The following is a 72,089-nucleotide window of genomic DNA, read 5'->3' on the forward strand; positions in this document are numbered from 1 at the left end:
AGCAATAACTAGCCTGCTATTCAGTGGAATGGGTGTGTGGTCCCAAGTCTGGGTTTAAGGGTCTCTTTTCAAAGTTGAAATGATAAACATTCAACATTGGCCATGCTGTCAATCCAGCATGATTTCTGCCGCGCTCAGAACAACTGTTAATGTCGAACTGGGAAATCTGACTTCAATGAGTTCAAGACAACTCTGGAAAAAACTAGCTCCAACCGGGAAAATATGTTTTGAACCGTCATCCAACTTGGGAACTCAAGCCTATTTCTAGAGCTATGACCTGAAGATCACTGACGTCATCATGATTTGACCTTGTTTTATTCCGAGTTCCCAGTTGTCTTGAAAGCACCATAAATCCAGAGAATGCCAGACTTTGATGACAAAGTTTGATGACATAATTTGCCCACGAAGGACCGCCACGCCACCTTCCTGTTCAAGTGAGCACAGCACAACAAGGTGAGTCCAAAAATGTCTTGTGTGCTGCTGCATAAATTATGAAATATACCACTGAGATATGTATACTGTAGCTAAGAAAGTAATACTACGTGTTTGTTGTGTAGTAAGCTGCTAGTAGCCCATGTGCCTCACCCTTATAACCTCATTGCCACAGAGCTGTTTTTAATTGGTTAATGTTGCATACATAGACTAATGTCATGTTTAAATCTGAGCGGTAGATCTCGGCTTGCATTTTGACTCAGAAAGTGATCTTGACTCAGAAAAGGTTGGTGACCACTGATCTACTGGGTGAATTGCCACAGGGCCTAGATGTGAGATGTGAATGGCTCTATCTTCTCTGTAGTATGTTTGATTAGCATGTCAACATGATGCCAGGTGACATTCATCCACAGAGAGACACAGAGCTAGCCTGGCGAGCCTCACACTGTTTCTTCACATGACATTAGAGTCAGGTCATATGATGTGGCTGGTGGATTAATCAGTAGGACAGGGAAGAGCACAGTGGCAGACTGACTGGGAGTGACCATACAAACGTGCTCGAGGGATCTAAAGGATTTGAATGAAGTTCGATGGGATACAAGGAGTTGAGTGATTTGAATGTGACATGATTCGAAATGAGGAACTGACTGTTTTGAATGAGGTTTATATGATATGAGTTGATATGAGGGTTATGTGATATGAGTTGATATGAGGGCTATGTGATATGAGTTGATATAAGGGCTATGTGACATGAGTTGATATGAGGGCTATGTGATATGAGTTGATATGAGGGCTATGTGATATGAGTTGATATGAGGGTTATGTGATATAAGTTGATATGAGGGCTATGTGATATGAGTTGATATGAGGGTTATGTGATATGAGTTGATATGAGGGCTATGTGATATGAGTTGATATGAGGGCTATGTGATATGAGTTGATATGAGGGCTATGTGATATGAGTTGATATGAGGGCTATGTGATATGAGTTGATATGAGGGCTATGTGATATGAGTTGATATGAGGGCTATGTGATATGAGTTGATATGAGGGTTATGTGATATGAGTTGATATGAGGGCTATGTGATATGAGTTGATATGAGGGCTATGTGATATGAGTTGATATGAGGGCTATGTGATATGAGTTGATATGAGGGTTATGTGATATGAGTTGATATGAGGGCTATGTGATATGAGTTGATATGAGGGCTATGTGATATGAGTTGATATGAGGGTTATGTGATATGAGTTGATATGAGGGCTATGTGATATGAGTTGATATGAGGGCTATGTGATATGAGTTGATATGAGGGCTATGTGATATGAGTTGATATGAGGGCTATGTGATATGAGTTGATATGAGGGCTATGTGATATGAGTTGATATGAGGGCTATGTGATATGAGTTGATATGATGGATATGTGATATGAGTTGATATGAGGGCTTTGTGATATGAGTTAATATGAGGGGTTGACTGTGAATGAGATCTGTGATAAGTTGATATGAGGTGTTTGTCATATGAATTATTATGCGTTTAGAGTTGATCGGAGGAAGCACTATCTGTCCAATCACGTGTTGACGGGACAGATCAAACATGCTCGGACTGGAGGGATGGATTGGGTTTGGGATTTCATTATCAAATGATAATTTTTGGGTTGTGTTAGTGGCGGTTGTGGTTTAGCCTAACCCTGCTATGCCCAAGCTGCTGCAGGATCTGTGTTGGCCTGATGAGCCATAGAACGTGTTATGTCTTTTGACATCTGGCTGCCCACACTGCTTCTGTCTGGTGACTGCCTGATTACTGCCTGGTTACTGCCTGGTTACTACATGTCTACTGCCTGGTTAATGCCTGTTTACTGCCTGGTTAATACATGTTTACTGCCTGGTTAATGCCTGGTTACTGCCTGATTAATACTTGCTTACTGCCTGGTTTCTGCCTATTTACTGCCTGGTGACTGACTGGTTACTGCCTGGTTACTACCTGGTTGCTACTTGGTTACTGCCTGGTAACTGCCTTGTTACTGCCTGGTTACTACATGTTTACTGCCTGGTTACTGCCTGGTGACTGCCTGGTGACTGCCTGGTTACTGCCTGGTTACTGCCTGGTTGCTACTTGGTTACTACCTGGTGACTGCCTGGTTACTGCCTGGTTACTGTCTAGTAATTGCCTGGTTACTGCCTGGGCACTACCTGGTGACTGCCTGGTTACTGCCTGTTTTTTTCCTATTTACTGCCTGATTACTGTCTGTTACTACCTGGTTACTGCCTGGGTATTGCATGGTTACTGCCTGGTTACTGTCTAGTAACTGCTTGGTTACTGCCTGGTTACTATCTAGTGACTATCTGGTTACTGCCTGGTTACTGTCTAGTAACTATCTGGTTACTGTCTGGTTACTGTCTAGTAACGGCCTGGTTACTGCCTGGTGACTGCCTGGTGACTGCCTGGTTACTGCCTGGTGGCTGCCTGATTACTGCCTGTTTCAGTATCGGTGCAGTGACAGGGGTAAGGGGTGTGTTATAAGTTTGCAGGTGCTCTTTTGAACCTCTTCTGTTTGCCTGTGTGTCTGATTAACCATGAAGATTATCATTAAATCCATGAAGGCATTTAGCTCTCCAACACATCTGCATGTTTTAGCCATGGACACACACACACACACACACACACACACACACACACACACACACACACACACACACACACAGGACCTTCACATAGGGACTGGGGAAGACAGTGGTTTTAATGGGGGGGTCAGCACGTCTCCACAACAAAAGGGAGGGAATGTGAGAGGAGAATAAGGTACGAGAAAGAGAGAGAGAGAGAGAGAGACAGAGAGGTAGAGACAGAGAGGTAGAGACAGAGAGGTAGAGACAGAGAGGTAGAGACAGAGAGGTAGAGACAGAGAGGTAGACAGAGAGGTAGAGACAGAGAGGTAGAGACAGAGAGGTAGAGACAGAGAGGTAGAGACAGAGAGGTAGAGACAGAGAGGTAGAGACAGAGAGGTGGAGACAGAGAGGTAGAGACAGAGAGGTAGAGACAGAGAGGTAGAGACAGAGAGGTAGAGACAGAGAGGTAGAGACAGAGAGGTAGAGACAGAGAGGTAGAGACAGAGAGAGACAGAGAGGTAGAGACAGAGAGGTAGAGACAGAGAGGTAGAGACAGAGAGAGACAGAGAGGTAGAGACAGAGAGGTAGAGACAGAGAGGTAGAGACAGAGAGGTAGAGACAGAGAGAGACAGAGAGGTAGAGACAGAGAGGTAGAGACAGAGAGGTAGAGACAGAGAGGTAGAGACAGAGAGGTAGAGACAGAGAGGTAGAGAGAGAGGTAGAGACAGAGAGGTAGAGACAGAGAGGTAGAGACAGAGAGGTAGAGAGAGAGGTAGAGACAGAGAGAGAGGTAGAGACAGAGAGAGAGACAGAGAGAGAGGTAGAGACAGAGAGAGACAGAGAGGTAGAGACAGAGAGGTAGAGACAGAGAGGTAGAGAGAGAGGTAGAGACAGAGAGAGACAGAGAGGTAGAGACAGAGAGGTAGAGACAGAGAGAGAGGTAGAGACAGAGAGGTAGAGACAGAGAGGTAGAGACAGAGAGAGACAGAGAGAGAGGTAGAGACAGAGAGGTAGAGACAGAGAGGTAGAGAGAGAGGTAGAGACAGAGAGAGAGGTAGAGACAGAGAGAGACAGAGAGAGACAGAGAGGTAGAGACAGAGAGAGACAGAGAGGTAGAGACAGAGAGGTAGAGACAGAGAGGTAGAGAGAGAGGTAGAGACAGAGAGAGAGACAGAGAGAGAGGTAGAGACAGAGAGAGAGGTAGAGAGAGAGAGGTAGAGAGAGAGAGGTAGAGACAGAGAGAGAGAGGTAGAGACAGAGAGAGAGAGGTAGAGACAGAGAGAGAGAGGTAGAGACAGAGACAGAGAGGCAGAGACAGAGAGGCAGAGACAGAGAGGCAGAGACGAGAGAGAGAGAGAGAGAGAGAGAGAGAGAGAGAGAGAGAGAGAGAGAGAGAGAGAGAGAGAAGTCAGCCATCCTGACGATGCAGCCGTGGTGTATTGCATCCCATCTTGTTAGCCCAGATGATTTCTGCGCGTCTCGATCGCACCATAAAAGAATGCGGGGGTATGCTTTGTGCTTAAAGGAAAAGTCTACCCGGAGTTATAGCCTTTATTAAAGCACTGACACGTCCTCTTATATATGTGGGACTCTTCCCTCTCCCCGGAGACAATTTTCTTTTCTTAAATAAACTGTCATGGCAGTGTTAATATATGTCTGGGGTCCTCATAGCGCTATGGGCCGGCGGTGATATAAAACATGGATATGCTGGATTGGTAATTGTATCTTTAGTATACTTGAGTAGAACAAATGTGTTCCTCCCATGGCTGTGCTAATGTGATAAAGGGAAAATTGGCTGTTCATCAGAGCTTCTACTGAGATGGGGGACAGGGGGAGAGAGAGAGAGAGAGGGAGGGATGGAGGGGGAGAGAGAGGCCTTGCTGCCTCTTTGCCTCTATACCTCCTTGACAGCGTCAATGCCCACCTTGTGACTCTATTCCATCTCTCGCTCTCTCTCTCTCTCTCTCTCTCTCTCGCGCGCCTTTCTTTCTCAAATCAAATCAAAGTGTATTCGTCGTGTACACAGATTTGCAGATGTTATTGCAGGTGTAGCGAAATGCTTGTGTTTCTAGCTCCAACAGTGCAGTAGTATCCATCAATAAAAAAACATTACACACATAATCCAGAAAAATGTAAAAAATAAAGTTATGTAGGATGAGCCATGATCAGAATAGAAATGCCGTAGAAAGTGGGTCTCTCTCTCTCTCTCCCCTTCCCTCTCTCCTCTCTCTACCTCTCTCTCTCCCCTTCCCTCTACCTCTCTCTCTCCCTCTCCCCTCTCTCTACCTCTCTCTCCCTCTCCCCTCTCTCCTCTCTCTACCTCTCTCTTTCCCCTTCCCTCTCCCCTCTCTCTCCCCTTCCCTCTCCCCTCTCTCTACCTCTCTCTCTCTCCCCTTCCCCTTCCCTCTCCCCTCTCTCTGCCTCTCTCTCTCCCCTTCCCTCTCCCCTCTCTCTACCTCTCTCTCCCTCTCCCCTCTCTCCTCTCTCTACCTCTCTCTTTCCCCTTCCCACTCCCCTCTCTCTCCCCTTCCCTCTCCCCTCTCTCTACCTCTCTCTCTCTCCCCTTCCCCTTCCCTCTCCCCTCTCTCTGCCTCTCTCTCTCCCCTTCCCTCTCCCCTCTCTCTACCTCTCTCTCTCTCCCCTTCCCCTTCCCTCTCCCCTCTCTCTGCCTCTCTCTCTCCCCTTCCCTCTCCCCTCTCTCTACCTCTCTCTTCATGTATCCATATCTTTCTCCTCCTCCCCCTCTCTTTTCAGACAGTGATATTTCACTTGTCTCTTGGCCCTGGCCCTGCTGTAAAGTAAAATGTGATAATGTAACAAATTACAAACAGGAAAACATTTCTGCTTCATTTAAATGATAAGAGTCAGTCACATAGAGACGACGAGACAGGACCGTAAATAAAACCTGGAGAGGATGGAGTGAGTGTGTGTGTGTGTGTGTGTGTGTGTGTGTGTGTGTGTGTGTGTGTGTGTGTGTGTGTGTGTGTGTGTGTGTGTGTGTGTGTGTGTGTGTGTGTGTGTCGCTCCGTAGCCTCATCCAGGTATCAGCCGAGGTGCCTCAGCATAGGAGGATCTCTCCTGATATCTCCTTCCCTCCATCCTTCCCTCCCTCCATCCCTTCTTCCTCCGTTGAGTGTGTCTCTCTCCCCTCTGACAGCTCTCCCGTCCCTGGAATGAGAGTGTGTTATCAGTGAGTGGTGTGTCATTCACAGTGGGGGAGAGGAAGGCGTGCGGGAGGGGGCGGGAGGGGGTGGGGGGTGAGGCGGTGCCCTTCTTTATGAGCTGGGTCAGGGGCGGCAGCGGGGGCTTGTTTAGAGTGTCAGAGACACAGGCCTCTCTATCCAGCGTTCGTGTGTGTTGCGCGTGACGTGTGTGTGTGTACGTGCGTGTGGCTGTCAGAGGCCTCTATTGAATTCATGTCATCTGCAGAGCAGCAGGAAAGGGCATCTATTCTAATGTTGCTCAGTCCTAATACCCACTAATATCAAACATCCTAATGGAAATCTTAAGCTCTCCACCTGTTCCCGGCCTGTTTCCACAGTAATGTATTTACACATTGTTGGCTGAACGCATTCATTGTCATAGACTGTGGATAAGACCGTGCGTTAGCTGACGCCAATGTAAATGTACAATAATATCCTTCCTCTATGAGGAGAGAAAACGAATACACTAATGTAGAATAGATATGACTTAAATCTGCATGGATATACTTCCCCGCTGTATATCTTCTGTGGTGCCTCTAACTCATTTAAAGATTTAGGACTTGACCCATGCTTGTAAATACCTTATGAATTATAATGAATGTCTGTAATGTTAACAATCCGTATGGGAAAACCCGTTATCGAATGGAATCTCACCTAAAAGCACAGAGACCTTAGCCAACTAGGAGATGTCAGAGGTCTGAAACAGTCCGTCTACGGGTGTAGCGTTCACACAGCACGAACAGGCCTATCATTCACACTGACGTTAAGCCTCTGCTTGAGTTACGACCTTAATGTCACTTCATCAGGTTTCACAATCTCTCTCTCTCTCTCTCTCTCTCTCTCTGGCTGTCTCCTGTCTCTCTCTCTCTCTCTCTCTCTCTCTCTCTTCAATTCGAAGGGCTTTATTGGCGTGGGAAACATATGTTTACTTTTCCAAAGCAAATAAAATAGATAATAAACAAAAGTTAAATAAACAATTTAAAAAAACAGTAAACAATACACTCACAAAAGTTTAAAAGAAATAGAGACATTTCAAATGTCATATTGTGTCTACAGTGTTATAACAATGTACAAATAGTTATTAGTTATTAAAGTACAAAAGGGAAAATAAATAATCTGTTTCCACCTCATTTTATGGGCTGTGTGCACATAGCCTGTCTTGAGAGCCAGGTCTGTCTATGGCGGTCTCACTCAATAGCAAAGCTACGCTCACTGAGTCTGTACATAGTCAAAGCTTTCCTTAATTTGGGGTCAGTCACAGTGGTCAGTTATTCTGCCACTGTGTACTGTCTGTTTCGGGCCAAATTGTACTCTCATTTTAGGGGCCAAATAGCATTCCAGTTTGCTGTTTTTTTGTCAATTCTTTCCAATATGTTAAGTAGTTATTTTTTTGTTTTCTCATGGTTTGGTTGGGTCTAATAGTCTCTCTCTCGCTCTCTCGCTCTCTCTCACAGTGCATGCTGGGAGTTTGAGTATTTGGTGTGGAAGGCTCTGTCCTAACTTATTTTCTTGATTCTTTCCTTGGTCTTTTCTTTCAATGTTTATTTTCTATTGTGGAGGGATAATGCACTTTGTTTGTTTTAGTGGTACCCACTGTTTTTTTTCAAAGTTAGGGAGGAAGAGGACAGAGTTTTAGTTTCCTGGGGTTTGGAAGGTGTGGTGTGCGCGATGGCTTCTCAGCCTAGCGTGGAGGAGATGCTGTCGATACGGCATGGATTCAGGTGTGTTCCTGAGAATGGAGTTAAGGTGGAGGAGGTTCTGCTCGCGGTCGGTGAACAGGTAGGAGCTGAATTTATACATTCTGCTTCTAGAATGAACAAAGCTCTGGTTGTGTTCATGAAAAGAGTGAATTTGGTGGGTAGGCTGATTGCTAGTGGAATATTTGTAAGGATGGTGGTTGGTGCCAATTTCTCCTCTTTCTACCCCCTCAACCAGGGTGGTAGTTGCAAATTTGCCTCCGTTTGTTACGGATTATCAAATCAGGAAAGAGCTGAGTCGTTTTGGTAAGTCTGCTAGCGGGTTTCGTGTACTGTCGGCAGGTTTTCAGGCAGATGCCGTCAAGCAAGTCGTTTCGTTCCGAAAGCAAGTTAAATGTTAAATGTTTATTTTAAAGTGAGGCATGGGGAGGGGCTCTATGCAGGGCTTGCCAGCACAGAGTATACAGTGCTTTGAGTGTGAGAATTTGGGGCATAAGAGCTTTGTGTGCCCACATAAAGGTTGTAGACATGGTGAGGGTACAAGCGCCAGTGGGGGAAATTGAGGTCAACGTGCAGGGGGCCATGAGATGCAGGCAGCAGAGGCTGGGCCTAGTCATGCTACAGATGGTGGTGTAGATGAGGCTGGGCCTAGTCATGCTGTAGATGGTGGTGTAGATGAGGCTGGGTCTAGTCATGCTACAGATGGTGGTGTAGATGAGGCTGGGCCTAGTCATGCTATAGATGGTGGTGTAGATGAGGCTGGGTCTAGTCATGCTACAGATGGTGGTGTAGATGAGGCTGGGTCTAGTCATGCTACAGATGGTGGTGTAGATGAGGCTGGGCCTAGTCATGCTACAGATGGTGGTGTAGATGAGGCTGGGTCTAGTCATGCTACAGATGGTGGTGTAGATGAGGCTGGGCCTAGTCATGCTATAGATGGTGGTGTAGATGAGGCTGGGCCTAGTCATGCTATAGATGGTGGTGTAGATGAGGCTGGGTCTAGTCATGCTAGAAATGGTGGTGATGATGAGACTGGGTTTAGTCATGCTACAGATGGTGGTGTAGATGAGGCTGGGTCTAGTCATGCTATAGATGGTGGTGTAGATGAGGCTGGGTCTAGTCATGCTACAGATGGTGGTGTAGATGAGGCTGGGTCTAGTCATGCTAGAAATGGTGGTGATGATGAGACTGGGTTTAGTCATGCTACAGATGGTGGTGTAGATGAGGCTGGGTGTAGTCATGTTATAGATGGTGGTGTAGATGAGACTAGGCTTAGTCATGCTACAGATGGTGGTGCAAATGAGGCTGGGTGTAGTCATGCTAGAGATGGTGATGAAGATGAGACTAGGTTTAGTCATGCTAAGGATGGTGGTGCAAATGGGGCTGGTGTAGTCATGTTATAGATGGTGGTGTAGATGAGGCTGGGTCTAGTCATGCTATAGATGGTGGTGTAGATGAGCCTGGGCCTAGTCATGCTATAGATGGTGGTGTAGATGAGGCTGGGTCTAGTCATGCTATAGATGGTGGTGTAGATGAGGCTGGGTCTAGTCATGTTATGGATGGTGGTGTAGATGAGTCTGGGTCTAGTCCTGCTATAGATGGTGGTGTAGATGAGGCTGGGTGTAGTCATGCTAGAGATGGTGGTGTAGATGAGACTAGGTTTAGTCATGCTAAGGATGGTGGTGCAAATGGGGCTGGGTGTAGTCATGTAATAGATGGTGGTGTAGATGAGGCTGGGTCTAGTCATGTTATGGATGGTGGTGTAGATGAGGCTGGGTCTAATCATGCTACAGATGGTGGGGTAGATGAGGATGGGTCTAATCATGCTACAGATGGTGGGGTAGATGAGGCTGGGTCTAGTCATATCATGGATGTTGGTGTAGATGAGGCTGGGTCTAGTCATGCTACAGATGGTGGTGTAGATAAGGCTGGTTCTAGTCATAGCATGGATGTTGGTGTAGATGAGGCTGGGTCTAGTCATGCTACAGATGGTGGTGCAGATGAGGCTGGGTCTAGTTATGCTGCAGATGGTCAGGTAGATGAGGCTGGGTCTAGTCATGCTACAGATGGTGGTGCAGATGAGGTTGGGTCTAATCATGCTACATATGGTGGTGTAGATGAGGCTGGTTCTAGTCATGCTACAGATGGTGGTGTAGATGAGGCTGGGTCTAGTCATGCTACAGATGGTGGTGTAGATGAGGCTGGGCCTAGTCATGCTACAGATGGTGGTGTAGATGAGGATGGGTCTAATCATGCTACAGATGGTGGTGTAGATGAGGCTGGGTCTAATCATGCTACAGATGGTGGTGTAGATGAGGCTGGTTCTAGTCATGCTGCAGATGGTCAGGTAGATGAGGCTGGGTCTAGTCATGCTACGGATGGTGGTGTAGATGAGGCTGGGTCTAGTCATGCTATAGATGGTGGTGCAGATGAGGTTGGGTCTAATCATGCTACAGATGGTGGGGTAGATGAGGCTGGGTCTAGTCATGCTATAGATGATGGTCTAGATGAGGTTGCGTCTTGTCATGCTATAGATGGTGGTGCAGATGAGGTTGGGTCTAGTCATGCTACAGATGGTGGTGTAGATGAGGCTGAGTCTAGTCAGGTTATGCTAGTGGATGAGGAGAGTATGGTGGGGAAGGATAAGCGGCTGGGGGGGGGTGGAGGACGATGTCATGCGGAAGAGGAAAAAGGGGGAGAAGAAATTAGTTGGGAGGGGAGAAGCTTGTGTGGTCACAATGTATTAAGGAACCTTTGCCTGGTGCTGGGGTGGAGGCCCCGACTGGAGAGTAAGGGCAGTTGGTCAGGATGGGAGATGACGATGAGGAGGTGGAAGGAGAGTCTGAGGAAGTGGACGATGAGAAGGATTTTTTTTCAGACTCCTCCTCAATGGGTCCAGTCAGGCAGAGGGGTCAAAGTATACGGTGAGGGAACTGTCAAGGTCCCTGAATGAGACTAAAGGGAAAAAAGTTCATCTTCAGGCCTTTTTTTGTGATCCGGTAAAGTTTGTAAGATCAGTACAACACGCTATGAAAAATGAGGGGCATGGTGTCCTCTCACCCAGGAAATGGTTTAGGTTGAGGAAGTGGTCTGGACCGGATGCTGGAGTGAGTAGTCGTGCTGTACTTCGGTCCGCGGGTAATATTACATTACATTACATTACAACGGAACGATTTGATTAGTGCAATGTTAGCTAGCTAGCTACATAGTTGTCTTTGCATCAAGGATAAAGGTGTAGCTAAAGGTGTAGGTGTAGCTTTGAGAAACTAACTTTGAGAAACTAACAAGGTTAGCTAGCCAGCTGTATTCATTCGTTCGCGCCGTTTTCCAAACGGCGTCAACACCACAACACCACAGCCACTGCTAGCTAGCCAACTTTACCAACTGGCAGTACTGTAGAAACTAAATACATTACAACGGAATGCTTTTATTAGTGTAATGTTAGCTAGCTACATTAGTTGTCTATGTATCAAAGATAAAAGATAAAGGTAAACACAGCCACTGCTAGCTAGCCAACTCTACCAGCTAGCAGTACTGTATCATTTTTAGTCAATAAGATTTTTGCAACGTAAGCTTAACTTTCTGAACTTTCGAGTTGTGTAGTCCACTTGTGTAGCTAGCAGGACTGACTTTGTGTTAGCTAGCCAACGTTTAATTACTTCTGCGTTATGAAAGGAACTAGACACGGACACAAATGATCCATTGGTAGTTTGTTGTAATCAAGTATTGGTGCTAACCGTGTGTTATTGGATGCTAGCATGCTAGTTAGCTACGGCGTCATAGGACACGGTGCACTGGGTGGGTTTCACGGAAGAATACTGTGCCAAGTTATCTAGCTGAATAAACAAAGTTTGAGCCTATTCCTGGAAACATTGAACCACTGTAGTTTACATCAATTATAATTTCTAAAGTGGAAGTTGGAAAAGTTATATTTCAGTGTTTCAGTGAATGGTTAGTGAGGGAGGCCCTGCTCTCTTGCTTCCCCAGTTGTTTAGTTAATTTTCATTCCAATCTCCTTTGCATTAGCGTAGCCTCTCCTGTAGCCTGTCAACTATGTGTCTGTCTATCCCTGTTCTCTCCTCTCTGCACAGACCACACAAACGCTTCACACCGCATGGCCGCTGCCACTCTAACCTGGTGGTCCCAGCGCGCACGACCCACGTGGAATTCCAGGTCTCCGGCAGCCTCTGGAACTGCCGGTCTGCGGCCAACAAGGCAGAATTCATCTCAGCCTATGCTACCCTCCAGTCCCTCGACTTCTTGGCGCTGACGGAAACATGGATTACCACAGAAAATACTGCTACTCCTACTGCTCTCTCCTCGTCTGACCACGTGTTCTTGCATACCCCGAGAGCATCTGGTCAGCGGGGTGGTGGCACTGGAATCCTCATCTCTCCCAAGTGGACATTCTCTCTTTCTCCCCTGACCCATCTGTCTATCTCCTCCTTTGAATTCCATGCTGTCACAGTCACTAGCCCATTCAAGCTTAACATCCTTATCATTTATCGCCCTCCAGGTTCCCTTGGAGAGTTCATCAATGAGCTTGACGCCTTGATAAGTACCTTTCCTGAGGATGGCTCACCCCTCACAATTCTGGGTGACTTTAACTGTTAGGGACAGACGTTCCGCTTTTTTCAAACATATTACTATTTTACACCATTTTAAAGACAAGACTCTCCTTTATCTAACCACGTTGTCCAATTTCAAAAAGGCTTTACAACGAAAGCAAAACATTAGATTATGTCAGGAGAGTACACACCCATTTTTCAAGCTAGCATATATGTCACAAAAACCAAAACCACAGCTAAATGCAGCACTAACCTTTGATGATCTTCATCAGATGACACTCCTAGGACATTATGTTATACAATACATGCATGTTTTGTTCAATCAGGTTCATATTTATATCAAAAAACAGCTTTTTACATTAGCATGTTTTGTTCAGAACTAGCATACCCACCGACAACTTCCGGTGAATTTACTAAAATACTCACGATAAACGTTGACAAAAAACATAACAATTATTTTAAGAATTATAGATACAGAACTCCTTTATGCAATCGCGGTGTCCAATTTTAAAATAGCTTTTCGGTGAAAGCACATTTTGCAATATTCTGAGTAGATAGCCCGGCCATCAGAGCTAGCTATTTTGACACCCACCAAGTTTGGCACTCACCAAACTCAGATTTACTATAAGAAAAATTGGATTACCTTTGCTGTTCTTCATCAGAATGCACTCCCAGGACTTCTACTTCAACAACCAATGTTGTTTTGGTTCCAAATAATCCATAGATATATCCAAATACCTCCGTTTTGTTCGTGCGTTCAAATCACTATCAGAAGGGTGACGCGCCGGCGCGTTTCTTGACAAAAAATGTCTAAATATTCCATTACCGTACTTTGAAGCATGTCAAACGCTGTTTAAAATAAATGTTTATGCTATTTTTCTTGTAAAATAGCGATAATATTCCAACCGGGAGACGTTGTATCCGTTTAAACACTGAAAGAAGAAAATGGAGTCGTCACATGCACGCGCGCACCAGTGTCATTGTTCTCAGAAGTACCACTCTCCAAAACCCCTGCTGTTTTTCGCCCAGAGACTGCAGAGTTATCATTCAATGTTCTGGCGCCTTCTGAGAGCCAATGAAAGCCTTAGAAAATTTCACATTACAGCAGAGATCCTGTTTTTTGTATGAGTTATGTTATACTCACAGAAACCATTCAAACAGTTTTAGAAACTTTTGGATGTTTTCTATCCAAATCTACTAATTATATGCATATTCTAGTTTCTGGGCAGGAGTAATAACCAGATTAAATCGGGTACGTTTTTTTATCCGGCCGTGAAAATACTGCCCCCTATCCCAAACAGGTTAACCTCCCTACGTCTACCTTTGACTCATTTCTCTCTGCCTCCTTCTTTCCACTTCTCTCCTATTTTGACCTCACCCTCTCACCGTAGCCCCCTACTCACAAGCCAGGCAATACGCTTGACCTCATCTTTACTAGATGCTGTTCTTCTACTAATCTCACTGCAACTCCCCTCCAAGTCTCCGACCACTACCTTGTATCCTTTTCCCTCTCGCTCTCCTCCAACACTACTCACTCTGCCCCTACTCGGATGGTATTGCGCCGTCGCAACCTTCACTCTCTCTCTCCTGCTATTCTCTCCTCTTCCATCCTATCATCTCTTCCCTCTGCTCAATCCTCTCCAACCAATCTCCTGATTCTGCCTCCTCAACCCTCCTCTCCTCCCTTTCTGCATCCTTTGACTGTCTATGTCCCCTATCCTCCAGGCCGGCTCGGTCCTCCCCTCCTGCTCCGTGGCTTGACGACTCATTGCAAGCTCACAGAACAGGGCTCCGGGCAGCCGAGCGGAAATGGAGGAAAACTAGCCTCCCTGCGGACCTGGCATCTTTTCACTTCCTCCTCTCCACATTTTCTTCCTCTGTTTCTGCTGCTAAAGCCACTTTCTACCACTCTAAATTCCAAGCATCTGCCTCTAACCCTAGGAAGCTCTTTGCCACCTTCTCCCCCCCCCCCCCCCCCCCCTCTCTACGGATGACTTTGTCAACCATTTTGAAAAGAAGGTTGACGACATTCGATCCTCGTTTGTTAAGTCAAACGACACCGCTGGTCCTGCTCACATTGCCCTACCCTATGCTTTGACCTCTTTCTCCCCTCTCTCTCCAGATGAAATCTTGTGACTTGTGACGGCCGGCCGCCCAACAACCTGCCCGCTTGACCCTATCCCCTCCTCTCTTCTCCAGACCATTTCCAGAGACCTTCTCCCTTACCTCACCTCGCTCATCAACTCATCCTTGACCGCTGGCTCATCCTTCTAGACCTATCTGCTGCCTTTGATACTGTGAACCATCAGATCCTCCTCTCCACCCTCTCCGAGTTGGGCATCTCCGGCGCAGCTCACTCTTGGATTGCGTCCTACCTGACAGGTCGCTCCTACCAGGTGGCATGGCGAGAATCCGTCTCTGCTCCACGTGCTCTCACCACTGGTGTCCCCCAGGGCTCAGTTCTAGGCCATCTCCTATTCTCGCTATACACCAAGTCACTTGGCTCTGTCATATCCTCACATGGTCTCTCCTATCATTGCTACGCAGACGACACACAATTCATCTTCTCCTTTCCCCCTTCTGATAACCAGGTGGCGAATCGCATCTCTGCATGTCTGGCAGACATATCAGTGTGGATGACGGATCACCACCTCAAGCTGAACCTCGGCAAGATGGAGCTGCTCTTCCTCCAGGGGAAGGACTGCCCGTTCCATGATCTCGTCATCACGGTTGACAACTCCATTGTTTCCTCCTCCCAGAGTGCTAAGAGCCTTGGTGTGACCCTGGACAACACCCTGTCGTTCTCCGCTAACATCAAGGCGGTGACCCGATCCTGTAGGTTCATGCTCTACAACATTCGTAGAGTACGACCCTGCCTCACACAGGAAGCGGTGCAGGTCCTAATCCAGGCACTTGTCATCTCCCGTCTGGATTACTGCAACTCGCTGTTGGCGGGGCTACCTGCCTGTGCCATTAAACCCCTACAACTCATCCAGAATGCCGCAGCCCGTCTGGTGTTCAACCTACCCAAGTTCTCTCACGTCACCCCGCTCCTCCGAACGGCACCTCCGTACCTTCAGGTTCTGATCAGTCCCTACACCCAAAGAAGGGCACTGCATTCATCCACCTCTGGCCTGCTCGCCTCCCTACCTCTGCGGAAGCACAGTTCCCGCTCAGCCCAGTCAAAACTGTTCGCTGCTCTGGCACCCCAATGGTGGAACAAGCTCCCTCACGATGCCAGGACAGCGGAGTCAATCACCACCTTCCGGAGACATCTGAAACCCCACCTCTTTAAGGAATACCTGGGATAGGATTAAGTAGTCCTTCTAACCCCCCCCACCCCCCCCCCCCCCCACCCTCCCCCCAAAAAAGATATAGATGTACTATTGTAAAGTGGTTGTTCCACTGGATATCATAAGGTGAATGCACCATTTTGTAAGTCGCTCTGGATAAGAGTGTCTGCTAAATTACGTAAATGTAAATGTAAGTGGGTCAGAACAGTGCGTAAAGGTCTACCTTCAGACGCTGTTTAGATTAAAAGTTTCTTTCTGGCACTGGGGCTTTTTGAGCTTTGCTATTGGTCTCTTTCTTTGCTGGCTTTTCTCCCACTTCTTATGGAGACTCTTCGGGTAGGCTCGCTCAATATAAATGGCGCCAGAGATGCGGGAAAGAGGAGTGTGTTGGGTGAATATGTAAAACAAGAAAAGTACAGGTGTTGTTTCTCCAGGAGACGCATAGTGATGTGGTGAATGAAGTCGATTGGGGGCTCTGGTGGAAAGGGGCAAGTGTGCTGAGCCATGGGACAAATGTTAGTGCAGGGGTGGCAGTCCTTTTTGTACCTGGTCTGCCTGTATACATTTGGTCCTCAAAGTAGGGCTAGACTGCTTGTAGTAAAAGCAGAAATTAACAACAGGAGTTTTGTCTTTATAAATGTGTATGCGCCTAACACAGGGAGAGAGAGGGGACTTCTGTTTGGGTGTCTTAGACAGGAACTCTCACAGGTAACGCCTGACGAGATGCTGGTGGTCGGCGGGGACAGGAACTGTACAATGGATTTTACGGAAGACAGAAATGGGGAGGAGCCTCATTCAGACTCAGTGAGTGTGTTAAGGGACATCATTAAGCAGTTTGACCTTGTGGATGTTTCGAGAACTAGACATCCCAACACAAGACAGTATACATGGGTGAAGGTCTTTGGGGCTAGGGTAAGTGCAGCCTGACTTGATCGGTTTTACATGTCCAGGAATCGGAGCAATAGGCTGTTGGGCGCTACCATTCTCCCGGTGGAATTTTTGGATCATCACATAACCATGGCTCAGCTGTCTATTTCACCAGGTCCTTGGTAGGCATCCTATTGGAAGTTTAATGTAAAGCTCTTACAAAATGCCACTTTTTGCTCAGGTTTCCTTCCATATCCTGTACTGCAGTACTGCATACATGTACCATACCCAGTCTTGGAAATTCGTGTTTGCGCGTGCCATGAAGACAATACGCACCTGCTAAAATTGGTTTCCTATTGAACATACTTCTTTCCGTAAGAAATATTATAGTTTGATTAAATTTTAAGGTATCTGAGAAGTAAATAGAAACGTATTTTGACTTGTTGAAACAAAGTTTAGGGGTTGATTTTTGGATTCCTTTCTCTGCCTGTTGAACGAGTGGATTACTCAAATCGATGACACCAACTAAACTGACTTTTTGGGATAAAAATAACGATTTTATCTAACAAAAGGATACTACATGTTATAGAATGGACCCTTTGGATGACAAATCAGAGGAAGATTTTCAAAAAGTAAGTGAATATTTAATCGCTATTTGTGAATTTATGAAACCTGTGCCGGTGGAAAAATATTTTGATTTGGCGTGCCGTCCTCAAACACTCATGGCATGCTTTCGCTGTAATAGCTACTGTAAATCGGACAGTGCAGTTATATTAACAATAATTTATGCTTTCAACTGATATAAGACCCTTGTATGTACCTAAATGTTTAATATCCATAATTTTTATGATTATTTATTTGAATTGTGCGCCCTCCAGTTTCACCGGAAGTTGTCGCTAGCGGGATGCCTATCCCTAAACTCTTTTTAACACCTTTTTTTAACACCTTTTTGAACACCTCCAAAACAAAGGTCATGTGGTTTGGTAAGAAGAATGCCCCTCTCCCCACAGGTGTGATTACTACCTCTGAGGGTTTAGAGCTTGAGGTAGTCACCTCATACAAGTACTTGGGAGTATGGCTAGACAGTACACTGTCCTTCTCTCAGCACATATCAAAGCTGAAGGCTAAAGTTAAATCTAGACTTGGTTTCCTCTATTGTAATCACTCCCTTTTCATCCCAGCTGCCAAACTAACCCTGATTCAGATGACCATCCTACCCTATGCTAGATTACAGAGACATAATTTATAGATCGGCAGGTAAGTGTGCTCTCGAGCGGCTAGATGTTCTTTACCATTCGGCCATCAGATTTGCCACCAATGCTCCTTATAGGACACATCACTGCACTCTATACTCCTCTGTAAACTGGTCATCTATGTATACCCGTCGCAAGACCCACTGGTTGATGCTTATTTATAAAACCGTCTTAGGCCTCACTCCCCCCTATCTGAGATATCTACTGCACCCCTCATCCTCCACATACAACACCCGTTCTGCCAGTCACATTCTGTTAAAGGTCCCCAAAGCACACACATCCCTGGGTCGCTCCTCTTTTCAGTTCACTGCAGCTAGCAACTGGAACGAGTTGCAACAAACACTCAAACTGGACAGTTTTATCTCAATCTCTTCATTCAAAAACTCAATCATGGACACTCTTACTGACATTTGTGGCTGCTTTGTGTGATGTATTGTTGTCTCTACCATCTTGCCCTTTGTGCTGTTGCCTGTGCCCATTAATGTTTGTACCATGTTTTGTGCCGCTACCATGTTGTGTTGCTACCATGCTGTGTTGTCATGTGTTTCTGCCATGCTATGTTGTTGTCTTAGGTCTCTCTTTATGTAGTGTTGTGTTGTCTCTCTTATTGTGATTTGTGTTATGTCCTATATTTATATGTTTATTATATATTTTTTTATTTAATCCCAGCCCCCGTCCCCGCAGGAGGCCTTTTGCCTTTTGGTATGCCGTCATTGTAAATAGGAATTTGTTCTTAACTGACTTGCCTAGTTAAATAAAGGTTAAAGGCCTACCACTTTGCAACTGAGCCGTTGTTGCTCCTAGACGTTTCCACTTCACAATCACAGCACTTACAGTTGACCGGGGCAGCTCTAGCAGGGCAGAAATTTGACAAAATGACTTGTTGGAAAGGTGGCATCCTATGACTGTGCCATGTTGAAAGTACTGAGCTCTTCAGTAAGGCCATCCTACTGCCAATGTTTGTCTATGGCGATTGCATGGCTGTGTGCTCAATTTTATACACCTGTCAGCAACGGGTGTTGCTGAAATAGCCTAATCCACGCACAACACACACACACACACGCACACACACCCACCCACACACACAAAAAAACTGAACTTTAAAAGCTGTTTGAATGCCAGTGTCCTGTGAATGGTGCTCAGTGATTCATTAAAAGCTTTCCACTGCCACTGGCCAGGCCTTGGGTTAATCTGTGAAACACACTGTTCTACAGCACAGCAACATTCAGTAGGCTAGGTGGGAAAGAGGAGAGCGAGAGAGAGCGAGAGCGAGAGCAGAGAGAGAGAGAGAGAGAGAGAGAGAGAGAGAGAGAGAGAGAGAGAGACAAGTAGGGAACAGGTGAGAAGGAAGACTGGTGAGAGGGGACAGGTGGGAAGGAAGACTGGTGAGAGGGGACAGGTGGGCAGGAAGACTGGTGAGAGGGTACAGGTGGAAAAGGAAGAATGGTGAGAGGGGACAGGTAAAAAAGGAAGAATGGTGAGAGGGGACAGGTGAGAAGGAAGACTGGTGAAAGAGGACCGGTGGCAGGAAGACTGGTGAGAGGGGACAGGTGGGCAGGAAGACTGGTGAGAGGGGACAGGTGAGAAGGAAGACTGGTGAGAGGGGACAGGTGAGAAGGAAGACTGGTGAGAGGGGACAGGTGAGAAGGAAGACTGGTGAGAGGGGACAGGTGGGAAGGAAGACTGGTGAGAGGGGACAGGTGGGCAGGAAGACTGGTGAGAGGGGACAGGCGGGAAGGAAGACTGATGAGAGGGGACAGGCGAGAAGGAAGACTGATGAGAGAGGACAGGTGGGAAGGAAGACTGGTGAGAGGGGACAGGTGGGAAGGAAGACTGGTGAGAGGGGACAGGTGAGAGAACACATTAAAGCTTGAATCCTTAGTCGCTACATCCATTTTTAGACTTATAAATGAATGATATACAGTATACCCATTAATTATTGAAGAATATAACTTATACATGCCTCATGAGCTTACTGCAGTTCAACCATCCTACCTTATCAGAACCCCAAAATATAAGCTTGTTTTACTCCAATGTTTGTAAACAATGTAAATGTAAACAAGCACTGTATAGCCTCAAAACATGGGTTAAACTAAGATGTTAATATCATGGATGGTCAGTTCTTGCATTCATGGCTCTGTCTATGAATTTGAGAGTGGGAACATTTCTCCAGGCACATCCATCAACTGTTTACCAAAACAGAGGCAGGGTGGCGCTTTGTTATTGATTCAACTAAGGATTCTAGCTTTAAAGAAGAAGAAAATCCTGACTCCTCAAAGGTTTTTTGAAGCAACAATAGTTAAAAAAAAAAGAATGAAGATAGCAAAGAAAATGTCAAAAAGTAAGAAGAGAAAAAAAAACATTTCCTAAAACTAACAAACGAGTGCTGGCCGGGATTCAAAGGGGCTTGTGGCGCTAAGCAGGATGAAGCTCTTTCCAATTCATTTACATCACCTTGACAACGCCTCAGATCTCCACGCCCGCCATTGGCTGGTTAGAGATTCCGAGAGCGGCCCTTCCCTCTACCTCCTTCTCTTTCTCCGTCTCTCCCTCTCTTCGTCTCTGCCGTTTTCAATCAGCCGTCATGAAAGTGCAAGGCTTAAGTATCCTCCAGACAGGCAGGCAGTTGTCGAGCCGAGCGCCGCCTTTCCTTCATCCCCAAAGGTGTTTTGGGCCAGACTTATTTCCCTGCACCTTTTTCAACTTCTCTAAAGAGGCAATGAGAGAGAGAGAGAGAGAGAGAGAGAGAGAGAGAACGTGTTAGAAAGAAAGAGAGAGGGCCTTTATCTGTGCTACCACAGCATACACTAACCAGAAAAAGTGGGAGAGGGGAATAGACGGAGAAGAAGATGGAGAGAGAGGGGACATTGAAGTTTTTAAGGACTATAAACATGTTTTCCCAGAGTTTTGATCTGAAGGGAAGCAGTTGCTTTGACTGTGTCTGTGTTTTAATATTCATGGTCGGGGCGAGGAGTGATTTTGGTCAACAGGAAGCTCATTTGCGGCTGAGGTTTTAGCCTGAGGGGGATTCTGCAAGGGATATGAACTGGAAGATTATGTATGTATGTATAATTCATTCCTAGCATCTAACTGACTGGCAGACTGAACGCTGATTGCTCCTGGGCTACACTGTGATTGAGCAATACCTGCTAACACTTCTCACTCTCGGTCACAAACAAGAGCCCCACATGCTGTTAAATACTCCCTAACAGAGCTTGTATCAGGCCTGATAAAGGACCAGGCAAACTTTGTCAATGATATTTTCCACTTCACTGGATACAATTGAGTCTAAGGTGACGTAAAGTCTCAAGCAAAGAGTTATGGAGAGTTCTGCTTGGCTAACAGAATAAATTGTGCATTCTAATTAGGCTAGTTCAGAGTAACAATGAGTTGTGATTCGCTCACAGAGTAAGATGTGTTATAATTGGTCCACAGGTGCATGCCAGGAGAGTCAGTCTCTTCCTGGATGGACTGGAGGAGGACGGCACGCCTTTTGACACTCGACCTGTGACCTCGCCCATGTCTGAAATCAGAACAGACAGTGCCATGAGGGTCAGACTGAGCTCTAATGGTAATGACAACATCATACAACATACAACATCAAACATGATGCATACATACAGTTGAAGTCGGAAGTTTACATACACTTAGGTTGGAGTCATTAAAACTCGTTTTTCAACCACTCCACAAATTTCTTGTTAGCAAACTATAGTTTTGGCAAGTAGGTTAGGACATCTACTTTGTGCATGACAGAAGTAATTTTTCCAACAATTGTTTACAGACAGATTATTTCACTTAGAATTCACTGTATCACAATTCCAGTGGGTCAGAAGTTTATATACACTAAGTTGACTGTGCCTTTAAACAGCTTAGACAATTCCAGAAAATGATGTCATGGCTTTAGAAGCTTCTGATAGACCAATTGACATAATTTGAGTCAATTGGAGTGGTACCTGTGGATGTATTTCAAGGCCTACCTTCAAACTCAGTGCCTCTTTGCTTGACATCATGGGAAAATCAATTGATCTCAGCCAAGACCTCAGAAAATAAATTGTAGACATCCACAAGTCTGGTTCATCCTTGGGAGCAATTTCCAAATGCCTAAAGGTACCACGTTCATCTGTACAAACAATAGTACGCAAGTATAAACACCATGGGACCACGCAGCCGTCATACTGCTCAGGAAGGAGACGCTTTCTGTCTCTTAGAGATGAACGCACTTTGGTGCGAAAAGTGCAAATCAATCCCAGAACAACAGCAAAGGACCTTGTGAAGATGCTGGAGGAAACAGGTACAAAATTATCTATATCCACAGTAAAACGAGTCCTATATCGACATAACCTGAAAGGCCGCTCAGCAAGGAAGAAGCCACCGCTCCAAACCGCCATAAAAAAGCTAGACTACGGTTTCAACTGCACATGGAGACAAACATCGTACTTTTTGGAGAAATGTCCTCTGGTCTGATGAAACAAAAATAGAGCTGTTTGGCCATAATGACCATCGTTATGTTTGGAGGAAAAGGGGGAGGCTTGCAAGCCAAAGAACACCATCCCAACCGTGAAGCAGGGGGGTGGCAGCACATGGTGTGGGGGTGCTTTGCTGCAGGAGGGACTGGTGCACTTCCCAAAATAGATGGCATGAGGAAGGAAAATTATGTGGATATATTGAAGCAACATCTCAAGACATCAGTCAGTAAGTTAATGCTTGGTCGCACATGGGTCTTCCAAATGGACAATGACCCCAAGCATACTTCCAAAGTTGTGGCAAAATGGCTTAACGACAACAAAGTCAAGGTATTGGAGTGGCCATCACAAAGCCCTGACCTCAATCCTACAGAATATTTGTGGGCAGAACTGAAAAAGCGTGTGTGTGCAAGGAGGTTTGTAAACCTGACTCAGTTACACCAGCTCTGTCAGGAGGAATGGGCCACAATTCACCCAAATTTTTGTGGGAAGCTTGTGGAAGGCTACCCGAAACGTTTGACCGAAGTTAAACAATTTAAAGGCAATGCTACCAAATACTAATTGAGTGTATGTGAAAGAAATCAAAGCTGAAATAAATCATTCTCTCTACTATTATTCTGACCTTTCACATTCTTCAATTAAAGTGGTGATCCTAACTGACCTAAAACAGGAATTTTTACTTGTCACGTCCAGACCCTTGGAAGAGGTAATTTTCCATAGTAGAGTGGTCAGGGCGTGACAGGTGGTTGTTTTGGGTGGTTTTGGGTTTTCTGTTTATATGTGGGGTTTTTCTAGAGTTCTATTTCTGTGTTTTGTTTTCTATGTTTTGGCCGGGTATGGTTTCCAATCAGAGGCAGGTGTTTATCGTTGTCTCTGACTGGAAGCCATACTTAGGCAGCCTGTTTTTCCTTTGGGTTTTGTGGGTAGTTGTTTCCTGTTTTGTTCCTTGTAACCTGACGGAACTGTTGACGGTCGTTTTTGTTGTTATGATTTAGTGTTTTCATTAAAAGTTTAAAAATGAGCACTATACACGCTGCGCCTTGGTCTCCATTCAACGACCCCTATGACAGAACTGCCCACCGTAAAAGGACCAAGCAGCGTGAGAGAAGGTACCTGGAGTCGTGGACGTGGGAAGAAATCCTGGATGGGAAGGGACCCTGGAGCCAGGCTGGGGAGTATCGTCGCCCGAAGGAGGAATTAGAGGTAGCCAAGAGGGAGCGACGATATTATGAGGCGCTGTATCCTCCAATAGGCAAGGCAGAGAGCAAATCTTTTTTTGGGGGGGGCATACGGGAAGTTTGTCGAGGTCAGGGGGAGCCCTGACCTAACTGCCAGGGCGTATCGGAGAGAGCCATGGAGTAAACCGGAGCCAGTCAGGGAGTCAAGCGCGGAGCTCGACGCTAGATTCCGGAGAGAGGTACTGGCGGAAAGGGCAGAGCGGAGCGGGCATGCAGAGGGGCGAGCAATGCAGTATGGTGTGATGCGCACTATGTTGCCCATACGCACTCACAGTCCGGTGCGGTCGGTACAAGCTCCTCAACGTTGCCGTGCGAGAGTTGGCCAGCAGTCAGGAAGAAGCGCGCCGGCTCAACGTATCTGGTCTCCAGTCCGGCTCTTCGGCCCAGGTTATCCTACGCCTGTTCCACGCACGGCAGCCCGGGTCCTCCAGCGGCGGCCCGCAGCCCGGGTCCTCCGGCGGCGGCCTGTAGCTCAGAACCTCCAGCGGCGGCCTGCAGTCCAGATCCTCCAGCGGCGGCCGTAGGTCAGAACCTCCAGCGGTGGTCTACAGCACAGAGCTTCCGGTAATGATCTACAGTCCGATTCCTCTGATAATGAACCACAGGCCTGTGTTACAGAAGCGGAGGGATCTGCGGGCGGTACGGGGGTTACGCCCTGAGCAAGGGGCCACCTCCGTTGCTGGAGGATCGGAGGGAGAGGAAGGGTTTGGGTGTAGCACATGAGCCGCCATAGACGTTTGTCACCCTCCCTTCCCTCCCTTTGGGTTTGGGGTTGTTTTTGTTGGTTTTTGTTTGGGTGCAGTCGGGGTCTGCACCTTTGGGGGGGTACTGTCACGTCCTGACCCTTGGAAGAGGTCATTTTCCATAGTGTTTTCATTAAAAGTTTAAAAATGAGCACTATACACGCTGCGCCTTTGTCTACTCATTTCGACACCTGTGACATTACTAGGATTAAATGTCAGGAATTTTGAAAAATTTAGTTAAAGGTATTTGGCTAAGGTGTATGTAAACTTCCGACTTCAACTGTACCTACAGTATATGGGTAGGCACACCGTGCTTTCCTGGGGAAACACCAAGGAAATACAAACTACCCTAGTTATAGGGAAAAAGTAACATGTCGGTAGATACAAACTGTAACGTCCGTCTGAAGGAGTAGACCAAGGCGCAGCGTGGGTTCATCATATTTTAATTAACGTGAACCAGCAAAACAATAAACAAAACACAACGAACGAACAGCATTGCAGGCTACTCACAGCTATGCAAAATCAACTTCCCACAAAAGACAGGTGGAAAAAGGGCTACCTAAGTATGGCTCCCAATCAGCGACAACGAAGTACAGCTGTCCCTGATTGAGAGCCATACCAGGCCAAAACACAGAAATACAAAACAAGGATAGGGAGCATATAATGAACATAGAAATATAAAATATAGAACATACATCAAAACCCCAAAACACACAAAACAAACACCCCCTGCCACGCCCTGACCAAACTACTATAACAAATAACTCCTTTTACTGGTCAGGACGTGACACAAACATGTACAGTATGGCACAGATAGAGGGCTATGAGTGAGGAATGACACAATTGACTGTTTTGAAGTTAATATGATATGAAATAATTTTGAAAAAGCACTGACAAAGCCAGGTCAAGTGGCTGATACATAAACTTCAATGAATCGAGTGACACTAGCAAGAGCAGTGTGGCTCAGATGTGCGAGTGCCTTTTTTAATAAGTTAACAGAATATGAAACGATGATATGACATTGTCGAATATATCTTCATCCTGGTCAGGCCTATTGCTTAATTTCCTTCACAGCCTCCATCAGTGGGAATAGAAGCACGCTGAAAAGGAGCTGCAGCAAAGAATACATTCTCTTTTTATGTAACCTAATAACAAATTATTTCCACTACACGGTCACGATGCTCATCTGCTATTGAACAGTGATTTACACCTAGATAGCATATGATCAGCCCATGATAGGATCAGCATTATACTGATCCATACTAGTGATCAGCTGTATTGTTCACCCCCACTGATTTGTGTTGTGTCACGAATGCTGATCAGTGGATTTAATCAGTAGAATGTTGATCAGATTGATTCAATTGATTGACTAAAGACCAAAGGGAGATGCTAGGATGGATCCTCGTCATGGATAACCCTTTGAATTATCACAGTGCTCATTCTCTCCTTAGATGGCCACATACAGTATGTATACACAGAATACCATGTACATCAGGGCTTGCATTCATAGAGCGTCTCAGAGTAGGAGTGCTGATCCAGGATCAGGTCCCCTCGTCCGTTCTTCTATTATCTAAAAGTCAGAACTGATTCAGGATCAGGTCCCTCGTCCGTTCTTCTACTATCTAAAAGTCAGAACTGATCCAGGATCAGGTCCCCTGTCCATTCTTCTATTATCTAAAAGGCAGAACTGATCCACGATCAGCAGTCCTATTCTGAGACGCTTTGTGAATAAGGGGCCCTGTATTCTTAGTGTCTTCTTAGTGGTCCCACCACTCCTTTTTCTGAATATAACTAAACACTTAACTTCTTCAGCTGTGGTTCGCTTGCCATGACAGGGACTGTGGCGTTCCAATCACTTAGCAAATAGAAAATAGAAAATAAGGAGGAGAGGGAGACAGAGAGAGAGAGAGAGAGCTTACAGTGCATCATCACAGCAACAATGCTCAGTGTTTCAGTAGGCCTAATCCTGTTTCCACACACTAAAGAAGCCCTCATCCAAAGCCCTGGGCTGTAGAGCTTCTCTCCTCCATCCTCTGCTACTGTCCTGTCTACATCTCATCTCTCCAGATATACACACCCACTGTGAAACACACTCATCCACACACACACAGATAAATATGGCAGGCCTTCTGACGTGAGATGTTAGCTCTAGTTGTGACAAGTGTGGAACAACAGAGAAGTTGTTCCTTTGTTCGGCACACTGTAGGAAAGACGAGACTCTTAGCTGGACAAGGAAAAGGCAGGGAAAGTCTCTATCTCCTGTGGCTTCAGTCTTTTCTTAAATCTCAATGTGTTTGGATCCACGTCCTGATGTTGAACCTTCTCAGATCTCCAGCTACCACTGCCAACAGGCTACAGTACACACAGTCTGCTACTGTTTCACCGCTGATACTGAGAGACACCATTTCTAAAGGAAACCGCTTCATAGCTCATATGCTCCTCATGTGTGTACAGTGCTTCTGTAAGTGCCAAAAGCATTACTTGAAACATAGCGGATGAAACAGAGTTGTCTAGAGCCTGAAAGGATGGACAGAGCTTAAGTACCCATGCCATTCTGTAGTATCAGCAAAACTGGCAAGTGATTATGGCAGAAAGAGAGAGAGGGAGAGAGAGAGAGAGAGAGAGAGAGAGAGAGAGAGAGAGAGAGAGAGAGAGAGAGGCAGAAAGACAAAGACATGCAGAATTAGAGGAAAAAGTGGGAGAAAAAAACAAGTGAGACAGACTGTTATCTGTTTGTCTTTTCTCGTGTTCAGTCTAAGAGGCCTACCACATTAGGCATGGAGCAGCCTACTGTAGCTCACAGCCCAGTCAATTGTAAATAACACTGCTAGATAAACTAAACAGCACTCCGCTCAGTGTCGTTGTGCCTTTAACAGAGAATAAAGAGAAAGATAAGCTAATCCACTGGTCGCTATGGATCCAACTCACGGTCTTCAATACAGACCATTGACATCCCTCTCTTCTCCTCGCGCCTCTCACCCTCCCTCTCTTCTCTTTCTTCTCCCTCTCCAGAGTCAAATCAATTCATGGGCGGAATGCAGGGCTTCAGATTTTACCCTAACACGCTAACTAATGGGTGAGAGAGGGATGGAAGAAGGGATGAAGGCAAGGTGGAAGGATGATTTTCATTTGATTCCAAAATAGTGCAATAATGTCACTGCATTTATTTTTTTGCAATACAGCAGTTTATGAAATGACCTTTACTAAGCTTTTTTTTTCTCACAACCCGATTCATTTTTCTCCCCCATCCAGATAGACAGTGGAGGACTGGATGTGTATTCAGGCCTCCTTTCCTCCTCCATCCCCAGTCAGAGTGCCACTGCCCCCTGTGCCACCCCAAAGTACACCCCCTGGTGGGGAGGTATGTAAACAACATTTTGTTGATTGGTTCATTGGTTGATTGATTGATTGATATACTGATAGATTGATTTATTGATATGTCGATTATTTATTAACTATATAAGTGTCGTTCCATGAAAAGAGTGCCTTTTGTGTCCCTTTATATGTATTTGCACCCCAGTATCTCTACTTGCACATTCATCCCCTGCACATCTATCACTCCAGTGTTTAATTGCTCAATTGTAATTACTTCGCCACTACGGTCTATTTATTGCCTTACCTCTCTAATCTTACCTCATTTGCACACACTGTATATAGACTTCTCTATTGTGTTATTGACTGTACATTTGTTTATCCCATGTGTAACTCTGTGTTGTTGTTTGTGTCGCACTGCTTTGCTTTATCTTGGCCAGGTCACAGTTGTAAATGAGAACTTGTTCTCAACTGCCCTACCTGGTTAAATAAAGGAGATATAAAAAATAAAATATATATATATATATATATATATATATATATATGTATAGATTTGTTTTATTTTTTTAACATAAGGTGAAATTGTGCACAATCCCCCCCCCAAAACAGCCTGTAATATTAAATGAAGTGCCCTTTAATATAGACCACATGGAAAGTTCATGTTCAATTTTTTTTTTATATGAACACAAGACTTGCTAAAGGGCCAACATAAAACATTTTGACTTGTCCCTCTGTGCACCGTCTGTTTTCACCATCATTGTAAAGCCCAGGCTAGTTATTTTGTTACTTCGACAAAGTCATTTCTGGAGATTATTATTTATATCGTGTCATCACTAATTTTAAGCTGAACTGAACTCCCATTATAATATGGTGAAACTAATCCTTTTTAAATGTTTTTATTATGGGAAAACTTGTTATAGTTAGGTGAAATGAAATCTTTTTTTATACCAAGTTACACTTCTCAAAAGGCACATAATTGGTGAAACGACCCATAAGCTTTAATTTAACCAAGTTGACAGAAAACCAATTCTCACTTGCGGCACAACGAAGATAAACACAGCTACGTCAACAGCCAGTCTAAATCCACATCACATCACAGTATCCCACTAACAACAACACATTAACCCATCCCTGTCCAGGTATTTTATCCCAAACGCGGTGGAGGACACCGCTACCAACAGTGTGTTGAGGCTCAACCTGGACACCCACCCTGTCAGCTATACCAATGACCAGGACATGGTTACAGCCTGGTGTCCAACATACTGACCGGACAGGAGGACATTGACCAAGGGCTGACCATCACCATAGACCTGGTCAACGGACAGTACCAGGTAACTATGTGTGTGTGTGTGTGTGTGTGTGTGTGTGTGTGTGTGTGTGTGTGTGTGTGTGTGTGTGTGTGTGTGTGTGTGTGTGTGTGTGTGTGTGTGTGTGTGTGTGTGTGTGTGCGTGCGTGCGTGTGCGTGTCGTGTGCATGTGTGTGTGTCTGTCTCTGTGTCTTCGTCTCTCTGATGAGGTAGAGTTAGAGAGACAGGGTCTTAGATTCCAAGTGCTCTCTGGTACTTTCTAGTTGTGTCTTTGATTTACTTACAATGGATTCTGCCAGTGGTTGAAGTACGCAAGTAGATCTACATACTAATCAAGACTATACTCAGTCAGATTACCAAAGTTGTTCATTGTTGTGACAGTTGGACATCCAGAGCTGTGTATCTGTGGTAGGTAAAGCTGTGTATCTGTGGTAGGTAGAGCTGTGTATCTGTGGTAGGTAGAGCTGTGTATCTGTGGTAGGTAGAGCTGTGTATCTGTGGTAGGTAGAGCTGTGTATCTGTGTTAGGTAGAGCTGTGTATCTGTGTTAGATAGAGCTGTGTATCTGTGTTAGATAGAGCTGTGTATCTGTGGTAGGTAGAGCTGTGTATCTGTGGTAGGTAGAGCTGTGTATCTGTGGTAGGTAGAGCTGTGTATCTGTGGTAGGTAGAGCTGTGTATCTGTGGTAGGTAGAGCTGTGTATCTGTGTTAGATAGAGCTGTGTATCTGTGGTAGATAGAGCTGTGTATCTGTGTTAGGTAGAGCTGTGTATCTGTGGTAGATAGAGCTGTGTATCTGTGTTAGTTAGAGCTGTGTATCTGTGGTAGGTAGAGCTGTGTATCTGTGGTAGGTAGAGCTGTGTATCTGTGGTAGGTAGAGCTGTGCATCTGTGTTAGGTAGAGCTGTGCATCTGTGGTAAGTAGAGCTGTGTATCTGTGGTAGGTAGAGCTGTGTATCTGTGGTAGGTAGAGCTGTGTATCTGTGGTAGGTAGAGCTGTGTATCTGTGGTAGGTAGAGCTGTGTATCTGTGGTAGGTAGAGCTGTGTATCTGTGTTAGGTAGAGCTGTGTATCTGTGGTAGGTAGAGCTGTGTTCTTCAGCCAGGGGAAATCTGAGACAGAGGCTTCATCTCCCTCTGTGTTTAAGCACAACAAAGCTATTTTACAGAGAGGGAGGGAGAAAAGGAGGGGTAGGGGGAAAGGGTGTGTGTGTGTTGGATTTGGGGATGTCCTGACACGGCGTCTCAGCTCAAGTCCCCAGATAAAACACAGCCATCTCCTCTCTGAAGAGTGTGTGTACATGTGTATGTGTGTGTGTGTGTGTGTGTGTGTGTGTGTGTGTGTGTGTGTGTGTGTGTGTGTGTGTGTGTGTGTGTGTGTGTGTGTGTGTGTGTGTGTGTGTGTGTGTGTGTGTGTGTGTGTGTGTGTGTATGAATTAAGCAGAGCAGCAGTGCAGCTCAGTAGGCTCCATGCTGTGTGTCTCAGTGTCCCAGCCTAGACTGTTGTTGTGCTGATAGTAGATAATCCAGGGATGGTTAGTCTCTCCATGCACATCTCCCTGTGTGGACTGACTGACTGGTACACTCACTCATGTACAGTCCCCCCACACACACACACACACACACACACACACACACACACACACACAGTGGTGCTCACGAGCCAAAAGTGCTAGAGCGGTGTTTGTCAGACCATGAGACATCCTGAGTATCGGTCTTCTGGCGACTGGTACAGCCGATCTGTCCAACTTCTGTCTGTAGTGTCCGAACCACTTGGGCCACATACTAATATGACCTCTCTGTGCAAAGGTGAGACTCTCCTGAACATGTATATGTCCTTCACCTCTAGAGTTGGCCAAATTCAAGCCTCACAAGACTCGTCTGAAGGTCCCTTGGTACCGGTTGGAAATATTAATGGAATGTTAATGGAAGTAATATGGAGACTGTTTAATGCCAAAAATATGGGGTTAAGTACATGGAAAGAAAAAACCCAAATGTTTCCTGATCTTTCAGCTATAGGAAAGGCACTTCAGAACAAACTTCCTTTTGATCATTTTTGTGGACTATCTGTTGTTCCACATAGTGAATCTGTTATTCAATGCGTTTGTATGGACTAATAGCAGTCCCCCAGGTAAGGAGCCACTAAGCTCAGACCAGACTCTGTTAACTGTCTACAGTCCCCCAGGTAAGGAGCCACTAAGCTCAGACCAGACTCTGTTAACTGTCTACAGTCCCCCAGGTAAGGAGCCACTAAGCTCAGACCAGACTCTGTTAACTGTCTACAGTCCCCCAGGTAAGGAGCCACTAAGCTCAGACCAGACTCTGTTAACTGTCTACAGTCCCCCAGGTAAGGAGCCACTAAGCCCAGACCAGACTCTGTTAACTGTCTACAGTCCCCCAGGTAAGGAGCCACTAAGCTCAGACCAGACTCTGTTAACTGTCTACAGTCCCCCAGGTAAGGAGCCACTAAGCTCAGACCAGACTCTGTTAACTGTCTACAGTCCCCCAGGTAAGGAGCCACTAAGCTCAGACCAGACTCTGTTAACTGTCTACAGTCCCCCAGGTAAGGAGCCACTAAGCCCAGACCAGACTCTGTTAACTGTCTACAGTCCCCCAGGTAAGGAGCCACTAAGCTCAGACCAGACTCTGTTAACTGTCTACAGTCCCCCAGGTAAGGAGCCACTAAGCTCAGACCAGACTCTGTTAACTGTCTACAGTCCCCCAGGTAAGGAGCCACTAAGCTCAGACCAGACTCTGTTAACTGTCTACAGTCCCCCAGGTAAGGAGCCACTAAGCTCAGACCAGACTCTGTTAACTGTCTACAGTCCCCCAGGTAAGGAGCCACTAAGCTCAGACCAGACTCTGTTAACTGTCTACAGTCCCCCAGGTAAGGAGCCACTAAGCTCAGACCAGACTCTGTTAACTGTCTACAGTCCCCCAGGTAAGGAGCCACTAAGCTCAGACCAGACTCTGTTAACTGTCTACAGTCCCCCAGGTAAGGAGCCACTAAGCTCAGACCAGACTCTGTTAACTGTCTACAGTCCCCCAGGTAAGGAGCCACTAAGCTCAGACCAGACTCTGTTAACTGTCTACAGTCCCCCAGGTAAGGAGCCACTAAGCTCAGACCAGACTCTGTTAACTGTCTACAGTCCCCCAGGTAAGGAGCCACTAAGCTCAGACCAGACTCTGTTAACTGTCTACAGTCCCCCAGGTAAGGAGCCACTAAGCTCAGACCAGACTCTGTTAACTGTCTACAGTCCCCCAGGTAAGGAGCACACTAAACCCACTCTCCTCTCTTTTTCTCTCTCTCTATTTCTATTTCTCTAACAGCAATCAAAGAGAAACTTCTTTACACACACGCACACACACAGTCAATTCCTCCTGTCCTTATCTGTGTCAGCGTGGCCAGAGAGAGGCTTCATCTTTGATTATGAACAAAGGCTTATGGGATAGAGCAGGCTACTTGGGAGCTTTGAGGAGCAGATCATTTTTTTTTGTGTACGATTTTGATGTTCTTCTTTTCTACATTACAAAACATACGCAGACAAACGACAGCATACAGACACACAGACATCAATGACATCACACCTGCCCAGACCCACTGCCCAGACCCCCCCCCCCCCATCTCCAGCGCCCGCATCACTTGCCTACACATGGCCTCAAACTGCACCATTCTGTTTGTCTCTGTTGCCCACGGACTTTTCAGCGTTTAGATAATAAAGCATTTGACCTTTCCGTTGTGTTAACAGTGGAGGATTGGTTGATGTCCAGTTTCCACAAAAGTATCGTCCAAACCATCAGTCATCTCATTACATCCCCATATGCCGTGTCTTGAAATAAGCAGGCAAACCGATTAAATGTACAGTGCATTTATTTTGTGATGCTTCTGACAGCCAACTTTCTAACTCAGCCCATAACCTTTGGACTATAGAATTCCCATAAGGTATGAGTTATTGAGTCGTTGTTAGTTTTACACGTAAGACATGCCATTTGGTCTCTTGTATAATACATTCTATGTATTAGTTTATACTGGATTAAGCGTACATATCTGTTCATTTTCATTTGGTTGACGTCCATCTTCTGCCAACGTCAGTTCTTTTTAAGTCTTGCTTTCAATAGTTTATCCTTTTTTCTAAGAGATTGTCAGTTAGATATGCTTTCCTATCATCTTCCCGATCATGTGAACATCATTTTCTGACTCAAATCAGATTCCCTCAAGGTTGCTCTGATGCCCAAAATAGCTTCTTAATTCTGTCATGGAAATACATGTATTTCCTAATACTAAGTAATTGACGGTTTCTATGCCTTGTGTGCCAATTTAACGGTGAATTCTAAAAAAGAAGAGTGGATCTTAAGGTAGTGTGTGTGCACGTGAGGGCGGGGGGGGGGGGGGGGGGGTGTGTGTGTGTGTGTGTGTGTGTGTGTGTGTGTGTGTGTGTGTGTGTGTGTGTAAGGAGCTTTTCTGGCTTGTCTTGGCAGTGCTCCTGGTAGTGTGTTCCCAGATTCCGGATCTGTCTGGGAGATGCAGGAGTAGTGAGGGACTGAAGGGGCTTGGCTGGGAATAGAAACACCCTGGCCAGGCTCCGATTAAACACAGGAACACACAATGCACACTGGCACGCACACACACACACATGCGATCTCACACACACACAATCAGGAAGTGTTTGATCACCAATCACAGCAATGGAACCTCTAAAGAGCTGAGGTCACGTGCTCTCTCTTTCACCCTATTGGATAAACATGGATCCCTCTTACAAATAAACATTCAAGTGATGATTATAGATTAGAGTGATGATTATAGATTAAAGTGATGATTATAGATTAAAGTGATGATTAAAGATTAGAGTGATGATTATAGATTAAAGTGATTATTATAGATTAGAGTGATGATTATAGATTAAAGTGATGATTATAGATTAAAGTGATGATTATAGATTAAAGTGATGATTATAGATTAGAGTGATGATTATACATTAGAGTGATGATTATACATTAAAGTGCTGATTATAGATTCAAGTGATGATTATAGATTAGAGTGATTATAGATTAGAGTGATGATTATAGATTAAAGTGATGATTATAGATTAGAGTGATGATTATAGATTAAAGTGATGATTATAGATTAGAGTGATGATTATACATTAGAGTGATGATAATAGATTAGAGTGATGATAATAGATTAGAGTGATGATTATAGATTAAAGTGATGATTATAGATTAGAGTGATGATTATAGATTAAAGTGATGATTATAGATTAAAGTGATGATTATAGATTAGAGTGATGATTATAGATGAAAGTGATGATTATAGATTAGAGTGATGATTATAGATTAGAGTGATGATTATAGATTAAAGTGATGATTATAGATTAGAGTGATGATTATACATTAAGTGATGATTATAGATTAGAGTGATGATTATAGATTCGAGTGATGATTATAGATTAAAGTGATGATTATAGATTAGAGTGATGATTATAGATTCAAGTGATGATTATAGATTAAAGTGATGATTATAGATTAGAGTGATGATAATAAATCAGCAACACTGTGAGTTGGCACACTAACACCATCTCCTAGTACATTCATTAGCTACAGTAGTTGTTGATCGGTATCAAAGATAAACTGTTAAATAAAGGAAAATATAAATACAATTAATAAAAAACGGTATTGGGTTTTGAGACCCTTTGCTCCCCTCATCAAACTGTGAAGAATACGTGTCTGTGTGATCGTGTGCCTGTGTGATTGTGTGTGTGTGTGATTGTGTGTGTGTGTCTGTGTGTCTGTGTGATTGTGTGCTTGTGTGATTGTGTGTGTGTGTGTGATTGTGTGTGTCTGTGATTGTGTGTGTCTGTGATTGTGTGTGTCTGTGTGTGTGTCTGTGTGATCGTGTGTCTGTGTGATCGTGTGCCTGTGGGATTGTGTGTGTGTGTGTCTGTGTGTGTGTGTGATTGTGTGTCTGTGTGATTGTGTGTCTGTGTGATTGTGTGTCTGTGTGATTGTGTGTGTGTGTGATTGTGCAGTGTGTGTGTGTGTGTGTGTGTGTGTGTGTGTGTGTGTGTGTGTGTGTGTGTGTGTGTGTGTGTGTCTGTGTGTCTGTGTGATCGTGTGTGTGTGTGATTGTGTGTGTGTGTGTGTGTGTGTGTGTCTGTGTGATTGTGTGTCTGTGTGATTGTGTGTCTGTGTGATTGTGTGATTGTGTGTGTCTGTGTGATTGTGTGTGTGTGTGATTGTGTGTCTGTGTGTGTGTCTGTGTGATCGTGTGTCTGTGTGATCGTGTGCCTGTGTGATTGTGTGTGTCTGTGTGATTGTGTGTCTGTGTGATTGTGTATGTGTGTGTGTGTGCGTGTGTCTGTGTGATCGTGTGTCTGTGTGATTGTGTGCCTGTGTGTGTGATTGTGTGTGTGATTGTGTGTGTGTCTGTGTGATTGTGTGTCTGTGTGATTGTGTGTCTGTGTGATTGTGTATGTGTGTGTGTGTGATTGTGTGATTGTGTGTCTTTGTGATTGTGTGATTGTGTGTGTATGTGTGTGTGTGTGTCTGTGTGATTGTGTGTCTGTGTGATTGTGTGTCTGTGTGATTGTGTGATTGTGTGTCTGTGTGAATGTGTGTGTGTGTGTGTGTGTGTGTGTGTGTGTGTGTGTGTGTGTGTGTGTGTGTGTGTGTGTGTGTGTGTGTGTGTGTGTGAGAGAGAGAGAGATCGTGTGATTGTGTGTCTGTGTGATTGTGTGTCTCTGTGTGTGATTGTGTTTAGAGCAGATGCTTAGCACCAAGTCTCTCAATATTTCAACTCTCCAAAACAGAGGTGCACCTGCCCCCCCCCCCCCCCCCATCGTGTGATTGTGTGTGTGTGTGATTGTGTGTGTGTGTCTGTGTGTCTGTGTGATTGTGTGCTTGTGTGATTGTGTGTGTGTGTGTGATTGTGTGTGTCTGTGATTGTGTGTGTCTGTGATTGTGTGTGTCTGTGTGTGTGTCTGTGTGATCGTGTGTCTGTGTGATCGTGTGCCTGTGGGATTGTGTGTGTGTGTGTCTGTGTGTGTGTCTGTGTGATCGTGTGTCTGTGTGATCGTGTGCCTGTGGGATTGTGTGTGTGTGTGTCTGTGTGTGTGTGATTGTGTGTCTGTGTGATTGTGTGTGTGTGTGATTGTGCGTGTGTGTGTGTGTGTGTGTGTGTGTGTGTGTGTGTGTGTGTGTGTGTGTGTGTGTGTGTGTGTGTGTCTGTGTGTCTGTGTGATCGTGTGTCTGTGTGATCGTGTGTGTGTGTGTGTGTGTGTGTGTGTGTCTGTGTGATTGTGTGTCTGTGTGATTGTGTGTCTGTGTGATTGTGTGATTGTGTGTGTCTGTGTGATTGTGTGTGTGTGTGATTGTGTGTCTGTGTGTGTGTCTGTGTGATCGTGTGTCTGTGTGATCGTGTGCCTGTGTGATTGTGTGTGATTGTGTGTCTGTGTGATTGTGTGTCTGTGTGATTGTGTATGTGTGTGTGTGTGTGTGTGTGTGTGTGTGTGTGTGTGTGTGTGTGTGTGTGTGTCTGTGTGATCGTGTGTCTGTGTGATCGTGTGTCTGTGTGATCGTGTGTCTATGTGATTGTGTGCCTGTGTGTGTGATTGTGTGTGTGATTGTGTGTGTGTCTGTGTGATTGTGTGTCTGTGTGATTGTGTGTCTGTGTGATTGTGTATGCGTGCACACACGCACACACGCGCACGCACACACATGCACACACACATGCACACACACACACATTTTAATACTTAATTTTGATCAACAATGAAACACACAAACAGACACACCTTGAGCAGAGAGACAGGTTAGAGGTGACGTCACAGTAGCACTGGCCTGGATAAGTCTGACCCTATTAGCCAAGGAGAGGGAGGAGAGGGAGAGAGAGAGTCCAAGAAGTAAAGAGAGGGATAGAAAAAGACAGAGGGAGAGGTAGAGCTAGGATCGGGTAGCGGGAATGGAGAGATGGATTGAGGGAAAATAAGACAGAAGGATAGAAACAGTGGGAGCGTGTTCAGTGAATAATGCAGTAGTAGCAGCACCTGTCATTACTGAGACAGTCCTCTAACACATGCCCTCATACTGAACCTGAACACTACACACACACACATACACACACATACACACAGACAGACAGACAGACAGACAGACAGACAGACAGACAGACAGACAGACAGACAGACAGACAGACAGACAGACAGACAGACAGACAGACAGACAGACAGACAGACAGACAGACAGACAGACAGACAGACAGACAGACAGACAGACAGACAGACAGACAGACAGACAGACAGACAGACAGACAGACAGACAGACAGACAGACAGACAGACAGACAGACAGACAGTGGGAATTCCTCAGAGTTGACTTTCTGTTCTTTCTGTTGTTGACTTTGTACTCTCTGCATGTGTTTGTGTTTCAGTGATGTCCCACAATCCCAAGGTAACATCACCTTCAGTATGTTGACTCCGGAGCCCGACCTGCGTCCAGGCTACAACGACTTCTACAACACCCCAGTCCTGCAGGAGATGGTTCAGGCCACCCAGGTCAGGATCTACCTGAGTGGAGAGTACCACATGTAAGATACAGGGGTGACCTACCACTACTACGGAGTAGTAATAAGAGAGGGGGCCGGATCCTAGATCATCACTCCTACTCTGAGCCACTTTATGAATCTGGGACTAGGCCTCAATGACCACAATCCTGTTATTCTCCATCCATATTAATCAGTGACAGATTATAACACTTTATAGCAAGCTTATGTAGTCTCTATGTCTCTCAGGTTCCACTGATTGTGATCTCATTGACTACAGGCCCTGGGCTACAGAGATGTACTCCCCTGGTTTGACCTTCAAGACCACTCAAACTGTGTTTCAGCAACTTAAATAGAAAGTTCCATGGAAACCACTGACAATGAGAGTGCATGACTCATGGAAATGCAGTCACGGAGGCCTAAAGTCACAAGTTAACAGTGGCCCTGTCACAACATCTACACAGGCTGTTATTAGGAACTAATTCCCCCATAATAACACCATCAGAGCTGATGAGTGAGGGGGTAGACTTACTCTGAGGAGGGTGTGTGTGTGTGTGTGTGTGTGTGTGTGTGTGTGTGTGTGTGTGTGTGTGTGTGTGTGTGTGTGTGTGTGTGTGTGTGTGTGTGTGTGTGTGTGTGTGTGTGTGTGTGTGTGTGGAGATGGGTGTGTGTGTGTAAAAGAAAACCTGACTTGTTTCAAATGTGGACTCATTCGGAGGGGCTAATAACACACTAATATAACAGAGGCATCTGAAGGGACGGCATGCCAGGGGTCCTTAAATTCAACCCCTGAACTCTAGCCCTTCTAGGGATGGTCACATGAAACTGTCATGGCAGCCTGGTCATTTTCTCATCACTGGACATCATTCCAACACACACACACACACACACACACACACACACACACACACACACACACACAACACTGTCTAGTGTGAGCCAATAGACAGACAGTGTGTTGCAGGCTGTCAGGGAAAAGTAATTCAGTCTTCTAATGTATTCCACCTACTGCGGGCTGCTACAGGCACTCAATCTGTGTTGCACTCTTCTTTTCTCTCCTCTTCTGCCCTCCATCCCTCCTTCTCTCTGTCTCTTTAGTCAGGGTTTAGTGTTTTCGATCTCTCCTGAGGCAGTCTTCTAGTTATAGTCCTGTATACATCTCTTTATTAAACACCCTCCAGTCTTATGACTATGCTAATTATGTCATTATAAAGAAAGCAGTAATGTCATTCCCTCTCTCTCTCTCACACTCACCCCTTCTTTCTTTCTTTCTTTCTTTCTTTCTTTCTTTCTTTCTTTCTTTCTTTCTTTCTTTCTTTCTTTCTTTCTTTCTTTCTTTCTTTCTTTCTTTCTTTCTTTCTTTCTTTCTTTCTCGTCTCTCTCTTCTTTCACTCTTTCGGAGTGAAATAAACTTCTTTAATTAAGGGCAGGTTACAGTGAAGAGGGAAGGAGACTGAGACACGCTCAAATCTCATCGTTGCTCCACTCATTTCTTCAGAGGCATCCTCCCTCTCCTCCTCCCTCTCTCTCTCTCTCTCTCTCTCTCTCTCTCTCTCTCTCTCTCTCTCTCTCTGTTTCTCTTGTTGAGGAAATAAAGAGGCCAGTAAACATATCTGCTCATTGTCTGGGAGAACTGCACGTCAGACCCTACTATAGTTAAGTCCTTCTATACACGTAGAAAGTGGATACACGTGAAAGTGCATTACAATGGTCAAATGTAAACACAACTAAGGACACCTGTCATTTTGGACACAGGTTACTATTGTCTCGGCGAAGCTACTGTAGCTAGCAAAATAGTGTTGAAGTGATAGCTAACTAACTGAAAACAATGTTAGCTGGCTAGACAAGCATCTTGGCTAACTGTGAGGCGAAAACAATTAACTTATTTACTGTTAATTAGCCACCGCAAATCCCTTTGCTAGCAAACGTGACGGTGTTTCCAAAACGGCAAGGTGTTTCCAGCAATGTTTACTTTTTGATGTTCTATGATGTCTCCACTTTCCAAGTGTATTTAGCAGCGTAAATTTGCTGTATGCAACTATGCATGTTAGCTAAACCTTAGTGCTGTTTGTAGAGATTGTCTGGGGGCTGGGAGAGTGGGGGACTTGGGTTCTTGTCTGGGGGATTGGAGAGTGGGGGACTTGGGTTCTTGTCTGGGGTCTGGGAGAGTGGGGGACTTGGGTTCTTGTCTGGGGGCTGGGAGAGTGGGGGACTTGGGTTCTTGTCTGGGGGCTGGGAGAGTGGGGGACTTGGGTTCTTGTCTGGGGGCTGGGAGAGTGGGGCTTGATGCCTTTTAAGCATCAAGCTCTCTATTCAGATGAGATTACACTCAATACCTTGAGACGAAGAACGGTGGAGAGAGGAGGAGAGAGAGAGGAATGAGACAGCGTCTGAACGTGTGTATGAATAATTAACGCGGTGACCTGCAGCGGTGTGTGTGTGTGTGTGTGTGTGTGTGTGTGTGTGTGAGAGAGATTGAGACATGTCAGGTTGGATGTCGTACATTACAACAGGAGCCTGATATTTCCAGTGGCATTTATAAATGTTGAATGGGACATCCAGAGAGAGGGAGAGATTGAGAGACAAATAGAGAGAAACACAAATAGAGAGAGAGAGACAAATAGAAAGAGAGAGAGACAAATAGAAAGAGAAAGACAAAGAGAGAGAGAGAGAGACAAATAGAGAGACAAATATATGTATAGAGAGTCAAATATATATAGAGAGAGTGTCAAATATATATATAGAGAGAGAGAGAGAGAGAGAGAGAGAGAGAGAGAGAGAGAGAGAGAGAGAGAGAGAGAGAGAGAGAGAGAGAGGAGAGAGAGAGAGAGAGAGAGAGAGAGAGAGAGAGAGAGAGAGAGAGAGAGAGAGAGAGAGAGAGAGAGAGAGAGAGAGTTACCTATCAGAGGGTGTAGCAAACAGTATAATGATTGTACACCACAAATGTTTCACTTCACGCAAGTCAACAAAGTCTGTTTTTTTTAACATCCATTGCAAATGATAGTTCCTCAATCTGTCTCTCTCTCTCTCGCTCTCTCTCAATTCAATGGGCTTTATTGGTGTGGGAAACATATGTTTACATTGCCAAAGCAAGTGAAATAGATAATGAACAAAAGTGAAATAAACCACACAAAATGAACAGTAAACATTATACTTACAAAACTTTGAAAGGAATAGAGACATTGCAAATGTCATATTATGGCTATGTACAGAGTTATAACAATGTGCAAATAGTTAAAGTACAAAAGGGGAAATAAATCAACAGAAATATGGGTCGTATTTACAATGGTGTTTGCTCTTCACTGGTATCCCTTTTCTTGTGGTAACGGGTCACATATCTTACTGCTGTGATGGCATACTGGTAGTTCACCCGATAGATATGGGAGTTCATCAAACTGGATTTATTTTCAAATTCTTTGTGGAGCTGTGTAATCTGATGGAAATATGTGTCTCTAATATGGTCATACATTTGACAGGAGGTTAGGAAGTGCAGCTCAATTTCCACCTAATTTGTGGGCAGTATGCACATAGCCTGTCTTCTCTTGAGAGCTACTTCTGGCTATGGTGGCCTCTCTCAATAGCAAGGCCATGCTCACTGAGTCTGTACATAGTCAAAGCTTTCCTTAATTTTGGGTCAGTCACAGTGGTCAGGTATTCTACCACTGTGTACTCTCTGTTTAGGGCCAAATAGGATTCTAGTTTGCTCTGTTTTTTGGTCAATTCTTTCCAATATGTGTCAAGTAATTATCTTTTTGTTTCTCATGATTTGGTTGGGTGTAATTGTGTTGCTGTTGCTGTCCTGGGGCTCTGTGGGGCCTGTTTGTGAACAGTGCCCCAGGACCAGCTTGCTTAGGGGACAATTCTCTCGGTAAATCTTGTTGTAGGTGGTGGCTTTGTAATGGAAGGTTTGGAAATCGCGTCCTTTTAGGTGGTTGTAGAATTTAACGTATCTTTTCTGGATTTTGATATTTATTGTGTATCGGTCTGATTTTGCTCTCTCTCTCTCTCTCTCTCTCTCTTTCTCTCTCCCTCTCTCTCTTTCTCTTTCTCTCTAGGTGTGAATGTCATGGCCGTGCTGATCACTGTGACACCAGTGTGACTCCCTACCACTGTGCCTGTCCGCCAGAGAGCAATACAGAGGGACACAATGTGAGTCACACACACACATAGACATACTGTACACACACACACATAGACATACACACACACCCACATTGACATACACACACAGCATATTTGTTGCTCTAATTGTGGGGGCCTAAAATTGATTTCTATTAAAAATCCTCTTTTCCTTAACCCCCAAACCTAACCCTAACCTTAACACTAACCCTAAACCTAAACCTAACCCCTAACCCTAATTCGAACCTCAACCCTAACCCTAAACCTAACCCTAGCTCCTTACCCTTACCCTAACCCTAACCTTAACCCGTAACTCCTAAACCTAACCCCTAACCCAAATTCTAACCCTAACCCAATTTGCAACCCTAAACCTAACCCTTAAGCCTCAAACAGCATTTGTCCTCGTGAAGACCTGAGGAAATGTCCCAACATGGGACAATTTTCCTTGTTTTACTATCCTTGTTGGGACTTTTGGGGATTTCCGGTACCCACGAGGATAGTTATACAAGCCCACAACAACATACACACGCAGGCTAATATAAAGATCCTGCCTCTCCCACACACATGTAGTTACCTACAGGACGGTAGAGAAGGAAGAGATAGAGAAATAGAAGAGGATGGGGTGAAAGGGAGAGATGAAAGAAGTAGATGGGGAAAGTGGTGGGAAGTGGGAGTTCAAACCCACCAACACACTGGGATGATGTGTCTGAGAGTTTTGGATGGCGCCAGTGCTTTTTCAATGGGAGTCAACCGTTGCCGGATGAATGACAACGGTGATGATTGTGTGCTAAAAATCAAATGGTCCGTCTTTCGACGGACAAACTCGTTACGAGAATACTTGACATTTGTTGTACTTTTGACGGACAAAAAAAACCCCCGACAATGACGGACGTCATATTCGACTTTGTCTGTGTTCATGCATCGCAGCGTGGTTGTAGCCAGCAGCTTGGGACTGCTGAACAGTATGTCTCCCCCAGTGATACAGAAAAGCAAAGGGCCAGCACGTCCCTCTTTGGACTACTGTTTGGAGCAGCTACATTATTCATCAGGGCTCATGCATAATTTAGGCCCAGCCCTCTCTTAGACACCCCGTGTAGGGTCGTCGCTGTTGTTATAGTTGACAAACACTGCTACGTCCTAGACACAGATGGTGAAATAAGAGTCAGACTTGTCACAGCTGGAAATACCCCCAAACTGAACCATCTGCTCCATTGCTGACCCCTGCACATCCTACACTTGTGAGGCTCTCTATGCTCATTAGTAACTCATTCAACATATTTTCCACTACTTCACTCAATCCCGTTTTAGAAGTCTCCTGTTTTCCGTTCCCTGAGACCAACCAAATATTCCCATATTTTCATAAAAACAGCCATATGTGGTCTCTCGTTTCTGCATCAGCACCTTTTGTGCAAGAATAAAGAGTAGGCTAGGTGCGCTTCAATGAACTAGTTTGGTGCAGCGGGAGTAGGGGTATCGTGCTGCTGGGGCTTACCAGAGCATAGCACCGGCACATTTAGAAAAGTTAGATCAAAGCTGAATCAATGTCCTGGAAGATAACATAATGATTCATTCGTACGCTGCATAACATAACCACATATAATAGCATAGTATAATGTCACTGTTACACCAAAAACACCACTTTAGTCATTTCTTATGAGATTTTAGGACGGTTAGCGGAATAGTCACTTCTCTCATTTGGCCATAACTCAACAGCACCCGCTACTAGGCAGAATTTGCTTGGATTGAAGCAAAAATATAAACTCAACATGCAACAATTTAAAAGATTTTACTGAGTTACACTTCATATAAGGACATCAATCAATTGAAATACATTCATTAGACCCTAATCCATGGATCTCACATGACTGGCCATGAGTGGGCCATTTAGGGCATAGGCACTCCCACTTGGCAGCCAGGCCCACCCACTGGGGAGCCAGGCCCAGCCAATCAGAATGAGTTTTTCCCCACACAAGGGCTTTATTACAGACAGAAATATTCCTCACCAAACAGTAATTCTAGAAGATCTAAATACGTATTCTCATGAACCTGATTGAGATGAAATTATTGGCATGCAGATGGAGATTGGACATTTCATCAGTAAAATGTGAAGAATGCTGACAACATTTTGTATTCATGTAGGCTACACTGTCTTGTGAATTTCACACAAAATCACCCTGTTGTCCCGCCTTTGGGTATTTTAAATGTGGTCAGCCTAGTGTGTGTGTGTGTTTCTGTGTGCGTGTATGTGAGTGCATATGTGTGTAACGAAATAAAATTGACAGCCCTACATATGTATTCTAGTCTGTCTGTGTGTGTGTGTGTGTGTGTGTGTGCGCGTGCGTGCGTGCGTGTGTGCGTGTGTGTGTGTGTTGTGTAGTCCTCTGGTACTCCAGTGCTCTCCTGGGTCACAATCCACATACTAACTCTAAAATCAACTAGAACAGCGACTCTCCCTCAACATGCATGTCTAATACCCTCACTCTCTTTTTTTCTCTTTCTCTCCATTTCTCTCTGTGTCCGTCTCTCGCTCTCTATATATATACAGTACCAGTCAAACGTTTTATATTTGAGATTCTTCAAAGTAGCCACCCTTTGCCTTGATGACAGCTTTGCATTCTCTCAACCAGCATCATGAGGTAGTCACCTGGAATGATTTTCCAACAGTCTTGAAAGAGTTCCCACATATACTGAGCACTTGTTGGCTGCTTTTCCTTCACTCTACGGTCCAACTCATCCCAAACCACCTCAAATGGGTTGAGGTCGGGTGATTGTGGAAGCCAGATCATCTGATGCATCACTCTCCTTCTTGGTCATACAGCCCTTACACAGCCTGGAGGTGTGTTGGGTCATTGTCCTGTTGAAATACAAATGATAGTCCCACTTAGCGCTAACCAGATGGGATGGCGTATCGCTGCAGAATGCTGTGGTAGCCATGCTGGTTAAGTGTGCTTTGAATTCTAAATTAATCACTGACAGTGTCACCAGCAAAGCACCCCCAACCATCGCACCTCCTTCTCCATGCTTCACGGTGGGAACCACACATACGGAGATCATCCGTTCACCTACTCGAAGTCTCACAAAGACACGGCGATTGGAACCCAAAATCTCTAATTTGGACTCATCAGACCAAAGGACAGATTTCCACCGGTCTAGTGTCAATTGCTCGTGTTTCTTGGCCCAAGCAAGTCTGTTATTCTTGTTGATGTCCTTTATTAGAGGTTTCTTTACAGCAATTTGACCATGAAGGCCTGATTCACATAGTCCCCTTCACGAAGTCTTATCTGAACAGTTGATGTTGAGATGTGTCTCTTACATGAACTCTGTGAAGCATTTATTTGGGCTGCAATTTCTGAGACTGGTAACTAATGAACTTATCCTCTGCAGCAGAGTTAACTCCGGGTAACTCTTCCTGTCCTGTGGCGGTCCTCATGAGAGCCAGTTTTCGTCACAGCGCTTGATGGTTTTTTGCGACTGCACTTGAAGAAACTTTCAAAGTTCTTGAAATTTTGGGAATTGACTGACATTCATGTATTAAAGTAATGATGGACTGTTGTTTCTCTTTGCTTATTTGAGCAGTTCTTGCCATAATATGGACTTGGTCTTTTACCAAATAGGGCTATCTTCTGTATACCCCCCTACCTTGTCACAGCACAACTGATTGGCTCAAACGCATTAAAAAGGAAAGAAATTCCCCAAATTAATTTTAACAAGGCACGCCTGTTAATTCAAATGCATTCCAGGTGACTATCTCATGAAGCTGGTGGAGAGAATGCCAAGAGTGTGCAAAGCTGTCATCAAGGCAAAGGGTGACTACTTTGAAGAATCTCAAATGTAAAATATATTTTGATTTGTTTCACACTTTTGGTTACTACATGATTCCATATGTGTTATTTCATTTTTTTGATGTCTTCACTATTATTCTACGTCGTAAAAATGTTTAAAAATAAAGAAAAACCCTGGAATGAGTAGGTGTGTCCAAACTTTTGACTGGTTCTGTATATATACAGTATATATCGGTCTCAGTGATAATTCTGACTAAACACTTAAAATGGTAACTAAAGGATTTCTGTCAGATGAACCTCAGAGGTTGTTTGTGTTTTGAATGGAAAACACACAGATAGCCCGACAAGAGGTCGTGCCTGGGTGGGTGCTTGCGTCAGTGTGTGCGTACGTATGCGTGTGTGTGTGTATGCGTCTGAAAGCTTCAGCCTTGAGTTGTGAATCTTTTGCCGTGTGTCAGTGTAATGTTGAGACATGCAGCAGCAGGCTGAGGAGAAGAGATATTAGTGATGAATATTGTATGTGTTCTGTAGAGTTAGATGGAGGCTGGGCCGGGACGGCTGCTCTGCTCAGCTGCAGAATTTCCACAGTGACGTTAAAATGGGAGAGGCGGTCAGACATGTGTCAGGATGATCACTGGAGAGGGAGAAGTAGAGGGGCAGGACACACACACACACACACTGACACACACACACACACACACACACACACACACACTCGACATGCGCACACGCCCGCGCACAAACACACACATGCTCAAACACACACACACATGGTCGACGTGAGAAGTATTCACGTACAAGGGCACACACACGCCAACAAGCCCAGATATGTTTTCTAATTCTACTTCAATGCTAGTTCTAGGTATGACACTGAGACAAGCCTGAGAGAGAACGAGGTGAAGGGAGGAGGGGACTCTAGCTACTGAGAAACAAGGGAAGAAAGAAAGAGGGAAAGACAGATAAAGGTAGAGTGTGTGTGTGTGTGTGTGTGTGTGTGTGTGTGTGTGTGTGTGTGTGTGTGTGTGTGTGTGTGTGTGTGTGTGTGTGTGTGTGTGTGTGTGTGTGTGTGTGTGTGTGTGTGTGTGTGTGTGTGTGTGTGTGTGTGTGTGTGTGTGTGTGTGTGTGTGCGCGTGTGTGTGAGGCTTGTCTGAGTGTGTGTTTCTGATCCATGCTGACACTAAGTGGAGGCCAGGGCCTCTGTTGGCAAAGCATGCTAAAGCAGCACATTTTCACCAGTAACAAAGGTTAACCGTGGCTCACAAACACACACACATACTTGTGTGTGTGTGCTTGTGCACACACACACTACACACACACACACACACACTGATGCCACGACCTTTCCAGGGGGAGCGTGAAATTGGCCATGGCATTCACAATGGGGTTAGATAGAACCAGGAACACACGCTCAGAATGTTGACGTGTCCATTAGGCTAAACCCACAGTCAGCTAGTTTCACCTCACAGTTTAACACAGAGATTATTCCTCTACCTACCTCATCGTTAGTGATTTCAATTAATACATATGATTACATATCCCATCTCTAACCTAACAGTTTAGCATTACCAATAAACACATGTGATTACTCTCCATCATAACTCATTGGTTTATCATTCTTTCACAGACATCTGTCAGCTAGCTCTAACTACAATACATGGCCCCTGTTGTTACTGATCATTCTTTCACAGACATCTGTCAGCTAGCTCTAACTACAATACATGGCCCCTGTTGTTACTGATCATTCTTTCACAGACATCTGTCAGCTAGCTCTAACTACAATACATGGCCCCTGTTGTTACTGATCATTCTTTCACAGACATCTGTCAGCTAGCTCTAACTACAATACATGGCCCCTGTTGTTACTGATCATTCTTTCACAGACATCTGTCAGCTAGCTCTAACTACAATACATGGCCCCTGTTGTTACTGATCATTCTTTTTCTGCACTGGCCTCATATTGTATTGGGGATACTCCCCCCCCCCCCCCCCCCCCCCCACCATACGTGGCGATGCCACGGCAGCCATTTTGTACATGAAAGCGCTCACATACAATCTGGCTATCACAGTGGAGAGGTGAGGAGAGAGCATGCCCAGGAATGAGTCAATGGCCATGATAGTGGGAGTGGCAAGAAAGTAGGCCTCTCACAATAACACAAATTCCCCAAATACCACAAAGCGATTTTTTAAGGTATGGATTTCTACATAAACAATTTGTGCTGCTGCTATCCCAACCAGCTAGAGCCCAACACTTAATTAGTAGGGAGAGAGAGAGAATTAATTCTGTAAAAAAAGAAAGGAAAAAACATTTATATATCATTTGCTATGCTAATTTGTGCTGCTCACATAGCTGTGAGAGCGAGGGGGGAGGAGAGGAGGGTGGAGAGAGGGAGGTAAAGACAGAGAGGGAGGGATGGCGGAAGAAAGAGAGAGACTTAGAGAGGGATTTCTCTTGGAAGTGAGGAATGAAAAGCAGCTTTGATTTGTGAAGCGGTGAGGAACAAGGAGAGCCAGACAACGCATGCTAATGGAGGCCTGTTTTAACTGGCCAGGACGCCTGCCTGTGAACACACACCTCCCCAGACGTACCCGCGCGCGTGCGTGCTGGGGTGTGTGTGTGTGTGTGTGTGTGTGTGTGTGTGTGATGTCTCAGGAGAATCCCCCCGCTGCTTCATCAGATCCACTTAATAATCACCCAACAGCGGAACGACGGCCCAGGCACTGTTCAAACACACACACATACACAGACAGACACACACACACACACACACAATTTAAGTCTTTAAATCATATTCATGTTTTAGATATGGAAATACATGTATGTTTTGGTAATGTTATGTGTAACTCCTTGTACAACTAAAGGGAACGAGATCCAGATATGTTAGTGTAGCTAGCTGGAGAGGGTCTGAGAGAGAGTGTGTGTGTGTGTGTGTGTGTGTGTGTGTGTGTGTGTGTGTGTGTGTGTGTGTGTGTGTGTTTGATTAATTATCGTGTCTCTCCCAGTGGTCCTTTGTCTCATTTTAAACACACTGTATGTTCCCTGACGGTACTGTCTCCTCTCTGTCTCAGTCCCATGTGGGTTGGTGCGTATGTACTGTTCTCTATGGGCTGACTGATATGTATTTTAGTGGCTTCATATCTCTGTCTAGTCCAGATGGAAGCTAGTTAGGAGCTATTGTGGAGAGACTTGGTGGGCTGTGTGTGTGTTCCTCTTATTTTCTCCTGTCGTCTCTCTCTCTGCTGTTACACCATCTCCCTCTCCCTCTCTCTCTCTCTCTCTCTCTCTCTCTCTCTCTCTCTCTCTCTCTCTCTCTCTCTCTCTCTCTCTCTCTCTCTCTCTCTCTCTCTCTCTCTCTCTCTGCTGTTACACCATCTCCTACCATCTCTCTCTCTCTCTCTCTCTCTCTCTCTCTCTCTCTCTCTCTCTCTCTCTCTCTCTGGGTTAGTGATTCCCTGTGGACTAGGGCCCCTCCACTCAGCAGTATTCTCGGCCCCAATCTGCCTCAATGTGTCCCCCCCCCATCTCTCTCTCCCCCTCCCTTTCTATATCTCTTCCCCCTCTTTTCTTCTCCCTCCCTCCCTCCCTCCCTCCCTCCATCTCTCAGTGTGTCAGACAGCAGCGTAACAGACAGCACAGGTTGGAGTGTATGTGTGTGTGACTGTGTGTGTGTGCGTGTGTCACCAGGGAACCCTGTGTTTTTTAATACATGTTTAATCATTCCATTTGATGCTCCTCTTGTCCACCCTAATTTGTACTGACTGCAGAACAGAATCAAAGTCCTTCGGCACTCCAACGCCAACACAAAAATACATTTTTCATTCCTTGTCTTTTTTCCCTCCTCTGCCTCACACGTCAACATGCTTGTTTTGACATAAAAGTGGCTTATTTTAACGGCACAGTTGTTGAAAGTCACTTTTAATTTCCCAACCTGATTTCCCTATGGTGTGTCTGTACATTTCACTGTGAGTACGGGAGAGTGGACTTTTAGGTATTTGCAGCACACTGCCAACACAATGAAGGACAGCAGATTGTGAATGACTGTACTGTGTACTGCTTCTCTCTGATGAAAGGTGTTGTTTGTATTCTATTCAGCTGGACTGCCTGTGTTGTTCAGTTTGTGATGTCCAACGCTCTGCTTTTTTTCACTTCTTTAACGGAGGTCCTCGTAGGCTACTGCTTTGTTTTAATAGAATAGAACAGAGCACTTTATAGTTCAATTTTATTCTATTGTTTTGTTCTGTTTACTTTGTTTTGTGTGTGTGTGTGTGTGTGTGTGTGTGTGTGTGTGTGTGTGTGTGTGTGTGTGTGTGTGTGTTACAGCGCTCGCGCTGCGCTCCTACCTACAACGATAAACCCTTCAGGTCACGTGACCAGGTCCTGGCCTACAGCTGTCGACCATGTGACTGCCACTGACACGCCCTCTCCTGTCACTATAGACATCACAGCTGACGCCCACCCCACCGAACACTACAGAAGAGGGGGAGGGGTGTGTGAAGGACTGTATGCACAACACTACAGGTATATTACTAGCGAGTCCTCAATACTGTGTGATAGAACTATAATGAGCTAACATTCAACCCCCTCTCCCTTCCGCCTCCACTCCTCCCTCTGCTCTAAACCCCTTCACCCCCTCCTTTATCTCTCTTTCATCCTCCACCTCATCACCTCTCACCCTTCACCCCACCTCGCTCGCTCTCTCTTTCTCTCGCTCTCTGTTCCCCATCCTCTCTCTAACTCTCCCCCACCCGTCCCTCTCTTTCCCTCTCTCTCCCTCTCTCTCCTTCTCTCTTGCTTTCTCTCTCTCTCTCTCTCTCTCCCCCTCTATCTTCCCCCCTTCTCCCCCCACCCTCTCTTTCTCTCTCAATTCAATTCAATTTCAATTTAAGGGCTTTATTGGCATGGGAAACATATGTTAACATTGCCAAAGCAAGTGAACTAGATAATAAATAAAAGTGAAATAAACAATACAAAATGAACAGTAAACATTGCGCTCACAAAAGTTTTAAAGGAACAGAGACATTGCAAATGTCATATATGTCTATATACAGTGTTGTAACAATGTGCAAATAGTTCAAGTACAAAAGGGAAAATAAATAAGCATAAATATGGGTTGTATTTACAATGGTGTTTGTTCTTCACTGGTTGCCCTTTTGTTGTGGCAACAGATCACAAATCTTGCTGCTGTGATGGCACACTGTGGTATTTCACACATAGATATGGGAGTTTATCAAAACTGGATTTATTTTCAAATTCATTGTGGGTCTGTGTAATCTGATGGAAATATGTGTCTCTAATATGGTCATACATTTGGCAGGAGGTTAGGAAGTGCAGCTCAGTTTCCACCTGATTTTGTTGGCTGTGTGCACATAGCCTGTCTTCTCTTGAGAGCCAGGTCTATTTTCCCAGGTCTAAGTATCAATGGCGCCGAAGGAGATTGCCGTAACCGATTCTGTTATTGTGTATGCTTTTTCGCGTTATTTGTAACTTATTTTGTACATAATGTTTCTGCCACCGTGTCTTATGAAAAGAGCTTCTTGATATCAGGGCAGCGATTACTCACCTCATACTGGAGGAATTCTTCTTCTTCAACGAGTCGGATGGGAAGGAGTTACTCCAGACACCCGACAAGGCCCTCATCCCCGTCATTCTCAGATGGGAAAAGACTGAGATATCGTGGACAATGGTCCGGGTGTCTTGTAAGGATCCGTCACCAAGAGGGTAATCTACCTTTATCATCGGTCCTATTAGCCAATTTACAATCAATCGATAATAAAATAGATGAACTACGAGCACGTATATCCTACCACGGACATTAAAAACTGTAATATATTATGTTTCACCGAGTCGTGGCTGAACGACGACATGATTAGCATACAGCTGGTGGGTTTTAACACTTGTGTGGTCTTAACATTCTGTATACTCCCCTTGTCCTAATTGTAAAAAATGACCCGCCTTCACTAAAACCCTAAAATAAAGCAGCTTAATTGAATTTTAACCCCCAAATCTATTTTGCATGAAGAAACAACCTGTCATTCATCACAAACTTTGTGAATATCTGGGTTTTCTCTCTTCACAATGCAGAACGACTGCATTTAATCAGTGGACACCACTCGTTTTTATGACAACACACCTGTCATAATTGTTTTCTTTACTAAAGTAGAGGTTTATTACTGTTATTATTATTATTGCTAAAGGTACTGCATAGGTGTAAACATACATTTTTTAGCAAGCGATAGCACTTGTAAAGCCTAAGAAAGTAGCAGAAATGTGCAGAAAGTAGTTTTGAATGCATTTTTTTGAAGGAAATCAATAACAATCTTGAACGTTTTTGGCAACATAGTGATATATTCTTATATACTGTACAATGAGGAATTCTGTCACGTCCTGACCATAGTAAGATTTTATTTTCTATGGTAGAGTAGGTCAGGGCATGACAGGGGTGTTTGTCTATGTTTTGTATTCCTATGTTCATGTTCTAGTTTTGTATTTCTATGTTGGTTTTGTTTGGGATGATCTCCAATTAGAGGCAGCTGGTCCTCATTGTCTCTAATTGGAGATCATACTTAAGTAGGTTTTTTTTTCCACCTGGTGTGGTGAGATCTTGTTTTTGTATTGCTCAGTGAAGCCTGCAGAACGTAACGTTCGTGTTTCTTTGTTTATTGTTTTTGTATAGTGTTCTGAGTTAATAATAAATATTTATCATGAGCACTCAACACGCTGCACCTTGGTCTACTCCTTACGATGATCGTCACATTCAACTACAAAATACTAGTCTTGTCCCATTTGTTGAACCATTGCACCCACCCACAAGGTGTATAAACACCAACAATAAATAAGAATAAAATAAGATAATAGATACAAAACAAAAACATGAAGAACATGAATCACTCACTCTAATTAGCACATGTAGGACAGTATACAAGTGTGTGTGCATGGACTTTGCAGATGTATTTCTCACATGTGCAGCACATAGTATTTGTTTTATAGTCCTTCTTTGGGGGGCAGAATTGGCATCTCCTCATTTTGCCTGCCCCAGCTGCAGCCTCAGGTGGATCAGGACAAGATTCAGCCCCCTGAACAGCTTTCACAAGTGCTGCAGATGCTGCTGTGCGGGGGAGGCGCTCCCTTCTTTGAATGTGTGGGGTTACAAGTGCCTTTCCCAGCTGCTCCAGGAACACCCTCCTCTTGTTCCGCTTATCAGACATCCAAGTAGGGTTGATCTTGTTCCATATCACAAAGGCATTGTATGAGGACACATCAATGATGTTATGGAAGATGACCAGGGGCCAGTGGTCAGTCATCCTCCTGCAGCTGTAAGTTCCAATCACCTTGTCCAGATTGTCCACGTCGCTTTTCTTGTGGTTGTAGTCCAGGATGATGGCTGGCTTCCTGTCCTTACAATCACTGATCTCAGCCATTTTGTGAAGTGTGCTTAGGAGGACCACATTCTTGTTCCTCTTTGGGAGGTAAGAAACTAGAGTGGTGCTGGGGGGTGAAGGCAAACTTTGTGATGAGAAGGCCTCTCCTCCTTGTTGCGAGGAGTGCAGGGGGGAGCTCAGGCTTGTTCTTTCTAACTGTGCCAACCATGGTGATCTTCCTCTTAAGGAGCTGCCAGATGAGTTCAATCAATAGCACACATAATCTCAATTTGTCATTATGTGTGTGTGTGTGTGTGTGTGTGTATGTGTGTCTTTGTGGTTTTTGGGGTGTGTAAATTATTTTATAACTGCCGGGTCAAAAATGACCCTAAGACAATCTTTGTACCCTGGCGGTGTACAGCTTTCATGGAAATAAGAACAAAAGCGATGTTTCACTTTTTCTAATGGTGGGTCCACTCTAGGAAAAGTCATACAATTTCAAGTTGAAAAAATATCATTTAGGGCATTTTCTCTGCTGTTGAACATTGTGGCTGGTCATTTTTTACTCTTAAGACAACACAAGGGTTAAGTTTTTTTCATCAGGATAGAACAGCGGCCTCTGGTAAGGCAAGGGGAGGTGGCCTATGCATATTTGTACACAACAGCTGGTGCACAAAATCTAAGGAAGTCTCAAGGTTTTGCTCACCTGAGGTAGAGTATCTCATGATAAGCTGTAGACCACACTATTTACCAAGAGAGTTTACATCTATATTTTTTGTAGCTGTCTATATACCACCGCAGACCGATGCTGGCACTAAGACCGCACACAATGAGCTGTATACGGCCATAAGCAAACAGGAAAATGCTCAACCAGAGGCGGCGCTCCTAGTGGCCGGGGACTTTAATGCATTGAAACTCAAATCAGTTTTACCTCATTTCTATCAGCATGTTAAATGTGCAACCAGATGGAAAACAACTCTAGACCACCTTTACTCCACACACAGAGATGCGTACAAAGCTCTCCATCGCCCTCCATTTGGCAAATCTATCCACCTGATTCCTGCTTACAAGCAAAAACAAAAACAGGAAGCACCAGTGACTTGGTCAATAAGAAAGTGGTCAGATGAAGCAGATGCTAAGCTACAGGACTGTTTTGCTAGAACAGACTGGAATATGTTCCGTGATTCTTCTGATGGTATTGAGGAGTACACCACAACAGTCACTGGCTATATCAATAATTGCATCAATGACGTCGTCCACACAGTGACCGTACGTACATACCCCAACCAGAAGCCATGGATTACAGGAAGCATCCGCACTGAGCTTAAGGCTAGAGCTGCCGCTTTCAAGGACCGGGACTCTAACCCGGAAACTGATAAGAAATCCCACTATGCCCTCCGACTAACCATAAAACAGGCAAAGCATCAATACAGGACTAAGATTGGATTGTACTACACCGGCTCCAACGCTCGTCAGATGTGGCAGGGCTTGTAAACTATTACAGACTACAAAGGGAAGCACAGCCACGAGCTGCCCAGTGACACAAACCATCCAGACGAGCTAAATTACTTCTATGCTCGCTTCGAAACATGCATGAGAGCACCAACCGTTCCGGACGACTGTGTGATCACGCTGTCCGTAGCCGATGTGAGTCAGACCTTTAACCTCTTACATCTAGACGTTCCGCTAGCGGAACACCTGCTCCAATATCCAATGATAGGCGTGGCGCGAATTACAAATTCCTCAAAAATACAAAAACTTCAATTTTTCAAACATATGACTATTTCACAGCATTTTAAAGACAAGACTCTCCTTTATCTAACCACACTGTCCGATTTCAAAAAGGCTTTACAGCGAAAGCAAAACATTAGATTATGTCAGCAGAGTACCAAGCCAGAAATAATCAGACACCCATTTTTCAAGCTAGCATATAATGTCACAAAAACCCAGAAGACAGCTAAATGCAGCACTAACCTTTGATGATCTTCATCAGATGACACACCTAGGACATTATGTTATACAATACATGCATGTTTTGTTCAATGAAGTTCATATTTATATCAAAAAACAGCTTTTTACATTAGCATGTGACGTTCAGAACTAGCATACCCCCCGCAAACTTCCGGAGGAATTTGCTAACAATTTACTAAATTACTCACGATAAATGTTCACAAAAAGAATAACAATTATTTTAAGAATTATAGATACAGAACTCCTCTATGCACTCGATATGTCCGATTTTAAAATAGCTTTTTGGTGAAAGCACATTTTGCAATATTCTAAGTACGTAGCCCGGCATCACAGGGCTAGCTATTTAGACACCCGGCAAGTTTAGCACTCACCAATATCAGATTTACTATTATAAAAGTTTGATTACCTTTTGTTGTCTTCGTCAGAATGCACTCCCAGGACTGCTACTTCAATAACAAATGTTGGTTTGGTCCAAAATAATCCATCGTTATATCCAAATTGCGGCGTTTTGTTCGTGCGTTCCAGACACTATCTGAAAGGGTAAATAAGGGTCGTGCGCATGGCGCAATTCGTGACAAAAAAAAATCTAAATATTCCATTACCGTACTTCGAAGCATGTCAACCGCTGTTTAAAATCCATTTTTATGCCATTTTTCTCATAAAAAAGCGATAATATTCCGACCGGGAATGTCCATTTAGCTAAACAGAGGAAAGTAAACAAAGCTTTCGGTCGACGCGGGCACGAGCCTGAGTCTCACAGTACTGTAACCAGCCACTACCCAAACGCGCTACTTTTTTTCAGCCAGAGCCTGCAAAGCCACGATTCAGCTTTTTACCGCCTTCTGAGACCCTATGGCAGCCGTAGGAAGTGTCACGGGACAGCTAAGATCCTCACTCTTCAATAAACAGAGACAAGAAGAACGACACCTTGTCAGACAGGCCACTTCCTGCATGAAACCTTCTCAGTTTTTTGCCTGCCAAATGAGTTCTGTTATACTCACAGACACCATTCAAACAGTTTTAGAAACTTTAGGGTGTTTTCTATCCATATGTAATAAGTATATGCATATTCTAGTTACTGGGTAGGAGTGGTAACCAGATTAAATCGGGTACGTTTTTTATCCAGCCGTGAAAATACTGCCCCCTAGCCATAACAGGTTAAACAGGCCAACATTCAAGGCCGCAGGGCCAGATGGATTACCAGGACGTGTACTCCGAGCATGCGCTGACCAACTGGCAAGTGTCTTCACTGATATTTTCAAACTGTCCCTGACTGAGTCCGTAATACCAACATGTTTCAAGCAGACCACCATAGTCCCTGTGCCCAAGAACACTAAGGTAACCTGCCTAAATGACTACCGACCCGTAGCACTCACGTCTGTAGCCATGAAGTGCTTTGAAAGGCTGGTCATGGCTCACATCAACACCATTATCCCAGAAACCCTAGACCCACTACAATTTGCATACCGCCCAACAGATCCACAGATGATGCAATCTTTATTGCACTCAACACTGCCCTTTCCCACATGGACAAAAGGAACACCTATGTGAGAAAGCTATTCATTGACTACAGCTCAGCGTTCAACACTATAGTGCCCTCCAAGCTCATCACTAAGCTAAGGACCATGGGACCAAACACCTCCCTCTGCAACTGGATCCTGGACTTCCTGACGGGCCGCCCCCAGGTGGTAAGGGTAGAGAACAACACATCCGCCACGCTGATCCTCAACACAGGGGCCACTCAGGGGTACGTGCTCAGTCCCCTCCTGTACTCCCTGTTCACTCATAACTGCATGGCCAGGCACTACTCCAACACCATCATCAAGTTTGCCGATGACACAACATTGGTAGGCCTGATCACCGACAAAGATGAGACAGCCTATAGGGAGGAGGTCAGAGACCTGGTCGTGTGGTGCCAGGACAACAACCTCTCCCTCATCGTGATTAAGACAAAGGAGATTATTGTGGACCACAAGAAAAGGAGGACCGAGCACGTCCCCATTCTCATCGACGGGGCTGTAGTGAAACCGGTTGAGAGCTTCAAGTTCCTTGGTGTCCACATCACCAACAAACTATCATGGTTGAAACACACTAAGTCATGAAGAGGGCACGACAAAGCCTGTTCCCCCTCAGGAGACTGAAAAGATTTGGCATGGGTCCTCAGATCCTCAAAATGTTCTACACTTGCACCATCAAGAGCATCCTGACTGGTTGCATCACTGTCTGGTTTGGCAACTGCTCGGCCTCCGACTGCAAGGCACTACAGAGGGTAGTGCGAACGGCCCAATACATCACTGGGGCCAAGCTTCCTGCCATCCAGGACCTCTATATCAGGCGGTGTCAGACTCCAGTCACCCTAGTCATAGACTGTTCTCTCTGGTACCGCACAACAAGAGGTACCTGAGCTCCATGTCGAGGTCAAAAAGGCTTCTTAACAGCTTCTACCCCCAAGCCATAAGACTCCTGAACAGCTAATCAAAGGGCTTAAAGGCCCCTCTTCTACACTGCTGCTACTCTCTGTTTATAATCTATGCGTAGTCACTTTAACTCTACCTACATGTACATATTACCTCAATTACCTCAACTAACCGGTGCCCCCGCACATTGACTCTGTACCTTTACCCTCGCTTGTTATTTTACTGCTGCTGTTTAATTATTTGTTACCTTTATTTTCTATTTTTTATTTTACACTTATTTTAATTGTTTTATTAACTTCTTAAAGAATTGTTGGTTAAGGGCTAGTAAGTTTCATTTCACTGTTGGTTTTGGCGCATGTGACAAATAACCTTTAATTTGATTTGCCTACAGCAGCCTCTTAATAGCAAGGCTATGCTCACTGAGTCTGTACATAGTCAGTCACAGTGTTCAGTTATTCTGCCACTGTGTACTTTCTGTTTAGGGCCAAATTGCACTCTCATTTTAAGGCCAAATAGCATTTATGTTCCTTTTGATGACAAAGAAATCCCTTCGTGCCTTGTCTCTCAGATTGTTCACAGTTTCTCTCTCTCTCTCTCTCTCTCTCTCTCTCTCTCTCTCTCTCTCTCTCTCTCTCTCTCTCTCTCTCTCTCTCTCTCTCTCTCAGGACACACAGGGTGAGTATGTAAAAGTGTCATTACTGCTCCCAGCCCTCTAGAGAGAAACCAAGCGTTCCCTCCCTTTCTTTATCTGCACATCACAGCGGCCATTTTGGAGAGACAGATGGTGTCGATAGAGACAGTGGATGACAAATTCTAAATCAATCTGAGGGTCAACCCCAGGGAGAGTTCTACCTGATTTAAATTCTCCCAATGAAGGATTACTCCCTCCTTAGTTCCATTGCTCAGGATTCATTGCTTTCTCTCGGTCTAAGGTCCCATGCCGAGCTCCATTGGCTTAGTTTCTATATCATGTTGTATCTTTCTCCGTTTTGTGCTTGCCAATGTAGAGGGAGCATGCACTCTTAGAAATAAGGGTTCGAAAAAGGTACTATTTAGAACCTAAAAGGGTTCTTCGGCAGTCCCCATTGGAGAACCCTTTTTGGTTCCAGGTAGACATGTTTTGGGTTCCATGTAGAGCCCTCTGGGGAAAGACACACAAACACACAAACACACATACACACAAACACACTTACACACACTTACACATGCACGCACACGCATATGTACACACACACACACACAAATAACTTCACACTCAACGTCAACAAAACAAAGGAGATGATCGTGGACTTCAGGAAACAGCAGAGGGAGCACCCCCCTATCCACATCGACGGGACAGTAGTGGAGAAGGTGGAGAGTTTTAAGTTCCTCGGCGTACACATCACGGATAAACTGAAATGGTCCACCCACACAGACAGCGTGGTGATGAAGGCGCAATAGCGCCTCTTCAACCTCAGGAGGCTGAAGAAATTAGGCTTGTCACCAAAAACACGCACAAACTTTTACAGATGCACAATCGAGATAATTCTGTCGGACTGTATCACCGCCTGGTACGGAAACTGCTCCGCCCACAAACGCCAGGCTCTCCAGAGGGTAGTGAGGTCTGCACAACGCATCACCGGGGGCAAACTACCTGCCCTCCAGGACACCTACACCACCCGATGTCACAGGAAGGCCAAAAAGATCATCAAGGACAACAACCACCCGAGCCACTGCCTGTTCACCCCGCTATCATCCAGCTGGGACCGAGAGACTGAAAAACAGCTTCTATCTGAAGGCCATCAGACTGTTAAACAGCCATCACTAACGTTGAGTGGCTGCTGCCAACATACTGACTCAAATCTCTAGCTACTTTAATAATAAAAAATTGCATGTAATAAATGTATCACTAGTCACTTTAAACAATGCCACTTTATATAATGTTTACATACTCTACATTACTCATCCCATATGTATATACTGTACTCTATACCATCTACTGCATCTTGCCTATGCCGTTCGGCCATCGCTCATCCATATATTTATATGTTCATATTCTTATTCATTCCTTTACACTTGTGTGTGTATAAGGTAGTTGTTGTGAAATTGTTAGATTACTTGTTAGATATTACTGCATGGTCGAAACTACAAGCACAAGCATTTCGCTACACTCGCATTAACATCTGCTAACCATGTGTATGTGACCAATACAATTTGATTTGATTTGATTGGACACACACACATATACACACACACACACACACACACACACACACACACACACACACACACACACACACACACACACACACACACACACACACACACTCTGATGTGCTATGATCTCTTTAACCTTCCTTCCTCATCCTCCTCTCCTCCTCTCCCCTCCTTCTCAGTAAATGAGATTAAAAAAAGTATCCAAGAGGCCTCGGTGAGTCTGAGCCTCTCATCCGTGACACACTCCCACAATGCACTGCTGCCCAGGTGGACTAATTTGTAACATGTTTCTCCCTCTCCCTCTCCTTCCCTCACCCTATCCCTCTCTCTCCCTCCTCATCTCCCCCTCCTCTCTCTCAACGTTCTTTTCCCCTCGTTCCATATCTCTCCCTCCTCATCTCCTTCCCACCTCTCCGTTCCCTACTCCCTCTTTTCCTCCCCATCCCTCCCTCCCCCCACCTCTCTTCTTCTCTCTAGGTTGGGGGTAAGTGTAAGGGGCGTGTGTCTGGCAGGCGATGTGATGCGTGTCAGGTTGGATCGTAGGGTCTACAGCAGTGGAGCCCCCGAGGGCTGTCTACCGTGTGGCTGCAGCGCTGCAGGCACCCGGGAAGACGACGGTGCCTGTCACCAGCAGTCAGGACAGTGCCAGTGCAAGACACACGTAATCGGTAGGTAGCACTTCGGGGTGATTGCTTCCGTGATGGGAGCACATGGGAGGGCCCTCTTGTTTGGCCTGTCTCTGGTCCTGGCTCTGGATTATTGTTCTCTCTCTCTCTCTCTCTCTCTCTCTCTCTCTCTCTCTCTCTCTCTCTCTCTCTCTCTCTCTCTCTCTCTCTCTCTCTCTCAATTCAATTTGCTTTATTGGCATGACGCAACAATGTTCATATTGCCAAAGCGTACTTTGGATTTATACAATATTAAAATAATAATAACCAATATTGTCAAAGGGACAACAGTAACAACAATAACCAAGGGTCAAAATAACCATTGAACAATAACAATATAGAGGACATGTGCAGGTTGATTGGTCTGTCAGACACTGTCCCTCGTCTTATGGCAGGCAGCAATGTAGTGCGCTGCCAACACACAGCTCTCTGTGCCTATCCTCATCAGAGAGGTCTTTGAAACCTTGAATAAGGGTTTCACATTTGGGGAAATGACACTCTCCAATTGTTTTATGTTTTTTACATTTTGTCAGGAAATGCAGCTCTGTCTCAGGTTCTGTTGTTGTGCAGTGGTTGCACAGCCTTTCATCTACAGGAAGCCAGATTTTCCTGTGTCTACCCTTCTCAATGGCAAGGCTGTGCTTACTGAGTCTGTACTTTGTCTTGGTTTTTCTAAGGTTTTGATTAGTCAAATATTTAGCCACAGTGTTCTGTCGATTAAGGGCCAGATAGCACTGCATTTTGCTTTGTGTTTGTGTTTCCCAATAAGCAATGTAGTTTTGTTTTGACTGTGTTGTAATTTGGTTTATTCTGATTGATTGGATGTTCTGGTCCTGAGGCTTCAGTGTGTTAGTAGAACAAGTTTGTGAACTCAGCATTGCAGGGCTTGGTCATGATATGAGAGGGGGTCACTGTATTTTAGATGTTTCCAAAACTTAATAGCTCTTTTTTTAGTTTTTATTATTAGTGGATATTGTCCTAATTCTGCCCTGCTTGCATTGTTTGTAGTTTTCATTTGGACATGTAGGAGCATCTTACAGAACTCTGCATGCAGGGTTTCAATGGGGTGTTTGTCCCATTTGATGAAATCTTGTTTTGCAAGTGGACCCCACACCTCACTGCCATAAAGTGCAATTGGTTCAATGACACATTCAATTAGTTTAGCCAAAGTTTAATAGACATTTCAATTAGAATTTGTTTTTTAATGGCATAGAATGCACTGCGTGCTTTCTCTCTCAGATCATTCACTGCATCATTAAGGTGTCCAGTTTAGCTTATTTTTAAACGTAAGTAATTGTAGTGTGTGCAGTATTTTGTACCAATTGAGAACTTTGGTCTAATTCCCTGAGATCTGGATCTTCTCTGGAAAATCATTATTTTAGTATTTTTGGGGTTTACTGCCATGGCCCAGGTCTGGCAGTACTGCTCTAGCAGGTCCAAACTCTGCTGTAGGCCATGTGCTGTGGGTGACAGCAGGCATCGGTCATCTGTAAAGAGCAGGCATTTAACCTCTGAATTGTGGAGACAAACACCAGGGGCTGAGGATTTTTCTAGAATAGTGGCCAATTCGTTGATGTAAATATTGAAGAGTGCGGAGCTCAGATTGAAACCCTGACGAAGGCCTCGCCCCTGGTTAAGGAATTCTGTTATTTTCTTGCCAATTTTAATGCTGCACGTATTGCCTGTATATATTGATTTAATTATGTCATAAGTTTTACCCCCCAGACCACTTTCAATAACTTTGTAGAACAGTCAAATAGAATCAAATGCTTTTTGGAAGTTGATAAATCAAGCATACATTCTGGTATTATTTTGGTGGACATCTGCGATGTTTTGGTATAAATCCAATTTGGCTTTTACTCGAGACATTGTGCTTATTAAGGAAGTTTAGAACTCTTGCATTTATAATACTATAGAAAACCTTCCCCAGGTTACTGTTCAGACAAATGCCTCTGTAATTGTTAGGGTCAAATATGTCTCCATTCTTACAGATTGGGGTAATGAGTCCTTGATTCCAGATGTCAGGGAAATAATCTACACTCAGGATAAAATTAAACCATTTTAATATAGCCAGTTGACATTTTGCACTAGTGAATTTGAGCATCTCATTTCGGATGCCATCAGGTCTGCATGCTTTTTTAAATTTGAGGGCTTGAAGTTTCTTATAGAGCTCCTGGTCAGTAATTGGGTAGTCCAATGGATTTTGATTATCCTTTATAGCTTTTTCTAATCCATTCAACTTCTCATGAATTTGGCGTTGCTCTGCGTTTGTGTCAATTTGAACAGTGCAGTAGAGTGTTTTAAAATGGATTGTCCATATGTAACCATTTTGTACCGCTAATTCCTCGTTTCGATTTTTTGAAGTTTTCTCCAATTTTGCCAGAAGTTGTTTGTGTTTATGGACTCCTCAATTAGTGTCAGCTGCTTGCTGTTGTACTGTGCTTTTTTTGGTTCTCAGTGTACGTTTATAGAGTTTTAAAGTCTCACAGTAATGAAGGCGTATTTCACCATTATTTGGGTCTCTGTGCTTTTGGTTTGATAGTGTTCTAAGTTTTTTCCTTATAATTTTACAATCTGCATCAAACCAGTTGTCATCTGTGGTCTTTTTTATTTTATTTTTTTATCAATTACAGTAGTGCTACTTTTGCCGTTTGCCTGAATATATAGTTCATGTTTTTTACTGCTAGATTGATGCCTTCTTTACTGTGAGTGAATGTGGTACCCAGAAAGTTATCTAAGAGTGGATGTTTTGGTTACTGGTTGCTTTCTCGTATTCTTCTGTGCTGTTTTGGGCCCATCTGTATGAAATTCTGATGTTGTACAGCTTACTGGGCTGTGAATGTGTGGTGGTTTACGTGTCTGTTTGAAGAACAATGTAATTTGGCTGTGATCAGACAGAGGTGTTAGTGGCTTGACAGTGAATGAGCTGAGAGAGAAAGGGTCAATGTCTGTGATCATATAGTCTACTGTGCTGTGGGCAAGAGGTGAGCAGTAGGTGAATCTCCCCAAAGAGTCCCCCCGTAACCTACCATTGACAAAGTACAGACCCAGGGTTCTACAGAGCTGCAACAGATCCCTTCTGTTTTTGTTGATGGTGCTGTCACTGTTGTTTCTATGGGGGAGATGAAGACAGAAACAGTATGGCCTGTAATAAAGCTGTCCCCTCGTGTGGTCGTTAGATCAGGTAGTGTTCCTGTGCATTTGTGTCCGCACAGATGAGCACATTTCCCTGGGCCTGGAAATGGCACGTCTCTTACTCAAGAGTGGGGAAGATCTCCTCTGAGTAATATGGGGATTCTGAAGGGGGGGTATATATTGTGCAAAGGACACTTTTTCTGTCAGTACAAGTTATTTTTTTCAGTTTTAACCAAATGTGATATTTACCAATTTTGAGAGGATCAATTAGATTTTGTAGTGCGGATTTGTACCAAATGATCAATCCTCCAGAGTCTCTGCCTCTATTGACAGAGCTGTGTTTCTGTGATGGCAAAATTACCTCTCTGTAGCCTGTGGGACAGTGAGTGACAATGTCTGCCTTACACCATGTCTCCTGCAGAATGATGACGTCAACATCTTTAAAGATTTTTGTTGAACTCCAGTGCTAAACTCTTCAGTCCATAGGTTGATGAGTTTAGGCCCTGAATGTTCCACATGCTAACTGATAGGTTGATGAGTTTAGGCCCTGAATGTTCCACATGCTAACTGATAGGTTGATTAGTTTAGACCCTGAATGTTCCACATGCTAACTGATAGGTTGATGAGTTTAGACCCTGAATGTTCCACATGCTAACTGATAGGTTGATTAGTTTAGACCCTGAATGTTCCACATGCTAACTGATAGGTTGATGAGTTTAGACCCTGAATGTTCCACATGCTAACTGATAGGTTGATGAGTTTAGACCCTGAATGTTCCACATGCTAACTGATAGTGATTTCATGTTGCAAAAAGAAAGAATAGCAGTCAGAAATACAGTAACTACTAAGTTGTTAAGAGTGAGATAAACCGGATAACAGCAAACATTGGTTCTGTTATATATATACTACCGTTCAAAAGTTTGGGGTCACTTAGAAATGTCTTTGTTTTCCATGAAAACATACATGAAATGAGTAACAAAATGAATAGTAAATATAGTCAAGACGTTGACGAGGTTATAAATAATGATTTTTAATTGAAATAATAATTGTGTCCTTCAAACTTTGCTTTCGTCAAATAATCCTATATTTGCAGCAATTACAGCCTTGCAGACCTTTGGCATTCTAGTTGTCAATTTGTTGAGGTAATCTGAAGAGATTTCACCCCATGCTTCCTGAAGCACCTCCCTCAGGTTGGATTGGCTTGATGGGCACTTCTTACGTACCATACGGTCAAGCTGCTCCCACAACAGCTCAATAGGGTTGAGATCCGGTGACTGTGCTGGCCACTCCATTATAGACACAATACCAGCTGACTGCTTCTTCCCTAAATAGTTAAAACTTAAACATAGAAATACAAAACATAGAACAACCCAAAACACCCACTGTTACGCCCTGCCCTACTCTACTATAGAAAATGACATCTTACTAGGGTCAGGACCAGGGGCGAAAATCTGATATCAACTTTGGAGGGGACAATTACATTACATTTTCTCAAGAGCAATTCCTGAGGGGGACACCAAAAGTAGTGCTGTAACACATAGCCTACATTGTAATATGGTAAATGTATATTGAGGAACCAAAGAAATAAGGTGTTTGCCGTACTCCTAACTACCGGTACCCAAAACTACACAACTAATCACAACAGCAATACCATTGCCTTTAACAAATCTTAGTTCAGTCACCAGTTTAAGTTGAGAGTGGTCTAGTCTTTGAGATATTAGGCTACTAGGGTTCTTACTATGCATTTTGGTGTATTGAAAAATACTCTGATGTCCGTCTCTTATTTTTCTGCCATTTTTCTACCTGGCTGGCTGGCTGGCTACACACACAGTGTGTAGGTTATTTATAGTAGGAGATGGGCTTCTATCATCTTCAATCATTCTATTTGGGCTTCGATCTAAAAGGTAGCTAGCAAATGTGAAACGGATTAAAATGACAAGAGTTGACAGCTGTATGAGTTCACCATTTACACAACATATGCTGCAACCTTTTGTAATTTTAATAGTTTGTTTCATATTGGCTGGCTTCCAACAATAGCTGAATTTGCAAAGCTAGCGAGCACCAATTCAGTTTCAGTGGTGTTTGCTATAATCTTTGCTACCCAGGTTAAATAAAGGTGAAATAAAATAAATAAATAAAAGTTCACTTGCGACAATTTAGCTTTTGCAACGAGACGATTAAATATATTTAAGACAATGGTAGAAGAGAGTGTAGTTCTGTTCAGTTTGGATTTCAGTTTATCGCTAACCTTATCACAGGGACTTTGAAGCACTAACTTACATCATCTGCATGCTGATTCCATCTTTGACGATGCCACATAAATGGAATAGGTACTAGCTAGCTTAATAGTTAATATTTGCATGCTAGCTCTGCATATTCAGCTAGTGTGTGTGCGCGATTGACAGGATTAACCTCACGTCAGTTACGTGCATTGAGTGCCTTTCAGACAGTAGATACGACCCCTCTGTTACCTTGCCAACTAAGGAACTGGCAGTGGATCAAACCATTGTGAGGCAAAGGGTGGGGGGGTTGCAATCTTTTGAAACTTAAAAACGCGTTATTAAATGTCTATAATCAGCACAATTGCTTTCATTGCGTATTATTAATATTATTTCAATTACATAGTTATGTTTCAGTGATATATTGGGGGGGACAAATCATATTTTTCCCAGGATGGGGGGGTCGTGTCCCCCCCCGTCCCCCCCGGGATTTCCGCCCCTGGTCAGGACGTGACACTTCCTCTTTCCAGTGTCTGTGTTATTTTGCCCATCTTAATCTTTATTTTCATTGGCCAGTCTGTGATATGGCTTTTTCTTTGCAACTCTGCCTAGAAGGCCAGCATTCCAGAGTGGCCTCTTCAATGCTGACATTGAGACTGGTGTTTTGCGGGTACTATGTAATGAAGCTGCCAGTTGAGGACTTGTGAAGTGTCTGTTCCTCAAACTAGACACTCTAACGTACTTGTCCTCTTGCTTAGTTGTGCATCGATGCCTCCCACTTCTCTTTCTGTTCTGGTTAGAGCTAGTTTGCTCTGTTCTGTGAAGGGAGTAGCACACAGTGTTGTACGAGATCAGTGGCTTCTTCGTTGTTGATCCTCCTTTCAGGTTATGTCGATATAGGACTTGTTTTACTGTGGATATAGATACTTTTGTACCTGTTTCCTCCAGCATCTTCACCAGGGTCCTTTGCTGTTGTTCTGGGATTGATATGCGCTTTTCTCACCCAAGTACATTCATCTCAAGGAGACAGAATGCTTCTCCTTCCAGAGCGGTATGATGGCTGCGTGGTACCATGGTGTTTATACTTGTTTACTATTGTTTGAACATATGAACGTGGTACCTTCAGGCTTGTGGAGGTCTACAATTTTTTTTTCTTAGGTCATGGCTGATTTCTTTAGATTTTCCCATGATGTCAAGCAAAGAGGCACTGAGTTTGAAGGTAGGCTTTGAAATACATCCACAGGTACACCTCCAATTGACTCAAATTATGTCAATTAGCTTATCAGAAGCTTCTAAAGCCATGACATTATTTTCTGGAATTTTCCAAGCTGTTTAAAGGCACAGTCAACTTAGTGTATGTAAACTTCTTAGCCACTGGAATTGTGATACAGTGAATTTTAAGTGAAATAATCTGTCTGTAAACAATTGTTGGAAAAATGACTTGTGTCATGCACAAAGTAGATGTCCTAACCGACTTGCCAAAACTATAGTTTGTTAACAAGAAATTTGTGGAGTGGTTGAAAATTTTGTTTTAATGACTCCAACATGTAAACTTCCGACTTCAACTGTATATATTCCAATCACTGCACAAGTAAACTTGTAGTACAATAGGTGTGTTTGTGTGTGTGTCTCTCTCTCTCTCTCGCTCCAGCCTCTTCTCTCTCTCTGCTCTCACTCCCTCTGTCATCCTCCGTCTCCACTTGACCTCTCACTCTCTCTCTCCTTCTCATCTGGAGGGATGGCATTTAGTTAGATAATGTATTAATTTACAAGAAATACTTCCATATACCTTAATTCCATTAACATTCATCTGGCTTTGGTTATTATACGGTAAAGTATAGATCATTTAATACATGGACCAGGCAGTACTGTATGTAAACGGTATGATTAGATTGTTGAGCGCTCAGCACATTGTTGGCCAATCTTTGTTTCTTTATTCTCACACACACACACACACACACACACACACACACACACACACACACACACACACACACACACACACACACACACACACACACACACACACACACACACTCCTTTTCATGAAATTCCCTACTAGCACCAGCCAAAACGATTTTCCGTTCCTTCCGAGCCTCCCCAGCTCCTTTGTGATAAATCTGCTCAGTTTCTCCCCTGAGTATCTTTGAAGAGTCCTGTATGAAATGCAAAAACGAACACTACTCACAAACCACGTTTAATGCTAAGCCAGGATATCAAGGCCCACCTCATTTTAATTCTCTAATTCAATGCCAAGTTGATTAGAACAAACAGCCCCAGCCCTGTGTCGTTGTTTTCATGCTTCTTACAAGACCCACACTATTTTTTGTTTGTTTGTCGCTCCCACAGGTATTTTTCAGAAATGAGATTTGATTACAGCTATTTATAACTGGCTGAGGGTTTGAGGGGAGCAGCGGCGGCTTCATAAGGACAACATTTATCAAGTGGCCAAAGTGCATGTTGTACATAATAGACTTTGAAATGGTGATGCATGATAGTATTATACTGAGGAGTATGGCGGGGGGAGGGGGGGGGGGGGGGGGCATGTCCCAATACATGCATCTAGTAGATTCACACACACATACAGAAGCGTACATTCACACACACATACAGAAGCACATATTCACACACACCCACACACACACACATACACTTACCAATGATTTAATGGTAAACAGCAGTTGACCCAGATAGTACATGTCATTACTCTTATTTAATAATAAGGCAGATGTAAGAATGTAAAACCAGCTCATTAATCCATGCATACTCTGTCACTGTCCTAGTTAGAGTTGTTTAGCTGGGTGTTAATGGCTGTAGTACCACAGTCTGTGGAAGTGGTGGACTGAGTTACATGTAGCAAATAATAACATCAGTCATTTTATGATGTTAGGATTATTCTCCAGTTCCAGTGGTTGAATTCAAATCTTACTGTAACTATTAGTTCCAAAACCAAAACACACACACAACTAAACACACAAGTAGTGATCTGGTGCAATTATATCTAATTCAAAATCAAACAAAAACGCAACACAATATCGCAATAATGCCTGCAAAATATTGTATACTTCAATAATGGTAAGTTTGTAAGTTAACCTGTCTCAATGGCAGGCATTATTAACAAAAGGAAGGATTCTTGTATCAGCGAATATTCTGTAACCATACGGCCGTAATAACTACAGAGACATTCCTGTGTAGTCCAGAGAGGGGTGTGTATCCCAGCGTCATTAGTACTGTATCCATCAACATGACACACACACACACACACACACACACACACACACACACACACACACACACACACACACACACACACACAATCTCTCTCTCTATCATACACACACACAGACACACAAACCCAGCCCCAAAGCATTGTTCATCGCCAGAGTATCCATCACCGTGCCACATCACACGTTTAACACACCGCTCCAACCACCGGTTTGAAATATGGGCCGGCAGAAATACATTAATATCTATAAATTCATTAAACAGGTTGTGGGCAGTTGGGTGGGAGTGGAGCTGAAATGCCAAGTGGCTCAGGCACTGGTACTCCTGCGTCTAAACGGCACTGCCCCGGGGCTGCCTGGCTAACATTAGGGATAGATTGCCTGTCAGGGAATAGCTATGGCATATTCTAATAACCAGCGTTGCCCGTGCATATTTTATTTATTTTAATACAGCCCCAATATGACGCAAGTTGGAATCCATGTAGACTCCACTGATGTAATACCTCTCTCTGCCACACTGGTCTCTTTTTATTTCTTTTTTATACACATCTCTCTCTCTCTCCATCTCTTCCTCCCTCTCTCTCTCTTATCTCTTCCTCCCTCTCTCTCTCTATCCATATCTTCCTCCCTCTCTCTCATCTCTTCCTCCCTCACTCTCTCCATCTCTTCCTCCCTCTCTCTCTCTCTCTCTCCATCTCTTCCTCCCTCTCTCTCTCTCTCTCTTTCTCTCTCTTGTAGTTGTTAATTCATTTTCTCTCAGTGAAATGAAGTGGTCTGCCTGAGGAGGGTGATCCATCATACAAAGTCGACCTGGCCTAATGATGGCGTTTTTCTGACTTTACACGCATGCACACACACACACACACACACACATTCAACACTTTCAAAATTGTTTCACTCACTTACTTATTTGTTTATTTAGCACTACATTACATTCAAAGAATATCCGGGTTAAGACCTGTTCATATAACCTATAAACCATTCCTGTAAGTCGGAGTGATGGAGACGGGAGGGTGATAGAGATAGATGAATCTAGCTGTAAGAAGGGGTGGTTATGGCTAAGCACCAGTCGTACACTCGTTTAACGAGGCTGTTTTTTAAGTAGGGAAAGGGCCAGTTTTACGGCTGAATCTGGGTGAGTTGTTAATATGGACATCCTCTTCAATGAATGATTTAGGCAAAAGGCTGAGTTAGATATGTGTAGATTTCATGTTAGGATTGCAACCACACGGTCACTTTGGGAGCTTACTGTTGTATTTCAGACTGCAGCTTTGAGTTTCGAATGTGTTAACGTTGCTTCTCTCTCCCCTCTCCCCCATCTCTCTCTCTCTCTCTCTCTCTCTTTCTCTCTCGCACATGCTCTTTCTCTTTCCCTCCTCCTCTCCTCTCTCTCTCACCCCTCTCGCCCCTCGTCTTTCTTCTCTCTCTCAGGTCAATCAAATCAAATCAAATTCTATTAGTCACATGCGCTGAGTACAACAGGTGTAGACCTTACAGTGAAATTCTTACTTACGAGCCCCTAACCAACAATGGAGTTTCAAAAGAATATTGATAATAATAAGAGATAAAAGTAACAAGTAATTCAAGAGCAGCTGTAAAATAACAGTAGTGAGACTATATACAGGGAGGTACCAATACAGAGTCAATGTGCGGGGGCACCGATTAGTTGAGGTCAAATGTACATATAGGTAGAGTTATTAAAGTGACTATGCATAGATGACAACAGAGAGTAGCAGTGTTGTAAAGGAGGGGGGGGGGGGGGGGGGGGTTGCAATGCAAATAGTCTGGGTAGCCATTTGACTAGATGTTCAGGAGTCTTATGGCTTGGGGGTAGAAGCAGTTTAGAAGCCTCTTGAACCTAGACTTGGCGCTCCGGTACTGCTTGCCGTGCGGTAGCAGAGAGAACAGTCTATGACTAGGGTGGCTGGAGTCTTTGACCAATTTTAGGGCCTTCCTCTGACACCGCCTGCTATAGAGATCCTTGATGGCAGGTAGCTTGGCCCCAGTGATGTACTGGGCTGTTCGCATTACCCTCTATAGTGCCTTGTGGTCGGAGGCCGAGCAGGTACCATACCAGGCAGTGATGCAACCAGTCAGGATGCTCTCGATGGTGCAGCTGTAGAACCTTTTGAGGATCTGATGACCCATGCCAATTATTTTCAGTCTCCTGAGGATGAATAGGTTTTGTCGTGCCCTCTTCACAACTGTCTTGGTGTGCTTGGACCATGTTAGGTTGTTGGTGATGTGGACACCAAGGAACGTGAAGCTCTCAACCTGCTCCACTGCAGCCCCGTCGATGAGAATGGAGGCGTGCTCGGTCCTCCATTTCCTGTAGTCCACAATCATCTCCTTTGTCTTAATCACATTGAGAGAGAGGTTGTTGTCCTGGCACCACACGGCCAGGTCTCTGACCGCCTCCCTATAGGCTGTCTCGTTGTTGTCGGTGATCAGGCCTACCACTGTTGTGTTATCGGCAAATGTAATGATATGTTGGAGTTGTGCCTGGCCGTGCAATCATGAGTGAACAGGCAGTACAGGAGGGGACTGAGCACGCAGCCCTGAGGGGCCCCTGTGTTGAGGATCAGCGTGGCAGATGTGTTGTTACCTACCCTTACCACCTGGGGGCAGCCCGTCGGGAAGTCCAGGATCCAGTTGCAGAGGGAGGCGTTTAGTTCCAGGGTCCTTAGCTTATTGATGAGCTTTGAGGGAACTATGGTGTTGAACGCTGAGCTGTAGTCAATGAATAGCATTCTCACATAGGTGTTATTTTTGTCTAGGTGGCAATGGGCAGTGTTGAGTGCAATATAGATTGCCTCATCTGTGGATCTGTTGGGCGGTATGCAAATTGATCAGCCTTTCAAAGCACTTCATGGCTACAGACGTGAGTGCTACAGGTCGGTAGTCATTTAGGCAGGTTACCTTAGTGTTTTTGGGCACAGGGACTATGATGATCTGCTTGAAACATGTTGGTATTACGGACTCAGACAGGGAGAAGTTGAAAATGTCAGTGAAGACACTTGCCAGTTGGTCAGCAAATGCTTGCAGTACACGTCCTGGTAATCTGTCTGGCCCTGTGGCCTTGTGAATGTTGACCTGTTTAAAGGTCTGACTCACATCGGCTACGGAGAACGTGATCACACAGTCTTCCGGAACAGCTGGTGCTCTCATGCATGTTTCAGTGTTGTTTGCCTCGAAGCGAGCATAGAAGTAGTTCAACTCGTTTGGCAGGCTCGTGTCAATGGGCATCTCTCGGTTGTGCTTCCCTTTGTAGTCTGTAATAGTTTGCAAGCCCTGTCACATCCAACGAGCGTCAGAACCGGTGTAGTACAACTCGATCTTAGTCCTGTATTGACGCTTTGCCTGTTTGATGGTTCGTCAGAGGGGATAACAGGATTTCTTATAAGCTTCCGGGTTAGAGTCCTGCTCCTTGAAAGCAGCAGCTCTAGCCTTTAGCTCAGTGCGGATGCTGCCTGTGGCTTCTGGTTGGGGTATGT

Source organism: Salmo salar, chromosome 09 (genome assembly GCF_965601325.2).
Source record: "Salmo salar chromosome 09, fSalSal1, whole genome shotgun sequence".
NCBI lineage: Eukaryota > Metazoa > Chordata > Actinopteri > Salmoniformes > Salmonidae > Salmo > Salmo salar.